This window comes from Oncorhynchus kisutch, linkage group LG2, assembly GCF_002021735.2.
Source record: "Oncorhynchus kisutch isolate 150728-3 linkage group LG2, Okis_V2, whole genome shotgun sequence".
Taxonomy (NCBI): Eukaryota; Metazoa; Chordata; class Actinopteri; order Salmoniformes; family Salmonidae; genus Oncorhynchus; species Oncorhynchus kisutch.
The window spans coordinates 23,850,313-23,922,401 of NC_034175.2; the positions used below are offsets into that span (position 1 = coordinate 23,850,313).

Genomic DNA, 72,089 nt, shown 5'->3' on the forward strand with positions numbered 1-72,089 from the left:
GAAGATCATCAAAGGTTAGTGATTAATTTTATCTATATTTCTGCTTTTTGTGACTCCTCTCTTTGGCTGGAAAAATGGCTGTGTTTTTCTGTGACTTGGCTCTGACCTAACATAATCGTTTGGTTTGCTTTCGTCGTGAAGTATTTTTGAAATCAGACACTGTGGCTGGATTTCAACAAATGTATCTTTAAAATGGTGTAAAATACATGTTTGAGGAATTTTAATTATGCGATTTCTGTTGTTTTGAATTTGGCGCCCTGCAGTTTCACTGGCTGTTGACGAGGTGGGACGCTTACCGTCCCACGTACCCTAGAGAGGTTAAAACGTTGTTGTATCACATTATGTCAATTACACAGTTATTGAGACAGTTATAATCAGGGGTGGAATAGGTAAAAATTTACTCTTGAAACTGATAATGTAAAATCCTAGGAATTCACCTTCAAAACCATTGCCTGATGACTCAAATTGATGACTGAATTCTTCCTATTCTCTATGTTTGCTACACACTTCAGTCTGAGACTGCCATTGTTGAAGTTGTTTGTGGTGACATCAAAATGAGGGGTGTTGTACAAAACAAAGTAATCAGCGATTGGATTATCTCTAACCATTTAGGGTATCAAAGCCAATGGCGAATTTTCAAAATGCTGCTTTACCCATGTACACCCATGAACAAGCCACTGCCTGTTCACCCCGCTATCATCCAGAAGGCGAGGTCAGTACACAGGTGCATCAAAGCTGGGACCAAGAGACTGAAAAACAGCTTCTATCTCAAGGCCATCAGACTGTTAAACAGCCACCACTAACATTGAGTGGCTGCTGCCAACACACTGACTCAACTCCAGCCACTTTAATAATGGGAATTGATGGGAAATGATGTAAAATATCTCACTAGCCACTTTAAACAATGCTACCTAATATGTTTACATAACCTACATTATTCATCTCATATGTATACGTATATACTGTACTCTATATCATCTACTGCATCTTTATGTAATACATGTATCACTAGCCACTTTAACTATGCCACTTTGTTTACATACTCATCTCATATGTATATACTGCACTCAATACCATCTACTGTATCTTGCCTATGCCGCTCTGTACCATCACTCATTCATATATCTTTATGTACATATTCTTTATCCCCTTACACTTGTGTCTATAAGGTAGTAGTTTTGGAATTGTTAGCTAGATTACTTGTTGGTTATTACTGCATTGTCGGAACTAGAAGCACAAGCATTTCGCTACACCCGCATTAACATCTGCTAACCATGTGTATGTGACAAATAAAATTTGATTTGATTTTTGATTTACAGTTGAAGTCAGAAGTTTACATACACTTAGGTTGGAGTCATTAAGACTTGTTTTTCAACCACACCACAAATTTCTTGTAAACAAACTTTAGTTTTGGATAGTTGGTTAGGGCATCTACTTAGTGCATGACACAAGCAATTTTCCAACAATTGTTTACAGATTATTCCACTTAAAATTCACTGTATCACAATTACAGTGTCACAAGTTAAAAAATCACAAAGTTGACTTTTAAGTTGACCTTTAAACAGCTTGGAAAATTCCAGAAAACGATGTCATGGCTTTAGAAGCTTCTGATAGGCTAATTGACATCATTTGAGTCAATTGGAGGTGTACCTGTGGATGTATTTCAAGGCCTACCTTCAAACTCACTGCCTCTTTGACATCATGGGAAAATCAGAAGAAATCAGCCAAGACCTCAGAAAACAAATAGTAGACCTCCACAAGTTTGGTTCATCCTTGGGAGCAATTTCCAAACGCCTGAAGGTACCACGTTCATCTGTACAAACATAATACGCAAGTATAAACACCATGGGACCACGCAGCTGTCATACCGCTCAGGAAGGTGACCCGTTCTGTCTCCTAGAGATGAATGCACTTTGGTGCGAAAAGTGCCAATCAATCCCAGAACAACAGCAAAGGACCTTGTGAAGATGCTGGAGTAAACATGTACAAAAGTATCTACATCCACAGTAAAATGAGTCGACATAATCTGAAAGGCCACTCAGCAAGGAAGAAGCCACTGCTCCCAAACCGCCATAAAAAAGCCAGACTGCGGTTAGCAACTGCACATGGGGACAAAGATTGTTATTTTTGGAGAAATGTCCTCTGGTCTGATGAAACAAAAATAGAACTGTTTGGCCATTGTTATGTTTGGAGGAAAAAGGGGGAGGCTTGCAAGCCGAAGAACACCATCCCAACCGTGGAAAAAGGGGGTGGCAGCATCATGTTGTGGGGGTGCTTTGCTGCAGGAGGGACTGGTGCACTTCATAAGATAGATGGCATAATGAGGGAAGAGGAAAGGTATGTAGATATATTGAAGCAACATCACAAGACATCAGTCAGAAAGTTAAAGCTTGGTCGCAAGTGGGTCATCCAAATGGACAATGACCCCAAGCATACTCCCAAAGTTGTGGCAAAATGGCTTAAGGACAACGAGGTCAAGGTATTGGAGTGGCCATCACAAAGCCCTGACCTCAATCCCATGAAAAATGTGTTGGCAGAACTGAAAAAGCGTGTGCGAGCAAGGAGGCCTACAAACCTGCTTCAGTCACACCAGCTGTCAAGAGGAATGGGCCAAAATTCACTCAACTTATTGTGGGAAGCTTGTGGAAGGCTACCCGAAACGTTTGACCCAAGTTAAACAATTTAAAGGCAATGCTACCAAAAACTAATTGAATGTATGTAAACTGCTGACCCACTGGGAATGCGATAAAATAAATAAAAGCTGAAATAAATCACTCTTTAACATTATTCTAGCTTTCCACATTCTTAAAATAAAGTGCTGATCCTGACTGACCTAAGACAGGGAATTTTTACTCAGAATAAAAGTCAGGAATTGTGAAAAACTGAGTTTAAATGTATTCGGCTAAGGTGTATGTAATCTTCTGACTTCAACTGTATGTTCTGGCTCTGGCCGAACCCAATGGTTCTGGGATCAATCAGAATGTTGCGTTTGCGTTTTAGAAATTGTCGGGGAGGTACTCAGATCCAGACTCATTGCAGAGAAGAAACTAGCTTGGTGTGGCCAGAGGAAAGAGTTTGGGTAGCCAGGCAACGAAAATCACACCTTTACATGTCAAAAATGTTTCCACTCCTACTTGTCATGTCTTGTGCAGAACAAGTCTTTCACTGAGAGCAGTGATGTGTTCTGAACATGGGCCTGTGCAGTTGTCTTAATCCATTTAGAATGGACACTCCCCATGTGTACATCCCATAACTGACTCCAATGCCACAAAAAGTATTCATTTTAGCTGGCACCAGCTTTACAACTGTGTTGAAAGTTGTTGGATTTGTCTGTCCCCTTTAATGTGGGGACAGAAATAAGCCCTTGTGGTTTGGACGAGAGACCCAGCTGGATTTATAGGTCTTAATTAACGTAGAATTCAGAACTCCGTTAGTCGTATCAAGTTCAGCAGCGATGACTTGATCTGTGTCCATCTGATTTAAGTCTGATTAAATCAACTAAAGTCAACAGGAATTCCGTGGCTATAAACTGCATCACCAAACAAATTCAAATAAAGATGTACATAGTCACTCAGCCACAGCAGTGACTGTACAACTAAATGACCCTGTGGTCAATGAATCCTTCAGTTTATTGCATCTTAATCCATTAGATCTTTGGGTTTATTTACTAGAGTGGGACAACAAAAATTACACCCATATATCAAACTAGATGGTTGTTTGAACAATAACTGAAGGGCAGGAACCCAATCTCAACTATTTGAACGTTTATTTCCAACCTTGGACACCGAAGTGTTTACAATAGACTTCAACATGATCAGTTGTGGCATCTTTTTTTTAGACTCTGCAAAATGAGATACTCTTTGTTGACATGGAGTTGCATGAAAGACAAACCGTTATGTGCTAATCGGAACATCATGACAATGGTGAAGCCAAAGTGCAGTGTTGTCTTTTGTTCGGAGCCTGCCAGAGAACGTGTCAGCCCAACAGGACACACAGCTGAAACACACGCACACACTTTAAACATATCTGCATAGTGAAACATTACAAAATGTACAACACACACATCTGGGGATCTAGCGCACTCTCAATGTCCTCATTAGTGGCCAGATGGAGAAAATGTCCTGCTTTCTCAATTGAAAACTGTGTAATGCTCCAACGCAATAAAGTAGACATCACAGCCCATAGTGTTTGCCTTTAATGAAGCATCCCAACTTGAAACACACAGGAATTCTAGATGGACCCTCAACCTCCAGCTGTTTCTAGGTTTATGATGGACTTTGCAGCCACAGAAATAGAATTTCTATAACGGAGGGGGAAATAAAAAGATCTTCATGCAGCATCAATTTGGCTGCACACTCAGAATGTCGGCTTGAATGGGGATGACCATTCTAGTAACATGGTTGGAGGCGACCCTCATGGAGACAACCACTCTTCTCCCCCAGCTGAGGATGAAAGGGTGGGGTACAGCCAAGCCTCCAGTGGCCAAGGCCCAGCCAACCATGAAATACTCTAGTTGTAGGAGTCTGCGGGATGGTCAAAAGCGCTGTAGTGTGTCAAACCCCTTGTCCGTCCACACATTTGTGCCGTTACTGAGACCGCTATGTCACTAAGTGATGCGCTGTTTGGTGACCTCTGGTCATCAGAGCAAGTTGTAAGCAAAGCAGCATCCCGGCAGAGTTCTTGTTTTTCAGGTCCTGAATGTACATAAGAAATAGCTATCCAATCACACTGTATTAATACTTTAGAGTCCTCTTCATCTCAGGGGGGCAGTAACAATCTTTAGTCACAGCTTGTGCCCTGTTCCATGAGACCAATCGCTTCCAGCTCAGCCACCAATATGAATAACGGGGAGAAAAAAAGCACATCCAGAACTCTAAATTATCTCACAGGAATCCATGTTACAGGACCGATCAGGAGCTTGTGTTTGTTAGCAAATGCAAAGACGTGTTAAGAAATGAAACCCCCCACTAGAACAGGGGGTGTGGGTTTAAAAGGCTGAGGTGAGGAAGCGGCGTAGGGGCACATGACTACGGTACAGGGGGAACCAGCAGGGGCCTTCCTGTTGCAGCAGATCTACCTTGGCCCATGGACCAGTACTCCCTCAGAGAAAAGAAAACCCCACATTTCAATTGAGTATTTAAGACACACAATCACTCGCTGCAGGGAGTCTATACACATTCTCTAATGGCATGACAGACCCAAGAGAGTAGAAACTATAGGAAGATGACCATTCCTTTCCATTTTGTGAACTGAATACATAGTGTTTCATTGATGATATAGGATTCAACAATTAGTCATTATCATTACTACACAATATCTGGTGTTCTTGGTTATACATATAGCAAATGCATTTCTATTCTTTGACACAGTACTCCACCTACTGGCAATGATAGGAAGTATTGTCAACATTCAAAGTATCACATGAAATAAACAGTAGGAATATAGAGAATTTTTCCATATCAAAGTTTATTGCTGACATGCATGTAGAGATTTGATGAAGTACAAAAATAATGTATTTTATACAAACTTTTAATTTTCTTTCATCTCTGTACAATTAGCCAGGTTTTTGTATTAGATGCCCATATCCAACCAAGCAGCTTACAACAAATCCTGCTGGTTTTCAACCATTTTTACCACCACATATACACCATTATCTATTTTCCAGTTCAAATATTCAGCAAATCAAATACATCATTAAACTGACAGACATTTCCTCCATTTTAGAATTATGGTAAAAATGAAAAATTGTGTTGAATGTTCATTAAATGAAAATCGGTTGTATTATGAAAAACATTAGGTTTTTCCTTAATACTCAAATTCCCAATTCTTCTCAGTTGGTGGATTACAGGGAATTATATTGTGGGACCACCTTGCAAATAAAAAATTCATGCAAAAATCGCATTTTACAAAGAGCTCAACATCATGCTTCGTATGGTGCTTTCAGTCCACAGACCGTCTGAAGGAGACAACTTTCATAGACATGGGACAATTCCAACAGCTAAATGTGAACAATATCTTGATAATGCTACAGATAATACATTACTATCAAGGGTCTTATCCAATAAACCTACATATTTATATCCAATAGTGGGTTATGGTCACCCTCAAGTAAGATGGGATGAGAAATTTGCCTTCAACTTCAGCAAGGGCTGTGGTGTTCACAAAATAACTTTTTCTCATGAACTACTGACACTATCAACTACAATACTGCTTTTATACCCAGAAATTCACATTGAGGTGGGGGGGGAAGCATACATTCCTCAAAATCTAATATAAATATTTTTTCATTCAAATGGGGTGGCTAGTACTGCCTCTAATGCATGTCTATATATAATTTGTGTTACAGCGGGCTGTTCAGGAGTGTGCAATGTTACAAAACTTTCAGATAGAAATTAAGATATGATTCTGAATTCAACATGACAGGAAATCTTGTCAGTTCTATTCAACACATTCCTATCTGCAACATTTCACCTCACTGAATGTACCCCTGGTCAGAGCTGGATTCGTTCCACTAGATGGAAGCTCTACTGGTGTTGTCGCTGCCATGATGGTATTATATTTACATACTGACCAAAAGTCTGGTATGGGGCAATAAACAGTTGGCCTGGTCCCAGATCTGTTTGTCACTGTCAAGGCAACAGTTGGCAAGACAGCACAAACAGAACTGTGACCAGGCTAATAAACATCACTACCATAAATCATTATAATGTGCGATTATTTTCTGTGTAAAAAATAGAACTATGCAGTCAGTCTCATTATTAGTAGTGTAGCTTAAATTGACCACGAGTGTGGCAATGGTAAAAAATAATATTTAAAAAACTGCAATGGTGGCTCAAGTTTGGAGAAAAATGGAACCAGAAGACTACTTGCTTAAAGCTAAATGGCAGAGATTTGATGCCTGAAAATGGACAGTGAATAAATAACAAAATCAACAAACATGAATTGAGGAAAAAGACAATATACAAAGAAATAGGAGGAAACTGACTTTAGTTTCTACTCATGTGATCAATTTGGATATAAAAATAGGGTGAAGGTCTAAGCAATGCGGATACCCATAAAGATGGGCAAGCCTATGTGAACAGATGCCTAATATCGTTCACAAGTTAGTAGCTTAGCAACATAGCTAGCTTTTTTGGACAAAATTTGCTAACTTATGACATTGGCATCTGCCTAAAGTAAATTTGACGGCAAAGTTGTTTCCTACTAAATATCTACCTACTTTAGCAATGTCATCGTATTTCCAGGACACTGGTGTAATTTAGACGAAACAGACGTTAGCCTCTGTGGAGAATGATTGGATTGATCATGACGTTTGGCACCACTATGGCACCGCCAGCAGAGGGAGGCTTGAGAAAGTGCATAACAATGGCATGACCGAGTGATGGAGACGCAACCTCATTGAGTTTCTCTGAAATATCACACTATCTATTCAATTATCCTTATCAACATCATAGTAAGTCTTCCATGATCAGCTACTACAATTTCACCTAAACAGCTAAAAGGGCTTGAGAGCTACTGTGATCATTACAGTTTTGTTTGATTTTAAAACTTAAGACATTGCTACGCACTAGAGGATTCACGACTAAGACAGGGCCAACATAAGGGATGCCCATCTTTCATAGCGGACACATTCAGTCCAGACAGTCTTAGAAAAGCCTATATATTCTCAGTGTGTGCAAGCAACTGAGGCAGGCAAGATAAAGAGATTGAGAGGATGGCTAGTTTAAGGGTGTGCACTGACTCACTGGGCTTAAAATAACGTGGCTCTAGTCGACACCTACCACTGAAAAGGACATGGCTTTGTTTAATACAGCCCCCTGGCCCAAAATCACACACTGACAATCACTGGCATTACCAATCATTCACATTCATGCCCAATACTTGTCCCACAATGATGATGTCACACAGGATAAATGGAAAGTTGAATACCTGGAAGTTGTTCAGTGGTGAACGAGGGGGAGGTATCATTTCCTTGGCTAACAATCAGTTAAGACTACATGATTTTTCACCACCCAGAAAATGATAACGTCCATGTCGTGATTAAGAATCAAAGATGCCAATTAGAACAGCAATAACGAGAGAGGATCAACCTTAAACATCTAAAACATCCCCCATCCAGCTCTCGGCGTCACAACCTCCAGGTATTTGACACTAGATGCCTAAATGGGAAAAAAAGGTTCCACAGGGGGTGAGCGAAAGCAAAGCAATCGGCTAGACGTACAGACGGAAGTAGGCGATTTGGCCACCATTTGATAGTTAGCATCTTCAATGTAAGATGGGTAAAATGCTACTTATTATTCATAAGGAAAAAAAGCTTATTCATATTCCACATTCCAAACCTTTACGCGACAAAACATAGTAATGCTTTCTGTCTACGGTGACAACACTACCGACAATTCCTTGTTTTTTGAGAATGGTGAACATGGTGAAAAATGGACACATGAAAAAAAAAGATTTAAAAAAAGATTGAGAGAGGTAGATTTGAAGTCATAGTTTAGAGACAGGACTAGCCCAGATCATTTTGGTTATGAGGAAACTAAAGAGTGGAGCGGGTGGGCACGTGAGTGATGTCCATGATCAAGTGATCCCAGTTTGGAGAGTTGAGGGAGGGAGGTTAGAGGAAGGTTGCTACATGATTCTTTTGGCCCTGTATTGCTCAGGGTTTTCAAGAAGAAATGGGGGTAGGTAGGAGGGCGATGGCCAGGTCTCAGCAGATGGAAACAATGGGGGAGCTTTTCATGTCCAAAACACATAGTGTCTGGTATCCCCCTGGCCTGCAAGACTCCATATGTGCCCATTGCTGGGTGAGAGAACCGTGTGTTTAAGATCAGTAGTGGGGGAGGGGGGGGGGAGCCTTTGGTTCAGATTTTCAGATTCTCCAGCCTTGCCATTCCTGTGCACACTGCCAACACCCAGACTTGACGTGTGAAAACTATGAGAGGTTGTCAGGTGAGTGATCAATTCTGGTGCCCCCTCCCCGCATGTCTGTTCTCACACCACCTAACTTACCACAGCTAGGGGCCTCTCTACCCAAGGCAGGGTCGAGCTGGGGCTAAGCTCCCACAGATTCTCAGTTTTAGGGTACCTTCCCGACCCAACCCTTGTGTCCCTCACGCCACTTGTCAAGGCGATGAATGAAGGGGCTACTTCCGGAGAAAGCGCTGGGCCAGGATGGCGGCATCCACAGGGCTGACGGGCGTGGCATCGTGGCCCAGGCGCCGCACGGGCGGGATGGCGCCGAACTGGCGCTTGGTGAGGAAGCTGGCCTTGGCCTCGTGAATAGTGTTCTTCTCCTCGGCCAGAAGCAGCTGCTGGCGCATGTAGTTCTCAAACTCGTACTGCGACGATTCCTCTGTCATTTTCACCTGAGATAGAGACAGAGATGCTTATTAGTTAGTTACACACTGGGTCGTGTTCATCAGGGCATTGATTTTCAAACCACTTCTCAGTGACCCCCAGACAGTTTACAATTTTGTTATTGATTAGTTGACTCAAGTGTACTAGATCTGGTATAGCTCAAATACATGGAACGTCTAGAGGTCCCTGAGGAAAGGTTTGAAGACCCCTGCATTAGGGCACATCATGGAAAAGTTCTTGAAACATTTTGCAACAGAAAACTGTGGATTTCTTATTGGACCAGGTCTACCAAGTCCACATAGTCCCTTCCCAGTTTGTTCGTTTTCCGTTTGGTGCCTCCTGAACACGACTCTGCTGTTACACAATGAACACAAGTTAGAGAGCCGAGGTTAATGATCAAGAGATCAGCATCCTTCTCAAAACAGAGCTGATGAACCTACGCCACCAAGCTCATCGACGGGGCTGTAGCAGAGCAGGTTGAGAGGTTCCACATCAACAATTTGCATCCTGTAGCTCGAACTCTAAGGATTTGGGACACTAAAGTCCATGGAGAATAAGAGCAGCTCCGCCCAGCCGCCCACTGCAGAGACTAGGTAACACTGTCACCACCAATAAATCCACGATAATCGAGAATTTCAAGAAGCATCTCTATGGCTGGCCATGCTTTCCTCCTGGCTACCCCAACCCCGGCCAACAGCCCCACACCCATTACTGCAACTTGCCCAAGCCTCCCCAGCTTCTCCTTCACCCACATAGAAGATGTTCTGAGAGAGCTGCAAAACTTGGACCTGTACAAATCAGCTGGGCTAGACAATCTGGACCCTCAAATTATCCACCTCCATTGTGGCAACCCCTGTTACCAGCCTGTTCAACCTCTTTCGTATTGTCCGAGATAACAAAAAATTGGAAAGCTGCCGAGGTCACCCCCCTCTTCAAAAGGGGGTGACACTCTAGACCCAAACTGTTATAGACCTACAGTGGGGCAAAAAAGTATTTAGTCAGCCACCAATTGTGCAAGTTCTCCCACTTAAAAAGATGAGGCCTGTAATTTTCATCATAGGTACACTATGACAGACAAAATGAGAGAAAAAAAATCCAGAAAATCACATTGTAGGATTTAATGAATTTATTTGCAAATGGTGGAAAATAAGTATTTGGTCACCTACAAACAAGCAAGATTTCTGGCTCTCACATACCTGTAACTTCTTTAAGAGGCTCCTCTGTCCTCCACTCGTTACCTGTATTAATGGCACCTGTTTGAACTTGTTATCAGTATAAAAGACACCTGTCCACAACCTCAAACAGTCACACTCTAAACTCCACTATGGCCAAGACCAAAGAGCTGTCAAAGGACACCAGAAACAAAATTGTACACCTGCACCAGGCTGGGAAGACTGAATCTGCAATAGGTAAGTAGCTTGGTTTGAAGAAATCAACTGTGGGAGCAATTATTAGGAAATGGAAGACATACAAGACCACTGATAATATCTCTCGATCTGGGGTTCCACGCAAGATCTCACCCCGTGGGGTCAAAAGGATCCCAAGAACGGTGAGCAAAAATCCCAGAACCACACGGGGGGGACCTAGTGAATGACCTACAGAGAGCTGGGACCAAAGTAACAAAGCCTACCATCAGTAACACACTACACCGCCAAGGACTCAAATCCTGCAGTGCCAGACGTGTACCCCTGCTTAATCCAGTACATGTCCAGGCCCGTCTGAAGTTTGCTAGAGAGCATTTGGATGATCCAGAAGAAGAATGGGAGAATGTCATATGGTCTTATGAAACCAAAATATAACTTTTTGGTAAAAACTCAACTCGTCGTGTTTGGAGGACAAAGAATGCTGAGTTGCATCCAAACACCACCATACCTACTGTGAAGCATGGGGGTGGAAACATCATGCTTTGGGGCTGTTTTTCTGCAAAGGGACCAGGACGACTGATCCGTGTAAAGGAAAGAATAAATGGGGCCATGTATCGTGAGATTGAGTGAAAACCTCCTTCCATCAGCAAGGGCATTGAAGATGAAACGTGGCTGGGTCTTTCAGCATGACAATGATCCCAAACACACCGCCCGGGCAACGAAGGAGTGGCTTCGTAAGAAGCATTAAGGTCCTGGAGTGGCCTAGCCAGTCTCCAGATCTCAACCCCATAGAAAATCTTTGGAGGGAGTTGAAAGTCTGTTGCCCAGCAACAGCCCCAAAACATCACTGCTCTAGAGGAGATCTGCATGGAGGAATGGGCCAAAATACCAGCAAGTGTGTGAAAACCTTGTGAAGACTTACAGAAAACGTTTGACCTCTGTCATTGCCAACAAAAAGGTATTGAGATAAACTTATATTATTGACCAAATACTTCATTTTCCACCATAATTTGCAAATTCATTCATTAAAAATCCACCAGTGATTTTCTGGATTTTTTTTTCTTATTTTGTCTGTCATAGTTGAAGTGTACCTATGATAAAAATATGAGAGGACTGTAATTTTCAAGTGCGAGAACTTGCACAATTGGTGGCTGACTAAATACTTTTTTGCCCCACTGTATATCCATCTCTAAAGTCTTCGAAAGCCAAGTTAATAAACAGATCACTGACCATTTCAAATCCCACCATACCTTCTCTGCAATCCGGTTTCCGAGCTCGTCACGGTGCACCTCAGCCACGCTCAAGGTATTAAACTATATAACCGCCATCGATAAAAGAGTACTGTGCAGCCGTCTTCATTGACCTGGCCAAGGCTTTCAACTGTCAATCTCTGTATCGGCAAACTCAACAGCCTTGTTTTCTCAAATGACTGCCTTGCCTGACTCACCAACTACTTCTCCGAGTTCAGTGTCAAATCGTAGGGCCTGTTGTCCGGACCTCTGGCAGTTTATGGGGGTACCATAATGTTCAATTCTCGGGCCGAATCTTTTCTATGTATATATTAAAGATGTCGCTCTTTCTGCGGGTGATTCCCTGATCCACCTCTACGCAGACGACACCATTCTGTATACACCTGGCCCTTCTTTGGACATTGTTAACTAACCTCCAAACAAGCATCAATGCCATACAACACACCTTCCATGGCCTCCAACTGCTCTTAACTTCTCTAGGATAGGGGGCAGCATTTGGAATTTTGGATGAAAAGCATGCCCAAATTCAACTTCCTGCTACTCATCCCATGAAGATAAGATGTGCATATTATTAGATTTGGATAGAAAACACTGAAGTTACTAAAACTGTTTGAATCATGTCTGTGAGTATAACAGAACTTATGTAGCAGGCGAAACCCAGAGGACAAACCATTCAGAATGTTTTTGTTTGAGGTCACTCCAATTGTTTTTCATTGGGAATCCAGATTAAGGGACTTGCTTGCAGTTCCTACCGCTTCCACCGGATGTCACCAGTCTTTCGAAATTGGTTGAGGTTATTCCTTTGTGTAATGAAGTATGGCCATCTTGAACGAGGGTCACTTCCTGTGTACTTTTTGATAGAGGCGCATGACCAGAAAGCATGAGTCAGTTTGTTTTCTTCCTGTATCGAACACAGATCATCCTGTCTTCAATTTGATTGATTATTACAAAAGTAGTTTGAAATGTTTTGGCAAAGTTTACAGGTAACTTGAGATATTTTGTAGTCACGCTGCGCAATTTGGAACCGGTGTTTTTCTGTGTGTTGTCGCGCATGCAGGGTTGAAATATGCTTTTCTCTTTTGTTTATGGAGGTCCTATCCTCAGATAATAGCATTGTTTGCTTTCACCGAAAAGCCTTTTTGAAATCTGACATGTTGGCTGGATTCACAACACCTAAGTGTCTGGTTAGACTGTAAACCCTCCTTCCAGACACATATTAAACATCTCTAATCCAAAATGTAATCTAGAATCGGCTTCCTATTTCGCAACAAAGCCTCCTTCACTCACGCCGCCAAACATACCCTCGTAAAACTGACTATCCTACTGATCCTCGACTTCGGCGATGTCATTTACAAAATAGCCTCCAACACTCTACTCAACAAATTGGATGCAGTCCATCATAGTGTCATTCGTTTTATCACCAAAGCCCCAAATACCACTGCGACCTGTATGCTCTAGTCGGCTGGCCCTCGCTACATATTCGTCGCAAGATCCACTGGCTCCAGGTCATCTATAAGTCTTTGCTAGGTAAAGCTCCGCCTTCTCAGCTCACTGGTCCTTCTCAGCTCACATATCAACACCCACCCATAGCACGTGCTCCAGCAGGTCTCTCACTGGTCGTCCCCAAAGCCAACACCTCGTTTAGCCGCCTTTCCTTCCAGTTCTTTGCTGCCAATGACTGGAACGAATTGCAAAAATCGCAGAAGCTGGAGAATTATATTTCCCTCACTAACTTCATACATCAGCTATCCGATCGCTGCAGCTGTACATAGCCCATCTGTAAAAAGCCCACCCAATCTACCTACCTCATCCCTATATTATTTTTATTTCCTTTTCTGCTCTTTTGCACACCAGCATTTCTACTTGCACATCATCTGCTCATCTATCACTCCGGTTTGAATTTACTAAACTGTAATTACTTCGCTACTATGGCCTATTTATTGCCTTACCTCACACCATTTGCACACACTGTATATAGACTTTTCTATTGTGTTCTTGACTGTACGCTTGTTTATTCCATGTGTAACTCTGTCATACTACTTTGTTTCATCTTGGCCAGGTTGCAGTTGTAAATGAGAACTTGTTCTCAACCTGCATTCCTGGTTAAATAAAGGTGAAATATATACAATGCTCAAAAAAATAAAGGGAACACTAAAATAACACATCCTAGATCTGAATGAATGAAATATTCTTAAATACTTTTTTCTTTACATAGTTGAATGTGCCGACAACAAAAATCACGCAAAAATTATCAATGGAAATCAAATTTATCAACCCATGGAGGTCTGGATTTGGAGTCACACTCTAAATTAAAGTGGAAAACCACACTACAGGCTGATCAAACTTTGATGTAATGTCCTTAAAAAAAGAAAAAATGAGGCCCAGTAGTGTGTGTGGCCTCCACATGCCTGTATGACCTCCCTACAATGCCTGGGCATGCTCCTGATGAGGGGGTGGATGGTCTCCTGAGGGATCTCCTCCCAGACCTGGACGAAAGCATCCACCAACTCCTGGACAGTCTGTGGTGCAACGTGGCGTTGGTGGATGGAGCGAGACATGTCCCAGATGTGCTCAATTGGATTCAGGTCTGGGGAATGGGCGGGCAAGTCCATAGCATCAATGCCTTCCTCTTGCCGGAACTGCTGACACACTCCAGCCACATGAGGTCTAGCGTTGTCTTGCATTAGGAGGAACCCGGGGCCAACCACACCAGCATCTGGTCTCTCAAGGGGTCTGAGGATCTCATCTCAGTACCTAATGGCAGTCAGGCTACCTCTGGCGAGCACATGGAGGGCTGTGCGGCCCCCCAAAGAAATACCACCCTACACCATGACTGAGCCACCGCCAAACCGGTCATGCTAGAGGATGTTGCAGGCAGCAGAACGTTCTCCACGGCGTCTCCAGACTGTCACATGTGCTCAGTGTGAACCTGCTTTCATCTGTGAAGAGCTCAGGGCGCCAGTGGCGAATTTGACATTCTTGGTGTTCTCTGGCAAATACCAAACGTCCTGCACGGTGTTGGGCTGTAAGCACAACCCCCACCTGTGGACGTCGGGCCCTCATACCACCCTCATGGAGTCTGTTTCTGACCATTTGAGCAGACACATGCACATTTGTGGCCTGCTGGAGGTCATTTTGCAGGGCTGTCAGTGCTCCTCCTGCTCCTCCTTGCACAAAGGTGGAGGTAGCGGTCCTGCTGCTGGGTTGTTGCCCTCCTACGGCCTCCTCCGCGCCTCCATGCTCAGGACACTATGCTGACAGACACAGCAAACCTTCTTGCCACAGCTCGCATTGATGTTCCATCCTGGATGAGCTGCACTACCAGAGCCACTTGTGTGGGTTGTAGACTCCGTCTCATGCTACCACTAGTGTGAAAGCACTGCCAGCATTCAAGTGACCAAAACATCAGCCAGGAAGCATAGGAACTGAGAAGTGGTCTGGTCACCACCTGCAGAACCACTCCTTTATCAGGGGTGTCTTGCTAAATGCCTAATAATTTCCACCTGTTGTCTATTCCATTTGCACAAAAGCAAGTGAAATCCTCAAAAGGTTCTACAGCTGCACCATCGAGAGCATCCTGGCTGCATCGCTGCCTGGCATGGCAACTGCCTCCAACCGCAAGTCACTACAGAGTAGCGCGTATGGCCCAGTACATCATTGGGGACAAGCTTCCTGCCAACCAGGACCTCTATACCAGGCGGTGTCAGAGGAAAGCCCTAAAAATTGTCAAAAAGATTCCAGCCACCCTGGTCATAGACTGTTCTCTCTGCTGCCGCATGGCAAGCGGTACCAGAGCGCCAAGTCTAGGTCCAAGAGGCTTCTAAAGAGCTTCTACCCCCCACAACCCACTCATGGACATCTAATCAAATGGCTACCCAGACTATATGCATTGCCTGCCCCCCCCCCCTTATTTTTTTACAATACTGCTACTCTGTTATTATCTATGCAGTCACTTTAATAACTCTACCAACATGTACATATTACCTCGACTAACCTGTGCCCCAGCACATTGACTCTGTACCCGTACCCCCTGTAGTATATGGCCTCGCTATTGTTATTTTACTTCTGCTCTTTTAATTTGTTAATTTTTATTTCTTATCATTTACTTTAACTGCATTGTTGGTTACCATTGCTTGTAAGTAAGCATTTCACTGTAAGGTCTACCTACACCTGTTGTATTCAGCACATGTGACAAAATCAAATTTGATGTGGATTTGATTTGAATCTACAGCTTTATAACTGAGGGAAAAAAGGTATTTTATCTCCTGCTGATTTTGTACGTTTGCCCACTGACGAAGAAATTATCAGTCTATACTTTTAAATGGTAGGTTTATTTGAAAAGTGAGACAGAACAAAAAAGAAATCCTATGTTATAAATTGATTTGCATTTTAATGAAGGGAAATAAGTATTTGACCCCTCTGCAAAACATGACTTAGTACTTGGTGGCAAAACCCTTGTTGGCAATCAGAGGTCAGACGTTTCTTGTAGTTGGTCACCAGGTTTGCACACATCTCAGGAGGGATTTTATCCCACTCCTCTTTGCAGATCTTCTCCAAGTCATTAAGGTTGAGGCTGACGTTTGGCAACTCAAACCTTCAGCTCCCTCCACAGATTTTCTATGGGATTAAGGTCTGGAGACTGGCAAGGCCACTCCAGGAACTTAATGTGCTTCTTCTTGAGCAACTCCTTTGTTGCCTTGGCCATGTGTTTTGAGTCATTGTCATGCTGGAATACCCATCCACGACCCATTTTCAATGCCCTGGCTGAGGGAAGGAGGTTCTCACCCAAGATTTGACGGTACATGGCCCCGTCCATCGTCCCTTTGGTGCGGTGAAGTTGTCCTGTCCCCTTAGCAGAAAAATACCCCCAAAGCATAATGTTTCCACCTCCATGTTTGACAGTGGGGATGGTGTTCTTGGGGGTCATAGGCAGCATTCCTCCTCCTCCAAACACAGCGAGTTCAGTTGATGCCAAAGAACTCCATTTTGGTCTCATCTGACCAGAACACTTCACTCAGTTGTCCTTTGAATCATTCAGATGTTGGTAAACTTCAAACGGGCATGTATATGTGCTTCCTTGAGCAGGGGGACCTTGCGGGCGCTGCAGGATTTCAGTCCTTCACGGCGTAGTGTGTTACCAATTGTTTTCTTGGTGACTATGGTCCCAGCTGCCTTGAGATCATTGACAAGATCCTCCCGTGTAGTTCTGGTCTGATTCCTCACCGTTCTCATGATCATCTCAACTCCACGAGGTGAGATCTTGCAGGAAGCCCCAGGCCAAGGGAGAGTGACAGTTATTTTGTGTTTCTTCCATTTGTGAATAATCGCACCAACTGTTGTCACCTTCTCACTAAGTTGCTTGGCGATGGTCTTGTAGCCCATTCCAGCCTTGTGTAGGTCAACAATCTTGTCCCTGACATCCTTGGAGAGCTCTTTGGTCTTGACCATGGTGGAAAGTTTGGAATCTGATTGATTGCTTCTGTGGACAGGTGTCTTTTACACAGGTAACAAACTGAGATTAGGACATTTCATAAAAATTGACATGCGTTTTTCTGGATTTTTGTTGTTGTTATTCTGTCTCTCACTGTTCAAATAAACCTAACATTAAAATTAGACTGATCATTTCTTTGTCAGTGGGCAAAACGTACAAAATCAGCAGGGGATCAAATACTTTCCCCCCCTCACTATGTCAAGCTATACTATACACACTTCTGTATTTCTTACAACACCTTTAGATTTAAGAAGATTGGATTCAAATGTAATGAAAGTGCTAGCCTCATGGTGGTGCAGTGAGAACATCAAACAAGGCACCAGTCAATAAGAGGAGCATTTGGCTCTGTTCCCCAGAAGGCTTTGGGTGAGCAGAAGTTCTGAGGATTAGCCATGTGCTAATGCTAAAGGAGGATCAAGGGGTTGTTGACCACAGGGATCTCACCTCCTGGAGATGCTCTGGGTGGCTGACCTGGTCATCAATGTCAGGTACAACCTGAAGAGGTCCGGTCAAAGAGGATACTGACTGCCTGCAAAGCGCACACACAAAAGGCAGTTTATAGACACAGCAAGGGTTGACTGATGATTCTATTAATGCCACCAAGTTACACATGATATTCTCAAACCAGATGAGAATGCATTGTTGTTATGCACCTTTTTAAACCACAACTGGCAATATTTACAGTTCTCTCCCTGTCCACCAGAGGGCGTGACTCACCATGAGGCAATAATGCCGCTGAGAGACTCCAGGACCTCGGCAGCGGTCAGCCTCTGCTGGGGGTCCAGCACTAGCAGCTTCCGTATAAGACACACAGTGTTCTCCGACACACGCCCGTCCCTGAGGGGAGAGAGGGAGGAAAGGATAGAGGGGTAAATAGTTAAAACCAGAAGGAGAAACTGTTGCATAATACATAGGAGGAACCAATAAGAGCACGGTCCTCCGTAGCTCAGTTGGTATAGCATAGAGTTTGCAAAGCCAGGATAGTGGGTTCGATTCCCAGGACCACCTGTATGTAAAATGCATGCATGACTAAGTCACTTTGGATAAAAGCAGGGTTGACCTACTCTGGGATGGAGTACTCTGCAGCCTTGATCTTGCGGAATAGCTCCTGAGGTATGCTGTCGTAGAAGGGGAACTGGCCGTAGAGCATGGTGAACAGCACCACGCCAAGGGCCCACATGTCACTGGGCTTACCGTGGTACGGCCGGCCTGCAAAGGAAGACAATAGATTCATTTAAAAAAAAAAGCTAGGTTTCATTACAAATGGGGACAGATTTTCATTAAAATCTTTTCAGAAAAAAAAGTGAATTTTCCCACCAAAGATGCGCTTCCATCAACTGGACTTGTACAGATAAAAGGCTGTAAGTGATAACGTAATGCACATTAAAATACCCTTTTAAAAATATTTTTTTTACCCAAGCAAGTCAGTTAAGAACAAATTCTTATTTTCAATGACGGCCTGGGAACAGTGGGTTAACTGCCTGTTCAGGGGCAGTTAAATTCCCATGTACCGGATTTAAAAAAAATCTATGCTGGCATGGGCACTCCAGCCAACAATGCTATCTGAGCGCTGTTGGCTAGAGAACACGTATAGCCAACATGAGATTATCGTTATGGACAACAAAAAGTGCATTTTTGTCTAATGGCAGCCAAGCATTGTCTATCCTGTCACCAGAATAAGACCCTTGATATTTATTGGAAAGCAGCATCAAACTCATCACTACGCACTTTCACCACTCTGAAGTGCATCATTTATTTCATCTGTAGCCTAAACTGCATGCTTTTGTGACAAGTCATAGAGGGAAGACAACACGTCTTCGCCTGACTCAAAGTTTGATACGATGTTATTATATTCATGAGCATAAAAGCATTTCACTGACAGTTTAAATGTTGTCGACATTTTGAAAGTTCATAAAAATAAAACATGGTAAATTTTCATATTGTCAACGTTTCCATTATTCCCGCATTACATTTTGTATCCGACATATACATGCATGAAGTGTGGATGGAAAACGGGTTAATGTTTGACATTTTGCGACTGAGAAAATGACATTTCTTTAAAATGTTTTGCATATAGGCTTCCACATAGTGTACGTACATGCACCAGTACAATCACACTATGGAATCTTAATTCAAGCACAAACATTGTTTGTCGTTACTCTTCAACCCACTGTCCTCCTCCAGAACCACCCATAATATCTCATTAAATCAACCTCAGAATGAATGATTAACCAATTGGACACAGAAGACAATGTGACTCAACACTTCAACTGCAGCTCTAGACTCATCTTCCAAGAAATTCCCAACCGCAATCCCATCTGGCAATACCATACCTCCATTATGATGAAAATAATCATGGCCTCTAAACCTTCAAGCTGCATACTGGACCCTATTCCAACTAAACTACTGAAAGAGCTGCTTCCTGTGCTTGGCCCTCCTCTGTTGAACATAATAAACGGCTCTCTATCCACCGGATGTGTACCAAACTCACTAAAAGTGGCAGTAATAAAGCCTCTCTTGAAAAAGCCAAACCTTGACCCAGAAAATATAAAAACGATCGGCCTTTATCGAATCTTCCATTCCTCTCAAAAATTTTAGAGAAGGCTGTTGCGCAGCAACTCACTGCCTTCCTGAAGACAAACAATGTATACGAAATGCTTCAGTCTGGTTTTAGACCCCATCATAGCACTGAGACGGCACTTGTGAAGGTGGTAAATGACATTTTAATGGCATCGGACCGAGGCTCTGCATCTGTCCTCGTGCTCCTAGACCTTAGTGCTGCTTTTGATACCATCGATCACCACATTCTTTTGGAGAGATTGGAAACCCAAATTGGTCTACACGGACATGTTCTAGCCTGGTTTAGATCTTATCTGTCGGAAAGATATCAGTTTGTCTCTGTGAATGGTTTGTCCTCTGACAAATCAACTGTAAATTTCGGTGTTCCTCAAGGTTCCGTTTTAGGACCACTATTGTTTTCACTATATATTTTACCTCTTGGGGATGTTATTCGAAAACATAATGTAAACTTTCACTGCTATGCGGATGACACACAGCTGTACATTTCAATGAAACATGGTGAAGCCCCAAAATTGCCCTCGCTAGAAGCATGTGTTTCAGACATAAGGAAGTGGATGGCTGCAAACTTTCTACTATTAAACTCGGACAAAACAGAGATGCTTGTTCTAGGTCCCAAGAAACAAAGAGATCTTCTGTTGAATCTGACAATTAATCTTAATGGTTGTACAGTCGTCTCAAATAAAACTGTGAAGGACCTCGGCGTTACTCTGGACCCTGATCTCTCTTTTGAAGAACATATCAAGACCATTTCGAGGACAGCTTTTTTCCATCTACGTAACATTGCAAAAATCAGAAACTTTCTGTCCAAAAATGATGCAGAAAAATTAATCCATGCTTTTGTCACTTCTAGGTTAGACTACTGCAATGCTCTATTTTCCGGCTACCCGGATAAAGCACTAAATAAAACTTCAGTTAGTGCTAAATACGGCTGCTAGAATCCTGACTAGAACCAAAAAATTTGATCATATTACTCCAGTGCTAGCCTCTCTACACTGGCTTCCTGTCAAAGCAAGGGCTGATTTCAAGGTTTTACTGCTAACCTACAAAGCATTACATGGGCTTGCTCCTACCTAGCTCTCTGATTTGGTCCTGCCGTACATACCTACACGTACGCTACGGTCACAAGACGCAGGCCTCCTAATTGTCCCTAGAATTTCTAAGCAAACAGCTGGAGGCAGGGCTTTCTCCTATAGAGCTCCATTTTTATGGAACGGTCTGCCTACCCATGTCAGAGACGCAAACTCGGTCTCAACCTTTAAGTCTTTACTGAAGACTCATCTCTTCAGTGGGTCATATGATTGAGTGTAGTCTGGCCCAGGAGTGGGAAGGTGAACGGAAAGGCTCTGGAGCAACGAACCGCCCTTGCTGTCTCTGCCTGGCCGGTTCCCCTCTTTCCACTGGGATTCTCTGCCTCTAACCCTATTACAGGGGCTGAGTCACTGGCTTGCTGGGGCTCTCTCATGCCGTCCCTGGAGGGGGTGCGTCACCTGAGTGGGTTGATTCACTGTTGTGGTCATCCTGTCTGGGTTGGTGCCCCCCCCTTGGGTTGTGCCGTGGCGGAGATCTTTGTGGGCTATACTCAGCCTTGTCTCAGGATGGTAAGTTGGTGGTTGAAGATATCCCTCTAGTGGTGTGGGGGCTGTGCTTTGGCAAAGTGGGTGGGGTTATATCCTTCCTGTTTGGCCCTGTCCGGGGGTGTCCTCGGATGGGGCCACAGTGTCTCCTGACCCCTCCGGTCTCAGCCTCCAGTATTTATGCTGCAGTAGTTTATGTGTCGGGGGGCTGGGGTCAGTTTGTTATATCTGGAGTACTTCTCCTGTCCTATTCGGTGTCCTGTGTGAATCTAAGTGTGCGTTCTCTAATTCTCTCCTTCTCTCTTTCTTTCTCTCGGAGGACCTGAGCCCTAGGACCATGCCCCAGGACTACCTGACATGATGACTCCTTGCTGTCCCCAGTCCACCTGGCCATGCTGCTGCTCCAGTTTCAACTTCCACCTGACTGTGCTGCTGCTCTAGTTTCAACTGTTCTGCCTTATTATTATTATTATTATTATTATTATTATTATTATTATTCGACCATGCTGGTCATTTATGAACATTTGAACATCTTGGCCATGTTCTGTTATAATCTCCACCCGGCACAGCCAGAAGAGGACTGGCCACCCCACATAGCCTGGTTCCTCTCTAGGTTTCTTCCTAGGTATTGGCCTTTCTAGGGAGTTTTTCCTAGCCACCGTGCTTCTACACCTGCATTGCTTGCTGTTTGGGGTTTTAGGCTGGGTTTCTGTACAGCACTTTGAGATATCAGCTGATGTACGAAGGGCTATATAAATAAATTTGATTTGATTTGATTATGCTTAAACCTATATCAAACAGTAAAGGCACGAGGAGTCAGAAGACAGTGATGTATGGGAGGACAAATGAGCATGGTGCTCTTCTTTAGAACCAGAGAAAAGTGTTACAAAGAGGTGGTCGGCAGTCGCTTGCTTCACTCCCTCCGCCCATGGGGCAATAATGGTAATGCATTTGACACACAGACGGGAGGGGGGGGGTTGGGAGTAGTTTCACTCTCGGTGAGTCATCAGGGTGACTCACCAGAGCTCAGTTTCATTGTTCTGTCTCCAACTTGTCATGTTCTGCTCATATAGGCCTGGGTTCTGCGTTTTAAATCGCCATCGAAATCTGCTCGTTTCACACGTTTCCCTGACAATCGTGTCTAGACTGAAGGGCTAAGAATACTTTTCAAAATGTGTGCACAAACTACCGAGTGATGGAATATTGTGTGCCATCTCTGCAGCAAGCGATTAAACTAATAGCAAAATGTAGCACAGTATACATGTTTGCAATAAACCCAAATAAAATCAACACATAGCTTATCACGAGAGAACATCATGCAACGGAGATGATCAAGTCAATAAATGAAAAACAAAATACCTTGAGAATTTCAGCCTTCACTAATGTTCCCAAGTTTGCAAAATAGGGTATTGGTTTGCCTAATAACCGGAAATATCCAACACAACAGTGGCCTGCCAAACATTACGCAAGCCTACTGACTGACTCGCAGTTACCCAGCTCGACCCAGATTAAACTTGGCTGACCCTTTCAACAGAACAGTAAAATATATAACAGGAGCTTATCAGTCAAACCTCCAACACATTTCACAAATAACATGCAAGTTACCCTTGGAAATCAATAGGCCTACATGATTTGCATCCACTTGTTACATAAAGTAAGCATGGAGATGTGGAAGTTTCAATTGAACTGTTATGCGATTGTGTTTTGCATCAGTCAGTAGCATTTGTGACAGACTGACGGAAGTTCCTTCTCCTTTCCCCTCTCATGCCATCTGGTGTGTGCGCGCGTCCTCTCACCACTCAGTACGTCAGGGCTGATGTAGGCTGGACTTCCTCGCTGGTCCTTTAGCAGGTCATCCTCGCTCACCAGGTGCTTGCCCAGGCAGAAGTTGGTGATGGTAATCCGGTGAGTTCTAGGATACACAGAGAGACACCAACACAAACACCAGTGTCATATTCAGTAGATACAAAGCAGAAGAACTCTGTCAGAAACTGCGTGAAAGAAATGCACCACAGTATGCCCTAATGAATATGACCCAAGGAAACTGTACTCCACTTCCTGACTAATGTCTGCCTCGTCATCACAAAATAAGTGTTTGGTAGGCCTGTGTGATACACAATGCTTCATGAAACTAAATAGATGTAGACTGACGTGGGAGTCGTAGGTCACTCACTAATTAATTTGACTGCAGCACGTTTAACTGAGCAAAGTATTAGACTCCTGGTTTCTTTTTTTAATGCTAAGAAGTTTCAAAGAAACACAAGATATAAGATCACAAGCAGCAGAAGGGACAACTCCAAACCAGGACAGTGATATCTAGAGACAGGGTAAACTCCAGACAGTCTGGCACTCAAGCGCCGTTGCTAGGGACATCATATTGGTTTCTGTAGAAACATAGGCCTATCAGATGTTTGCATGAGTCATAGATAAACAGTGTGTGTGTGTGTGGGGCAGGGTTTAATAGTAGGCCTTCATACAGTAGAGAGAAACATGTAGAGAGAAAGAGGAAATAAAAAAGGCTGCACTTTGACAAACATGTGAGTCAACCTGTGGTTTGGGCTAATTATCTCAATGACTAATCCTGCATGGAATTGAATTGACGAATGTGTATGCAAAGCACATAAGCTTGTGTGCGCACTTTTCCTTAAGTCCACCCACACAACGCATGCACAGGCTACACAAATCACAACTGAAATTTAGCGCCTTAGTCCACTCAAGTTCACATTCTCACCCCTTTCTCCAAGGACCGAGGTCAATGCAGCTTCCCCTATGCTCTCTCACTTTCACACTGTATGCGGTTCACATTCTGCTCACACAGACAGGCCACATTTAGGCTAAGGTTAATTCCTGTGAAAGCATGCTTGCTAAAAATGCCACACTGTAAAAACATTTTAAAAGATGAAACAATTCTGTCTTGAGTCTACCATCTGAGGAGGCTGTTCAAAATTTGTGAGCATGAATTGTCTATAATGCAGTAGCCTTTTGAACTTCACAATGACAGGAAGCTGCGCTTTAAGGCCTCTAGATAAAAAGCTGCTTTATGAAGGGAGCCTTTCTTTCGCCTGCATGCATCACACAACTGCGGTTGCTATTCTTACTCTGTATCCTCTCCATGAAAGAGATAGCGTGTTCGCCTCGTGAGAGGGACCTTTAGGACTGGGTTGACCAAAAGAACCACACCGTCTCCGCTTTCTGGTCATGTGACCCCAGGAGACAGGAAACCAGAAACCTCCACATCCCTTGTGACTCCCCCCATCCTGCCCAAAATAACCAGACTGATGGGAAAGGGGTTGAAAATGGCATCCTCTGGCTCTACATGAAGCTCAAAAATTGCACAAAAAATGTTTACTAAAAAAATAAATAAAAAAAAATCAGCAGGAGTGTCCCTCAAATTGATGCTATATTTGAGAGATTTTATTTTCAAAAAAACAGAACAGTGTGGTGAGGTCAAGGATTTCCCTCAAACATTTTGGGATTTACCTGTGTGTGACTAGTGTCCAATCAAACAATTTACATATAAAAAAAGGTCAACTTTGCTTTCCAGTTTTAAACACAGACGGACTTTGAAATGCTACTAAAAGCCACTCCTATTTTTGAAATGTTGCCTTTTTACTTATTTGTGAACCCTGCACCACCCTTTTTAAATTTGGTTCGCAATGTTTATTTCCAGCATAAGCAAACTCCTGACAATGATACAGCACACAGCTTTGCAGGACAGGGAGTTGGTGAAGGGAAGATTGAAGATGAGTTTACACCTGTACAGCACAGTCAGTGGGAATATATGCAGAGGCTGATGTCACCGTCAGTGGCAGCTGACAGAAGAATGATGACAAACAAGCACCTCGCAGTCTAAAGACTGATTACCTGACAAGGAGGCTTAAGTCTAGTTAGCAATCAACCAAACATCGTACAACCCTAAAGTACACCCTCGGTTATTTAAGTATTACTAGCCTACAAACACCAGCTATTTAAAACAACTTGCTGGCAAAATGCAATAATAGCGTCATTTCCATCCATTACCTGTGGATTAATGACATGAACCATGGTGGAAACAGGAAATGCAGGTACCTCTACTGTCGGCAAGGAATGTTTGTCAAAATTTACGAGAAATAACTGTGTAAACGCCTTTATGCACAAATAGTAATATAATAGCAATCATATCGAAGTAAACTTGGATTCATTCGATGACAAGACCACACAACATAGCCCACCACTAGGACTGGGAAAAGCATGTAGTTTATTAGGCAGATTAAATAAGTTATGAACTTCGCAGGGTGGTGAAAGTGCACAGAGATCGAATATCAAAATCGGGGGTGCTTACATTTGTCCTGCTTCACATGTACAAGTGTCTGCTGTAAAATTGTTTTTTGCATACCCCAAATCTGGGAGAGGCCTTTCTCCATCCATCCCTCCCCCATACTGTATGCATGCACATTCAGCGAGGACACATGAAACCACGGAGAGCAAAGGCAAAAGCCAAAAAAGGAAGACAATGAGAGGGAATGGAAGTAAGGAAGCATGAGAAAACAGAAAGGAGTAAGGAGCAATGAGTTTGTGAGAAAAAAAAGCTTCTGACAGACAGAGGGAGGGAGGGAAAGTAAATAGAGGGCTGAGTGTGTGTGAGAGAGCGAGAGACATGTGTGTCCATGGTGAGTCAGCCCTGAGCTATGGAGGGCCTTTGGCAGGCCTCTCCTTTTGTCTCCAGCTGGGACAGAGTGTTCTACTCGTCTGCTCTGTTCTGTGCAGCAGCCCAACCGGCCACAACAAAACACTGTTTCATCACCACTACGGCAGCCAAATGGTACTCACTAGGGATGCACGATTAATCTACTTTTAATATAAGATTGCAATACTGACATCCACAATATCTATCGCAAGAGGCTGCGATATCGTTCTAGATTCACTATAGATGGTTTAGCTGACCATGTCAGGAAAATGATGTGCGCGCTTCCATGGTGCAGAAGTCAGCGTGTTGAGATTCTGGATGGCCAAATTTTGCTAGAAAGAGCTGACAAGAAACTGCCATGTGGGGAATCATAAGTGGCTCGTTTCATATTGATACAATGCCTTGAGGTGTTGACTGATTTCATGTCAATGCTAGTAAGGCAAAAATTCACTAGCTAGCTAACCAATAACTAACACTGTATTTGAGAGACAAGTGCTCATTGTGCAAAATGTACACTACCGTTCAAAAGTTTGGGGTCATTAAGAAATGTGTAGACATTGTTAATTTTGTAAATTACTATTGTAGCTGGAAATAGCAGATGTTTAATGTAATATCTACATAGACATACAGAGGCCCAATATCAGCAACCATCAGTCCTCTGTTCCAATGGCACGTTGTGTTAGCAGATCCAAGTTTATAATTTTAAAAGGCTAGTTAATCATTCGAAAACCATTTTGCAATTATGTTAGCACAGCTGAAAACTATTGTTCTGATTAAAAGCAATAAAACTGGCCTTCTTCAGACTAGTTGAGTATCTGGAACATCAGCATTTGTGGGTTCGATTACAAGCTCAAAATGACCAGAAACAAATAAACTTTTCTGAAACTCAGTCTATTAATTGTTCTGAGAAATGAAGGCTATCCCATGCGAGAAATTGCCAAGAAACTGAAGATCTCGTACAACGCTGTGTACTACTCCCGTCACAGAACAGCGCAAACTGTCTCCAACTAGAATAGAAAGAGGAGTGGGAGGCCCCGGTGAGCAACAGGGCAAGTACATTAGAGTGTCTAGTTTGAGAAACAGATGTATGGGTACTAGTAATTAGATATGAATGTGTATGCATGAATGAAACCCATTCAGACCCATGAATATGCCACTTTCCCGTTGTTTAACCCTCGTGCATTGTGGGTCAATTTCACACATTTCTACTTTTGAGTTGCCAAAAATACTAGTTACCCTCTTTCTCCATGAAATTCAATGACTTCTCATTTAGGGTCATGAACCGAACTTCAAAATGTGCACATACTCATGTGTTGGGGAATGTCTGCAGATTTTGTATAGAAACATGTGGGTCATTTTGACCCGGAGAATTTCATGTGTATAGATATTCGCACGGGTCCAAAATAAACTAAGTGTCTTTGATGGAGTCTGCTTTGACTGGTTCTGGTTGCACTTTTATAATTATGGGTGAAAAGTAGTTGCCCAACCTTCAGTGCGAGAGCAGCAGATCTGACAGAGTCAAAAATGAGCTCCAAAATATTCAATCAATGAAGCCTCATCACAAATTCTGGACTACGAAATAGAAGAGGTTTCAGAGATTGGATCATCAACAGCATTGTCCTCTTGATTGTGAATTTGCTTTGGTGAAGAGGTTTCAGAGGGGTCTGCTATACCATGTCCATCAGATGAGAGCGCATACAACAACCATCATCCAGAGAAGAGAGGACACGGAAGTCCATAGACCGTAATATAGAATGGTCACTGTCACCACGACAAAGTCAAGGTAAACTGTCAGCTTCCAACGTACTCAAAATTGTTCCAGGAACTACACAATTTGCTCTGCCATTCTCGCCAAGACAGTAAAAGCAACACCACTTGTGTAGAACGCGATAAATACATCTGCAGAAAGCACACGTACATTGCGTTCAACATGTGGAGAGAAAGACTGAAGGGAGGCTTGACCAATAGTCAAATCACACCTAAGTGTTAATGGAAAACACCAGGGGGAAAAAGCTTACCCGGGGAAACACAAAATGATATTTTGTAAGAAATTATTTTCAACAAATAGTTTAGAGTTATACACACTAACACACAGTCACACCTCCCCCATGTACCTTACCTGACACATACACACTAACATAGTCACACCTCCCCATGTACCTTACCTGACACATACACACTAACACAGTCACACCTCCCCCATGTACCTTACCTGACACATACACACTAACACACAGTCAATGAAATATTCTTGTATCTTTCTGAAAGATCTGACAAGACAAAAGTTGTTTTTACTTGATTCTTTGTTTAAACTGTTCGGGTCAACCTGACCCATACCACAATGGACAATTTTTTTCCTGAAAACCACAAGGGTTAATTATCTTGTTTGCTAGCTAGACAGTTGCATCCAGTTAATGTTATAGCCAGCTAGCTGAGATGGCCAGTTGCATTCTGCGGTTAATGTTGATTGCTAATGTGCAAAGCCAGGACGATATGTTTGTCAGTTTGTTATGTTAAGTGTTAAGTGACAGGCACAGATGAAATGGCTAAATAGCTAGACATCGGCATGTTCAACTAGCTTACGAGCTAGATTAATACTAGGCTCGTAAAGAATTCGGAGAGTGAAATAGTTACACTCATCTCTAACATGTAGGCTCAGCATTCCCGAACAGTCCCATTAAAAGTCAGAATGTTAACTTCATTTCAATTCAGGGACATCGGTTGACAACCGGTAATCTATGTCGGAGGTAATTTGATAAAACAATATCCACAGGGAAGTGTTACCAACCCAACCTTTAGTACACTGGTCTGCATTTCCAGTTATTTTCAATACTGATGCAATTTGCACATGAAAAACACTTGAAAAATATGGCCAAGCCTAACTAAAAGGCAAACACTTCCAGCTGATTGCAAGGAAACGTGTGTCAGGCGACATTTCGGTTACATTCGGCTATTAATACAAGCAACAAACTACCGGCACTGCAAAGAGTCAGGTAAACAGCACTATCCTGTGGATACCCAATCTCTACCTCCCATCAACAGCATGTACAACCGGTAAAGTGGAAATACAATTTAATTCAATATACTGGCTTGTAGAGAATATTACATAGTTTTTTAGCGTGACTTCTGTCCCCCCCCCCCCCATCTGTGGAGTAACCATGGCATTTAGGCAAGATGAATAACATGTCCATCTAGCCTGCTGGTAATGATGAAATTAACCGTTTGCTAATTATTAGCTAGTTATCTTGTAATGTCTGCATTGCCATTGTTTGGCTGGATCCAGGTTGAGTGTATACAGGGCATTTTAGTAACAGGCAATAAGCTATAGGAGATTAATTCACACATTTTCTTTACCTATTGATCTGGAATTTGTCTTTCAGCAGAAACCTGCTCTCCCCACAAGTGTAAGGAGATGAACAAACAGCACTACAGGTATTTTTCTTGGTACTTAAATGCAAGGTTTTAATGCCTTGTCTATTTTTGTCTGCCTTTCTCCTTCACAGCTTAAATTGTCTGGAGCCTGGTGTTCTGGCCAAGGACCTTTCACACTGATGGAACTAGCTATCAGCTGCTGCGCAACGATGATGTCCTTCCTCCCAGAGATGAGCAAGCATCCATTGGACTGGACACAGCCCAGCAAACACATAAGATCAGGACTATTGCAATGACAAAGGCCATGGACATTACATGCCCTGCTCCAAAGGGCAAGACAAAAATATGTTCAGTTTGCTCATAACCTGAACCAAAGTCACTCAAAGGATCTCATGATAAAGGCCTAGGTAGTGTTTTAACGACACCCTTGTGTTAAATTTCAAATTTTAGGCTACTACCTTTAGCACTTTGAAGTTAGTGTTTTAATCATGAAATATTTTCAGTCATGTGTTCACGTGAATTCTTTAAGAGATGGTTGGGTCTAAGGCTTAACGGGTGTAAACAAAGAGCAACACTGTAGTTCTTCAATGTGAAAGGTTATCTTTATGATACAACAATAGGCAATTTAATACTGTTAATGGTTTGCCTAATGGGTGAACTTGGTGAGAATGTACAGAGAAATCATTTTGGCAATTTGTTGAAAGTCTTCCTTTTCTAAATATACGTTAATCCACAGGATTAATGTGGAGCACGTGTGAAAAATCACAGCTAAATGTTTGAATGCCCTTCTCTTAAATGGGATAAGTTTATTAACTTTTAAAAGCAGCATTACTTTTACCCAATGTAAATAAATTAAAAATGAAAAACAATTTCAAATAATGGAACATAAGACTGAAAATATTTTTTTTTGGGGGGGGGGGGGGGTTTTATGGATAAGGAGCTGGCTGAATTCTGCAGGGCCCATCAGATTCATGGCAGCACAGCACTGTGCCCTGATGTGCACCTGAGCCAGAGTTCCACCCATGTGAGGTTCCACCCATGTGAGGTTCCACCCATGTGAGGTTCCACCCATGTGAGGTTCCACCCCCCCCCCCCTCTCTCAGAGCACAAAGTAAGAGGGCATGTTCTTCAACCTCTTTCGCACTAGGTTCCCATCACTGCCTTCCAAAACCCGACCACAGGGAATTAGTCACCGACTCGTACTAGAGAAAGAAAGAGGGGTGAAGGGACTGGGCTGGGAGATCCGTCTCCTCGAGGCTGCGAGGACTTGACCCTGCTCAGGTTGAAGCCCAGTTGCACACCGGACACACACTGGATGGGGCCTCTTGCATGGCTAAACCAAATATGAAAACATGACTGTGTCCTTACCGTTTGTTCAGCACCATGTTTCCAAGCTTCAGGTCTCGATGCACAATGTTTTTCTGCAGGGTGAAAGAGGTAGAGACGGATGAGATTTGTCAGACTGTTGTTGAATGAAGCACTGGAACAAAAGCAACTCAAGTCAATGCTGTTACTGCTCTATAGGAGCGGTTTAGCTTGGACGACTCAACGGAGGGGCTACATAACAAAAACGTAAAATTTTGATTTGTCTGAACCCGCCCAAGACTTAAGTTGGAGACCGTAAAGAATACACACTTTAATACATAAATATTTTCAAGAACATAATAGTCAAAGCTATGGGTCATAGATGACTATATAGTCATGTCCGTGACCAATTACTTGATCATGAAGGTCAGCCTGTAAAGGCAGTAGGCAGTGACCAGATAATCTGACATACAACTTCCCAACAACTGGCCATCAACAGATAATTTAAAGCCTGGTCAATCTGCAAAGCACAGACTGAACCCTAGTCGAGAAGCAGATGGACGTGTTTGAAACAGCCTAAATCCAAACAGCTACATTGTAGTCGGACTGAGTTGAATCACTGAGCTACAAATCGCCTCGTGTTCCAAATAATTAGGCATACGCATTGTGATCAAGATTAGCGATTCCGCACCTTGTCTTCCTCAAACGGATCTCCTCAAAAATGCGCTGTACATGTTTTGTTGGTCGGACTCACCTTGTGCAGGGCCTCCACCACACGCACCACGTCGTAGAAGATGACGATGGCCTCGCGCTCGCTCAGCCGCTTCTCCTTGATGACGTAGTGCTGCAGGTTGATGAGGTCCGCAGTCTTGTCGCTGAAATCATGCGCACAGAGGCAGTCCAGCACTAGGCAGATCCGCTTCTTCATCCGGCGTACCTTGCCATTGTTGGCCTCCGGGTCCTCCACAATCTCGTACGCCCGGTCCTAAAGTGGACAGGGGAGAGAGAGTAAGCGGATTGGTTAGGGTGATTAAAGAGACCGTAAAGTGTGCTGATAAAGGATACGATCTGTTGTTATGGGTAGTGTTCAGTAAGCACAAACAAAAGAGCACAAATCAGAATTAAACATTTTTTTAAATTGCAAAACATTTTGCTACATGTGCCTTAAACAACACAACTCTGGGGCATCTCTTTAGTCTGAATTTGTTCTTTCTTACAATCTTCTAAAGACATGACAATTGAACGGCTTCCATTGTCGAGTGAAATTGCAGTCTGACGATCAGCTATGAGAGAGAACAGTGGAGGAGATGAAAGGGCTCAGGGATCTGTGCACAACCATCCCATCTCCAATGTGAATAGGACACATTCACCTCTACTAAGCCTGGGGGGGGATTGAGATGAATAACAAAGGTCATTCTTCTCTATTCACCTCAGAGCGAGCCACCGTCCCCAGCTGATCCCCATTGGTATTGGTTTGTCCAGATTTAGAGGGCTGGGCCTCAAGGCTTTCCTGAGACAAATCATTATTAACTGGCCCTCTTGGAGACGGAACTATAATAAACCAATCAATAGCGTTGTAGCCTTGAATGAATCATGCCGCACGGCTCAATGTAGCTATTCTAGGAAGAGCGCGTTGAGGAGGAATAGGGTTGTGAAAGAGAGAGGCGGCAGAGGGGACAATAACAAAGTTATAAAGAAATGAGAAGGGTGGGAGGGCTGAGTCACTGTGCGAGTGGTCGACTAGGAAAGTGATGGCTTGAAGAAAAAGGTGCTTCAATATTTCTATGGAAGTGTCTCTAAGCTCAACTGGACTGGGACTGTGCAGTGTGGTTGGTAGGGGGTGTGAATATAATGTTTTTCCCTGAATGGGTGTCTTTGAGAGGCTAGTAAAAAACTATGCAAGTCTCTCATCAGAAAGAATAATGTACAATCACAGTAATTCAGTACAGGTCTGTGAAGTTCATCATTGAAAGACATTACAAAGCGCTGCAGCACCAAGCGATGTACCTGAAAGTTTGTGACGCACCAAGTAAGCTATTGCTATTTACCTGGAACAGGCCATGGTGGTGCACCACTCCGTCCTGGTTATGGAGCAGCGAGAGGAGGGAGTACTCTGTGTGCAGCAGCATCTTCCCCTGCCTCTCTTCCTGGGTCTCTGCGGCCGCGTCTGCCCGCTCCTCCAGCGTCAGGATCTACAACAGAAAGCAGCAGCAAGGTTGTGTTCATTAGGCACCAAAAGAAACCTGACTGGAACAGGCAGGGCCTACCTAGATTTGTCCAATAAGAAATGCTTGGTTTTTGTTTCCCATTGCAAAACATCTTGCTACGGTGTCGCCTAATGAATTCGACCCCGAGAACACACGCTCTGGGACTGGGGAGAAATCTCTGAACCACATGGAGTCATCACCCCTACAACAATGCCTAAAGATGTACCATTAACAGCTGATGCCAGCAGCTGATCTAGGCCTTGGGAAAGAACTCAGGAAAGGGGAAGGGGGGGGGGGGGGGGGGGGGGGGGGGGGGGGGTTGAGAGCCAGAGGGGACAAGACAAGCCTGCATTTTTGGCACATCAAATCAAATTTGATTTGTCACATGCCGAATACAACAGTGAAATGCTTACTTACAAGCCCTTGACCAACAATGCAGTTTTCAGAAAAGAAAAAAAAGTGTTAAGTATTGACTAAAATAAAACTTGTTTTTCATGCTCATTTTATCCTTTGCAAAAACATGTCCCTACATGCTACGGTCAACACACTCAGGAGACACTGAGGGGGGGGGGGGGGGGGTAGAGAGACTTTGCACTGGGACTTAGCAGTGGGGCCGAGGCAGGGTGCCACCTTTTCGCTCTTCCTCCTAAAAACACCTTGTGTGTTAAACAGATTATTGGATTGCCCCAATAAACAAATTGCCTCTACAGTTTGTCTTCCGCCTAAGCAAGCGCAGGCTGCTGCACTGAAATAGGGCCGTAAAGGCATAACTGAACACCAACAAAGACGTCTGTTTAGGAAGGTCAAAGGTTCAAAAGGCTATTGGGACACTGTAGCTAACTAGCCATTGTTCGAACAGTGAAAATAGATCATTCATAAGAAACAGAGAGTGTCCACTCACTTTTAGCTGGTAGAAGTCATCCGTCCCATCCTTCCTGGCCAGACACTGCACTATACTTGGCACGGGCGAGTTCCCCAAACGAGGCCCTGTAAGGAAGAAATGGCAACAGCTGCATGACCAAAAGGTAAGGAGAATGTGTGCCCTAATGCAAACAATGAGGCATGCAAACTTCAACACCCCTAACATAATCTAGCAGACAGCAGAAGTCTTACGCTAACATTTCACAAGTTTTACAGTATACATTTCCTGAAAAGATTGAAGGCTCAGAATCTATTCTGCAAACTATCTACCCAACGTCAAATAGTTCACATTCTTGCCTCAAGCTAACTGAATCCCCCCCACCTCTTTCCTAGTTTCCTGCGCAAACACAGTTCTAAGAGGCCAACCTTTCCCCTTTTTGCCCCTGAGTACCACCATCTCTTACCCAGGATGAAGGGACCTGCCCTCTTCGCGTTGCTTCCAGCAATTCCAGGACAGAGGAGCTTGCTGGCCCTGCCTGAAGTCTCTCCGGCCCCCCTCTCCAAAGAGCGCCGCTTAGACATGCTGGAGCTCTGCAGGAAGAACACAGCAGCAAAAAGATAGGTACATTAAGTGGTGTAGGACAGAAATGTGACCACAAGGAAGCAAAACTCAAACTGATAGTCTTGATGTTCCTCCAGGCCACTAGCAAAATATCCATCTTGAGTTGCATAATTAAACCGCTAAAATGACAAAAATTCTACCAATACAGTAGAAAATACATTAGTTCTCAATAATACCCGACACTGCATGACTATACATGGGGTCTCTCCGAAAGTTCCAGACTTGACTAATGCAGCAGACTGTGTCTTGTGGTATGAGAGAGGAGAGGGTTTAACCCCGCCCAACCACTTTAGAAAACCCCTCCCACAAGTTTACCAACACAGTGTGAATGGCTAGCCATTATAGGTTCATTCAGATGTTGTCTCTGGTGAGAAAGATGACGCCTCAGCTTTAATCCTCAATGTGGCATGCAAACGAAACATCCATGTGCTCACATTGAATGACAAATGCCTTGATGCAGAATGCAGTAAGATGACTGCAACATCAAATCCTGCAAGGGTGGAATTCTGGTGAAATGCTAAAGATGGCAAAACATGTATTAGGCTGAATGCCATTTTGTGCATACATGCTTTTTCATGCTGGTTTCATTGTATCCTTGGCAATTACTTTCTGAAAATCCTGCCTCGGCTTTTAGGACCTCCATCAGGCGGTGTGAAAGGAAGGCCCGGAAAATCGTTAAAGACTCCAGCCACTGTTCGCTCTGCTTCCACACGGCAAGTGGTACCGGTGCATCAAGTCTGACACCAACAGGCTCCTGAACAGCTTCTATACCCAAGCCATAACACTGCTAAATAGCTAGCAGAATGGCTACAAGGGCTGAATGAGTTTACCCCTTTTTTTTTTTTTACACTGTCTATGCACACTCACATTCACACTGACACCACACACATGCACTCATCATTTATGCTACTGCTACTCTGTTAATCATATATCCTGATGCCTATTCACCTTACCCCTATACATATCTAACTATCACTCCAGTATCCCTGCACATTGTAAATATGGTATTGGAACTGACTATGTATGTATCTATCTATGCATGTATGTATAATTTTTTATTTTTTATTTGTACATTTAACCTTCATTTAATAGGCAAGTCAGTTAAGAACAATTTCTTACAATGACGGCCTACTGTGGAACAGTGGGTTAACTGCCTTGTTAAGAGGCAAAATTACAGATTTTTTACCTTGTCAGCTCGGGGATTCGATCCAGCAACCTTACGGTTACAGGACCAAAGATCTAACCACTAGGCTACCTGTGTGGTTTCTATGTAGTTTCTTACTTTATGTTCTTATTAGTACTACATTCATATTGATTACTGCATTGTTGGGTTTACAGCTAGCAGAAGGCATTTCACTGTACTAGCGCATGTGACATTAACTTGAAACTCAATCTGCACTGGTTCGTGGTTCTCTAAGTCTGTGGCGAGTTATAACCATTGACAGTAAAATGCTACGACTTCCTCTCTTGCCCATAAAAGGTTGGGCTCATGGCTTTTTTTCTTGACCGAAAAATAAATAGCAACCCTACCATTTCCGATAAGGAAGTGAAGGCACATGCCAGGGGAACCTGTGTGACATCTACCTACAGTAACATGCCAACCTCTATAAAAACCTATGGTACTCTATCTTTGAGGGGTATATGCTTTGTTTGCTGCCTGCTGATAAGGAGTCCCTAAGTGATGAAATGCGCTCTGGTTCCCGTAACAGGAAAGTAATGCTCAGAAACAACTGGAGGAGAGTGAATCACTCGGTTCAGTCGCCCCAGGGTTACCATGGACTAGGATTTGTCAGAAATGCTAGAAATGTCAGAGGGATGACACCAATAAGAGTGTAACCTGAAACATGTCCCAGGGTGTAAAAGGGGGGCATCGTTTCAGAGCAAAAACACGTGAATTTCTGTAGTGAAACTGCAGCACAAAGATGGTAGGTCAATGTGGCTAAAGACAGCATTGTGGTGACCGTAGATCTTTAGTGGACACATGCCAGTACAAGCACAACCCTACTAGAGACATTCCAAAGAGATAAAAGTGGCAGCAGAGGGCAACACATTTGAATAACCTGCATGAGAGTCGATATTGGAAACTGACACCACCAAAAGACTCAAAGTATACATTACAGGCAACACTCGTCAAAATGCTCACACATTAGCAAACACAGTGAACCCAAGGAAAACAAGAAATATTTCCATTTTGAAACTTCCGCCATGGGCCACACAGTTTGGCTCTGGTGAGGACAGGTTGCAGAAGTCAGCGGGCCTACACAAATTCTCACTTCTATGAGGATTTTTTCAAATCTCAAACAGCATACAGTGTCAATAATTTCTCTCGCCTGTCTGTCGCCATCTCAACCAGTCATCAATCACCAAGGGAGGCAGACTTATGAACAGTGCTATTCATATGACTCCCAGTCAAATGTGCAACTGTAGGAGAGCAGCATACTCAATCAATTACCACACTATTTACACAAGTCATCTAAACTAAATGTTAGACAATGCAATTTGCAAAGATGGAATAGTACACAGGGTATGCTGCTAAAATGACTGTCCAACAAGAGAACTATTACAAACAGCACCTGTCGGCTCTGATTCAGATTTCTACAAGAGCACTGTACTGCCCTAAAACCATGTGACAAAACAATTAACTTTCTGTAATGCATGCACCTTAGGCTTGCCTGAAATGGGCAGCTCACAACTTGACTTCAGATTAGTTTGGCATTTGATGAATGTAAGCAAATTACCAATAGTTCAAGAACCAAAGGTCATACCACCCGAGGAAAGCACAATGATTGGCAAGATTAGGAACACAGCCTACTGAATCATATCAGACAAAAGGCACCAGAGAGACAATATCCCACGCCATCCACGGGAACATGCGCTCTTTAAATAGCTAGAGAGCGCGCACACACGGCCGCGATAGGTGACCGGAGAACCACCCACGTCCTATTATAGCGGCATGAATCATGCATTCCACAGTGTTCTGTTGCAAAACAAAATTATTAGCTAAAAGCACTGGTTAAGGAGCCAACCCTAAATACATCTTACAGATCCAAATGTCATCTTTACACATTCATACCTGGAACCGAGGCTACATCCGAATACATAATAGTCCAAGCTATCACAATGTTATCAGAGGAGATGATTTATAGGTTGCACCAGTCAATCACCCTCTAAATATGTTGGACATCATGATAAAGATGCCCATTACGAGCTTGCTAGGTTTTTTGATGTACCTGGATGAAAGCTCAGCCTTCTGCGCTCTAGCTACCTACCATCTTGCAGCTGGCTGCCTATTGTTACATTTTGAATGCCCTTAGCCATACAAGGTCACCAAAAATAACTAGAGCGGAATGACGACAGAATGTTGCAAGGTGGTGTTAGCCTGATACAATGTTGCAACTATCATTTAAGACAAACGAAAAGGAGCACGCATCGCAGGGATGCAATCCCGCAAGAAGTGTACACGAACCCTTTTGACTCCAAGACACTAGTGCCGTCTATCACCATTTGTCCTCAAGCCATCCTGCTCTTATGTCATGAGCAAAATCTAACTAGGTACCATTTATAGTACCGACTGACCGACAACCCAGAAGCGTTTCCAAACGAAACGAGCCCCACGCCCAAACGCAATGTTGAAGCAAAATAAGTTTGTAAATTAATAGGAATTAGTGAAACACCGCGCATGTACGGTGTATGGGAACAGTGGGTATGTTAATTACAAAACCATGTACGACAATCGGCGTCATTAAAGCGACGTTAGCTAAATCGGACACGTTCCATTTGTCACGAACAACCCAAAGCTAGCGAACTACAACAATGCACGCCGTTCTCACACACAGGAACAACCCCAATGACACATATGCATGGTATTTGTGGACACATTTGTTCAGTTTGAATTTACCAATTGTCTGCTAAACAATACACATTGCGCAGAGCGGGGAGGCCATTTAAACAAAGTACATGCTAGCTAGGTAGCTGCTACTACTACTACTACTACTACTACTACTACTAAACGTTACTACCGCTAGAGCAAACTCATTCGCCACCTCGCTCACTCAGGTCTTTTTTTTCTTTATCAACAACTTACCTCGAGCTGAAAACGCCGAGGAAAGTCTGCGTTGTATTACTACAGCATGAACATTTCTTTAAACGTATTTGTTCGGTGCATACGCAGTTGGTTATCCCCAACGAAAGGAGAACCGTATATGGAGGATTGATATCGCGCTATGTTTGTTTTAGCCACTATTACCGAAATGACCACTCAGCAACAGCTTCCATTCGTCAGCTTTCTGATCGCATCTTTCCATAGCAGCGCCACCTGACAACGGAAATGACGCAAATTGAATGACTGACAGACTTGCCCAGCCAATAAAAAGAGAAACATCATTTGATTGAGTCATTTTGTCTAGCAGATGCAGCTGATTGTTTAAGAATTTGATTAAATGTGTTTGATAATAGGACTAGGAACGACATAACGTTGAGCAGAGGTGCAGTGCCCAACTATGTGTCCAATTCAATTCGATATAGTTTCAAAATGCACACGTGATTTTACAACACTGTTATACAAAGATGAAAAAGTAAATTATGAGCTTGGAGGAAAATATTGTATCCCATTCAACTAATCAGTGGCAACAAAAGGTCCAGCATAACACTCCATTCTCCACTCACATGCTGTGATAGATTTGTGCTTTAGAAAAATTCCAACATTATATCCTTGATTGCTAACAATTCCTCCATTCATGAGAAAGGATCTAGCAAGTGAGAGGAAAGCCCATTGAGAATGAAATTGGCTACAATAACTTTATAATCCTATCATTATCCTCATCTCAACTCAGATGGATAACAGGCTTTTGGTTTAACTCCCAAACATATCTACACCTTCATTCAAATGAATGCCTGTCGTACATATCGTACATATTGTACGAGATCATTTGAGTATTATACAGTTATACATCCAGTACATGTATTTGATTGATTAGAAATCTTACAAGCATAAATGAAAGGTGTAGATTCACTCTGAAAAAAAGAATAGTTCCATGTGTCTGAAATGTGCTCCCTTTCCTCCCTGACCTGTTATGCTGACTAACATGTCTTTTGGCTCCAAAAATGAATCCTTCTACAAGCAGACCCTCCCATGCTGATTCAAATTTAGCGTCCCTCTTATGGAACAATAATCCCGCCCCCACCTACTAGTTTCGATCCAGTGGGTGGGTATAGGGGGATATAAAGGGCACAAAGTGATTTGGGTTGCACTAGTCTTCCTGTGTTGACTCAGCACACTGTATGCCCCTGGCCACATGAAACACTTGTCAGCCTGTGTGGTTAACATTGTTCCAGCCCACAGCTTTTGATGAGGAAACTGTGAATCATACCTCAAGAGAGCTTAGAGGTACAGAGGGACATACAATATCATTCTAAAGTGTCCTATTTAATTCTGTGGGAAGTGACCCAGCCTTGTAAGAGTCATCAATTTGCATCCATGGATATGGCACATTCCCTCTTTACATGCTTTAATTCAAACATGAAACATGGTGGATGATTGGTTTAGGAATATAATGTATCTTTTTGTTGGTTTGTTTGTTTTTTAACCCTTGTTTAAGAAAATAAGCAGACTGAGAATTCTCCTTTACGGGAACAACCTGGAGATGAGTAGCAGAGGAGAAGGGTGCTGCAGTGCTGCAGTGCCTTTGTTTTCCAAATAAACCATGCCCTTGGGTAAGGCGCTGGTCTGACGTCTCTCTCTCCCCAGCAGACTGTTAGGAAAGCCTCACCTGAATTCTCCACCACACCACATGTCCATTCAGCACAGCCATGTTTCAGCATGTTTTGACTGCTTGGTATGCACTGATCTTGTGGCTGTGTGTGTGAGAGAGAGTGAGTGAAAGAGAGAATGTGTGGATGAATGGTTGACTGGGAGAGAGGGTTCTTCAGAGACATGCCCAGACTATCCAGTTCTCTTTGACTTGATTTGAGGAGGCACTCAAATAACCCAAACCCATGCAGGTACAGCATTGTGCTGTTTCCACTGCAATCTGAATTGTTGGCGCAGACAAGGAGGGAGTTGAGGCCAAATTCGGGATGGGTGAGATTTATTTGGACATAGTGTTTGTGTCAGATATTAGGTTTGTATGTTATGATGGCTAATCCCATGTTCCATACAATCCTGTGATGTTTATATAGAGATGAGTTGACTATAGTTTTTCGTGACAGATTTGTTTCTAGGTGCCAATATGAGTTGACTGACATTAGATGGGCAATGTGAGTGTTTTATGCAAAGGTAAATGAGTGCTAAAGTCACAACCCAGGGAGTGGGAGTAGACTTGTCACCCCTGTAATAAGAACACAACTTTTTCAATATTGTTTGATTCAAAAACTCATTAAAAACGAAATGTCTGAGCAGTGTGTGGGCAAGGAGGTGATCGTGTGGGCGAGAATAAACTAGACGACAAGAAATGAGGAGCAATATTCTCCCCTTGAAAATTACATGGAGGGATTGAATGAATGTGCTGAATCATGGTTTTGCCTCAAGGCAACGTGTTTGTACTCTGAGTGTAACGAAAACTCCTGAGAGAAAAAAAAAATAATTCTGCACTCTCATACTGCTAGTCAAGCAGTATAGACATGACTAAATACAAAAAGTTAAAGCAACAGCGCCCTCTAGTGACAGGACTCCTATACAACAACTGTAACTTAAATTTAACTAGGCAAGTCAGGTTAAGAACAAATTCTTATTTACAATGATGGCCTACACCGACCAACGCTGGTCTGATTGTGTGCCGCCAACCACGGCCGGTTGTGATACAGCCTGGATTCGAACCAGGGTGTCTGTAGTGACGCCTCTAGCACTGAGATGCAGCGCCTTAGACTGCTGCACCACCCGGGAGCCCCATTAGTTATATTCTTCAAGAATCAACAGGTATATATAATTAATTTTGTCCAAAAATGGATGTAGCAACCTCAGATTGCCCCTTTAAATATAAATGAACACAGTACATAAATAAAAGCTAATGAGAGCTCCATATTTTATTTACTCTTCAATCTATGCATTACGACATTTCTATAAAAACTTTTATTTTTAACAATCGTTAATATTTCACCCGACAAAAAACATAAACATGTACACCATGCTAATTAATAAATAAATAAATAATTCCATAAATATACATTTTGGACCATCTGTCATATTGCATCAAAGGATCAGCTGCTTCGATACATTAGTGTTGTGTCACACTTAATCCATTACCATCCCATTTGGTGACGTGAATTATTGCAATATAATATATTTACAAATAATTTGTCTTTCTTTATTTGAAGACACTAAAGGTCACCCTAAACATACAGTATATATTTATCCCATACCAAAACAAAAATCAAGGTACAGTAGAAATTTCTCAAAATATTTTTGGGGATCCATGTTTTTGAATTACAATGACAAGTGCACTTGTGTTTCTTTCATTTCCACCAGTCTCTTTAGGTCAGGGGTGTCCAAATAAATCCCTGGAAGGTTGTGTGCTTGCTGTTTTTTGTAATTTATGTCAAATTAAGGCCTAGAGAACTAGATGAGAGGAGCGAAAACCCGCAGACACAAGGCGCTCCAGGAATTGAGTTTGACACCCTATAGTTTAGGTCCTGTTCATTACTCAGTATAAATACTGTATTACAGCAGGTATGTGAGAGAAAACAGCGTTATCTTAACATCATGCCGTGATAACAAATGAAAGAGGAACTTACTTTTCCTTCCAGATAAATAGTCAAAAGAAATATTGTTTAAATGTGACATCCATGGAATGTCAACTTGAAATACATGGATTGAAGCAGGATCAGCAGAGCAGAAATCATTGATTGAAGTGGAACAAATGTCCCATTTGACGTTTTAGAGTGACTAACTAGTACAGAACTGTTGTATCTGTAACTTTGAAAAACTCTTGAGATTACCACAATAGCACAAAATACAATCAACGGCCAGTTTATTAGGTACACCACCCTGTTCACAAAAATGGATCGCTCTTACAGACAGTGAGTCATGTGGCCTGCTATGTAAAGCAGACAGACAGGCTTCAAGGCATTGAGTTACTGTTCGATTGAATGTTAGAATGGGCAAAATGAGTGACCTACGCGACTTTGAGCGTGGTATGATTATCGGTGCCAGGTGCGCTGTATCCAGTATCTCAGAAACGGCCGCCCTCCTGGGCTTTTCATGCACGACAATGTCTAGGGAATACCCGAGAATGGTGCAACAAATTAAAAACAGCAGTCCTGAGGTAAAAAAACAGCTTGTTGATGAGAGGGGGTCGAAGGAGAATGGCAAGAATCGTGCAAGGTAACAGGCGGGCCACAAACAGACAAATAACAGAGCAGTACAACAGTGATGTGCCGAACGGCATCTCTGAATGCCGATTGGCATCTCTGTGCACAACGCACAACTCGTCACGGATGGGCTATTGCAGCAGACGATAACACCGGGTTCCACTCCTATCAGCTAAAAACAAAAAGAAGCGGCTCCAGTGGACACGCGATCACAAACACTGACAATTGAGGAGTGGAAAAACATTGTCTGGTCCGACAAATCCCGGATCCTATAGCGTCATGCTGATGGCAGTCAGGATTTGCATAAGCAGCATGAGTCCATGGCCCCATCCTGCCTAGTGTCAACCGTAAAAGGTGGTGGCGGTGGTGTAATCGTGTTGGGAATATTTTCCTGGCACATGTTAGGTCCCTTGATACCAGTTGATCAATGTTTGAATGCCACAGCGCAACTAAACATTGTTGCTGACCATCCCTTCATGGCTACTGGGGGGCCCAAACCGGTACAAGATGGGTGTACCTAATAAACAGGCCACTGGGTATAAGCGTAAAGTTTTCCCACTTTTGTAAAATGAACAGTCGGTCCTTGCTGAACAAATTAATTGACCTGTTCCCGTCACATCAGCAAACGACAAACGAACAAAGATGAGGTTGGTGTTGTGTGTGCTTTTGTTAGACAGCTGCCATAATTGCAGAGTGAGACAGACGGCCAAGCACAGCAGAGCAGACAAGACACTGTCCTACAGTAGACCACACCGTTCCTAACCAACTCAGCCTTGAGCCCCGCCCTCAGATTCTGGTCACCATGGTAACACTGTCACAGCCCGTCCATCATGGCCAGAAGGTCATCCCCTTTACTGTTGGCACTCGATGAGCACGGCTCACCAGCCTCCTCCGTGAAGTCCCCCATGATCTTAACCAGCTCCGCATTGGCTTGCTGGTTCTGAAAAAGAAGGTAAGCCACCAATGGTAGATCCGAAAGGTCTTGATTGGGGAGGGGCTTACATTTGATTATAGTACATCTTGTTAGACTGGCCTATCCTGATCGTAGTGCAGCTCAGATAACCTACAATCCTTAGCCTGTCAACCTACAATCCTTAGCCTGTCAATTACAGAAGCTATTCTGTAAGTGCTAAGAGATGACTGCACGGGTGGAGTAAGTCTCCTGTGACAGGTTTTCATGGGGGACCTGTTTGACGGTTACACCACAGCATGTACAGTAAGACAGTCTCAATCTACCAAATGCTTCCATATCATCCCTTCAAGTTACATAAAAGCATGTTATATGGTTGAATATTTATCTAGCCTCTGTGACAGAAATAATATAGCTTAGAATGAGCTTTACCTTAGTCGCTTGGATTTTTATGACGTCATATGAAAACTCGTCTGGTCTCGATATCAAGGCCTCCCTAAGAGGAAGACAAATCCACATTATTGTTAAAGGCCCAGTGCAGTGAAAAACTAGATTTTTCTGTGTTTTATACACTATATGACCAAAAGTACATGGACACCTGCTCATCTAACAACTCATTCCAAAATCATGGGCATTAATATGGTGTTTGTCCCCCCTTTGCTGCTATAACAGTCTTATGGGAAGGCTTTCCACTAGATGTTGGAACATTGCAGCGGGGCACTGAAGTCGGGCACAGATGTTGGGCGATTAGTCCTGGCTCGCAGCCGGCCTTCCAATTCATCACAAAGGTGTTCAATGGGGTTGACATCAGGACTCTGTGCAGACCATTCAAGTTCTTCCACATCGGGCTCTACAAATAATTTCTGTATGGACCTTGTGCAAGGGGGCATTGTCATGCTGAAACAGGAAAGGGCCTTCCCTAAACTGTTGCTACAAAGTTGGAAGCACAGAAGTGGCTATGATGTCATTGTATGTATGTCATCTACTGCCAGCAGCCAAACCCAAATTCGTCCGTCAGACTGCCAGATTGTGAAGCGTGACTCATCACGCCAAGGAACGCGTTTCCACTACTCCAGAGTCCAATGGCGGCGAGCTTTACACCACTCCAGCTGACGCTTGGCATTGCACATGGTGATCTTAGGCTTGTGTGCAGCTGCTCGGCCAAGGAACCCCATTTCATGAAGCTCCCGAAGAACGTTGCTTCCAGTGGCAGTTTCGATCTCGGTAGTGAGTGTTGCGACCGAGGACATACGATTTTTACGTGCTACGCGCTTCAGAACTTAGTGGTCCCGTTCTGTGAGGTTGTGTGGCCGATTACTTCGTGGCTGAATCGTTGTTGCTCCTAGACGTTTCCACTTCACCGTGTCAGCACTTGCAGTTGACCGGGGCAGCTATAGCAGGGCAGAAATTTGACTAACTGACTTGTTGGAAAGGTGGCATCCTATGACGGTGCCACATTAAATGTCACTGAGCTCTTCAGTAAGGCCAGTCTAGTGCCAATGTTTCGCTATGGAGATTGCATGGAGGTGTACTCAATTTTGTACACCTGTCAGCAACGGGTGTGGCCGAAATAGCCTAATCCACTAATTTTAAGGGCGCCCACATACATTAGTATACATTTCCACACAATGAGGTTGGAATAATACTGTGAAAATTCCGATAATGCCCTTTTAGTGCAAGAGCCATTTTAAAAGACTGAAATATCAGCCTGTTTTGGTGGGATGGAGTTTTGGCTTGCCTGGTGACATCAAGCAGTAAATTAGTTAATAGACCACTAAGAAAGCCAATTCAAAACCTCTCTGCCAATAATAGCTAGTTTTCAGCTTCCCCTCCCCACTCAGACCACTCCCAGACAGTCCTAGCAAAATTCTTAGTTGAGACTTTGCTCTGCTAAGAAGCTAGTTGTTTCTTTCTGACCATTTTTTTTGGAAACAATCACAGTAAGGTACTTAAATGTAAGGTACTTAATTGTACCTTTAATTAAGGTACTTAATTGTAATTGAAACTATTTGATAATGAGATGAAAACGGCTGCACTGGACCTTTAACACTGATACTGATTCTTAACACTGACAGTGATTTTTAACACTAACATAATTCAAAAATCAGGTTCAGTTCGTTTCATCATGTTGTGAGGAGTACCAATTTCGTGACATCCAATTGATAGGTACAGTCTTGTCCCATCACTGCAACTCCCATACGGACTCGGGAGAGGCGAAGGTCGAGAGCCATGCGTCCTCCGAAACACGACCCGCCAAGACACACTGCTTCTTGACACACTACTCGCTTAACCTGGAAGCCAGCCGCACCAATGTGTCAGAGGAAACACTGTACACCTAGCAACCGTGTCATCGTGCATGCGCAAGGCCCACCACAGGAGTCGCTAGAGCGCGATGGGACAAGGACAACCCGGACTGTCAAAGCCTCCCTTAACCCGGACGACGCTGGGACAATGGGTCTCCCGGTTGTAGCCAGCTGTGACATACCCCGGTATCGAACCCGGATCTGTAGTGATGCCGCTAGCACTGCGTCACTTGGGAGGCACGGTACGGTTGTAATTCCATATTTAATTTAACCACAATGACACAAAAATACAACAAAACAATGCTCATAACATAAGAGGACTTACTCTTCTTCCTCATCTGTGGCAAAGAGGTTGACTCGGAAGCCACTGTCTGCATTTCCTGGTTTCTGGACTTCCATACCCCCCATTAACCTGGCCAACATGTTCAGCTCCTCTTTTGCCAGGGGGTTTGGAGCTGTGTTGACCTGTATACACAGTGATGGTGCGCATAATCATTAACACAACGCATGAATTGCATGATTTAGCTGATTAGGGCATTTTTCATTTAATTTAAGGCTGGTTTCCATTACATTTAAGGCTTAATTACAGATTAATCTTAGTCTGACTTGGACAGATTGTCCTTTCTGTAGCCTAATCAATGATGAAATAACACAGATATCAATACAATTTCGACCCTCTGTCAAAAATATATTATAGGACATACTGTAAAATGACATTTATAAGCAAAAATGCAAGGCCTTGCAGGATACATGCCTGTGAGAGAAATAGTACAGCGTAGTGGTTAAGCATAATTTCAACTCACCGACTTTTTCTGTGCAGAGTTTTTGGACGTCCCTGACATGTGTGTTTCTACCGGACGGCTTACACTGTACCTGTGGGTAAACAGAAGCCAAGCACTTGACAAGCTGAAATACAATGTAGCATCACGGGGGAGGCAAATAAACATGTCACTGTGTAAATTACTAGACAATTTGCAGTGACTTTTAGCTACCGTGTTGATTTAGGCCTACAGTATATGACCATTGACGACAGTAGAGGAAATAGTAGAGAATGTAGTAGTCTCAGTGGGGGTAAGTGTGGAGCAGCACATACATGTTGGTGCCCAGCTTGATGACCCGCTCCCCAAACATCTCAAAAGAACCCTCGCGGAGAACACCGGTGTAGTTCCCACCGTTGCGGAACTGCAGTCTCTTCACCTCTTCGCCATTGCAGCTGAACATTCTGATGTTAACAAAAAAATACACACACACACAAAATATTCAGCAAAAACACTTTTAACATCATATGAGGCAACCAATAATTTCCTAAAGATAATTTGCAACTTCTCCTGTTTCCCAGAAGACACTTCTAACAATTCTAACAAAACCGCTAAGCGGTTGCAATGTACTTGTAACAGAGTGGTCACTAGATTGATTTAATCTGTCCACACTTTCACATTGTTCAATCTCAAATTCGCCACGTGAGCTTAAGTTCCTAAGACGCAATAAATGAGTTTTAAGCCCGGCTGCGCTCAATCCCTTGGCAAATACAGCTGTGCTAAAAGTAAGCTTTTCTAAATTTAGGCAGCTGCTCGTTCAACACCCTCAGTAATGCAATTAGCTGCAGATATGCTGGTCTAAATTAAGCTGACAGCATCTGCGGAAGGAAAGCAAATAGATGCCATGAAAAAGCAAAAAACAGTAAAAAGAAAACTATGGATACAGCCATATTCAATGCATCTAATAAAATTGAGATTTTACTCTACTGCAACAAACTTGGCTTGGTTGGATTGGTGAGATTCCATGTTATGTGGGCATGGACAATTATAGCGGTGGTACCTGATAAGTCCTGGGATGTGTGTTCCGTGGGGCACAGGACCCGAGATCGGGAGGACAAAACGTCCATTGGAATTCTGCACTTTGTCTTTGAGGAAGATGGACACCTGCAAAGACAGATGAGCAAAACGTAGTGATAATTGTGTTAACACTTTGTGTAATCTCTCGTGGACAGACTACTAAAACATAAATTATACTGTAGATCTGTCCTGATACAACGGGATGCGTGAGATAACGAGCAGCATTAGTTCCGGTGCTTTGGACAAATCAAGATTTTGCAGGTGTTAGCATCAGAACTTTAGTTCTGGGTTAACCGAGATTACAATGTGTATAATTCCTTATGATGGAGTTATAATGCATTGTAAAGGGATAAATCACCCAAATTACAAAATTAAATACGGGCTTCCTTACTTTATACAGTTTACGGACAAGTTATGACAGCAATTCATGCTTTGGTTTAGCTTCCCTGGCACAGTTTTCAAATGCTAACGTTTTAGCGTTTAAAAATGTTAATAGTACCATAACTCTGTCAATCTCTGAAACCCATCAAAATATGCCACACTCCCCCTTCCCAACACGCTCATCATCTGTCGAAAAAGTTAGACAAACTTCTGCGAGATCCTGAACTCACCCTTATGTGCATGTCTTGAAAGAAGATGAGGAGCGTTTGCCGGATGAGCTGAAATTCACCACTAGACAAGGGTGTGTACATCTAGAAATAAGAGCACAAAACATGCAAATGAATAAGAGATCATACTGAACACTTAGCTGAGGTTTGAGCAATTGAAGGGAAGTTTATTGTACCTCTATGAGCTGTCTGTATGTCTCGTCAACCTGGCTGAGAACGCTTGGGGTGTCCTTCACAAAATCCTTGATGGCATCCATATGGTTGAAGGACACAAGGAGGATATCTTTGGCCCGCGGGCAGAGGAGCACCTGGTACTTGAAGGCCATGGTCATCAAGTCATACAGCTGTGTGCATGAACAACAGTCATATGGATGATGAGGGGTTATTGTTATGCTCAAAAATAGCTACTGCCAGTTCATAATGTTCACCAGATGGAGCCGTCAGCATATTTGAACAAACTAGGATCATGCTCTGCAGGTGGATTTATGCAACATTAAACTTATAATCAGGATTAATACGTCAAAATGCTGAAGATATTCTGTAGGATAGCCTACATAAAACCACTTTTTAAACACAACAGATAGAACTCTTCAAAATAGTCAAGCAATGATGGTGCAATAAATGATGAAAGCTTTGAAAAGTATAGGTCTACATAGGGTTTTCAGTGACTTGGGCAATTTCCCCAAGTACCTAGAATTAAGAGTATTAAAGGGTCACTAGGTAAAGAGGACGTGATTCTGAGAATGTGATAAAAGTGGTAACGTCGCCATGACAGCTTCTCAGCTGACTCCAAAACAAGGTGAATGATAGAGATTTATCTAACAACTTCTATCTTTCTCAGAAAGGAGATAACTCGATGGCCTTTCACTTCCAATAAAGGGTCCTTTTAATCAGGGATGAAACAGAAGAAAACAGACTGAAGCACAGAGGGATTACACATCCTTGTCCAATAAGGAAAGCCAATTTTTTGTTTTCTGGTGGAAAACATTTTGAAATGTTTTGGTACAGCGTGCCCTGAACATGAACCAGGTGACACGATTCCATCCATACCTTGTCCATGCTGGCCTGGTTGAGTCTCATGATGGAGGCGTGGGCCAGTCGGTCAAACACCGTCCTGAGGGCCTTCTTGGAGTACAGCTCCTGTGGCTTGAACAGCTCCTCCAAAAACTTTTTATTGAACATGGTGGTGATGATGTCATTCATAACTGGCAGAGTGAGGGCACGGGACACAAGGTTGATGTCAGGTCCCAAGTGGGGACTGGAATAATGTCAGTCTGTAAAGTTAGACTCATCAAGATGACATCTTCAACATAAACATTGGGAGGTCTTTCCAACTTAAAAACATTAGATTTTTTGTTTGTTTCACAAACAACCAAATCTGCTAAAATTGTTATTATTGGCTCTTTCTAATGTAGGCGTGCAAATTGTAAAGAGCCCATGATATAATGGAGTCTTGATAGAACTGGGCCCATATTCAAAAAGTGTCTGAGTAAGAGTACTGATCTAGGATCAGGTCCACTTGTCCATTAATGATAATATAAAGGGCAGAACTGATCCTGGATCAGCACTTATACTCAGATGTATTATGAATTCGAGCCCTGGATTTAACTGTTGATGTTTGTAGATGTGAAGTCGCCCCCTTGTTTATGATTAGTACAACTGGGTGTATTCATTACGGAAACCGTTAAAGAACCAAACAGAAACAAACTGAGCAAACAGAACGAAACGGGGAGGGACCTACCTGAATGTGTCCAATAGAAACTGGGTGGGTGTAATTGGTGGAACGTTCCAACAGGAATCTGTTCCAAAAACTTCGTAAAGTACAAGGTTGCCAACAAACAACGCATACAAACTAGCACGATCAGGTCACCTAGCTAACTAGCTTCCGAAAAACGGAATGAAATAGCCCACTCCCTACCCGGTATCCTATTCTGCCGCTATACAACTTTGTATGCGTTGTTTGTTGGCAACCGTGTTATTTACGAAGTTTTTGTAACATATTCCTGTTGGAACGTTCCACAAATTATACCCACTCATGGAAACTCTGCGTTTTCAGTTAGGAGTAAACGGTTTCTGTTGCATAACGTTTCGCAACAGACGAAATGTTTTGCAACAGAATCGGCGTAATGATTACACCCCTGGCAGAGTCTACCTTTAAAATCAAGAAGTTCCGTGCTCAAAGGAGTCTACCTTTAAGCAAGCAGATATGCAGTCTATAGGCAAGGCTTAACGTCCACCTATTCCCAATTGCTCTAAGAAAGCAACAGCCTTTTAAACCATCAGCAGCATTATCAGCTAGCAAAGTTATTTGATTGGGAGGTAGAAACCGGATCTCTTCTTAATGAAGCCCATGGCTGAAATCTCTACAATCTTGGAGGCAGAGTGAATGAATATCTTAGGGAAAAGATTTCATCCAGATTATTGCATTTGTAGAACACTCTGTTGGTTTCCTCGAAGGCCTCAAAGCAGAGCATGTAGGCCTAGTGATGCATTGCATGAGAAATATCAAAATACCTCTCCTTCTGTCATCCTCTATCCAATCAGCTACAAGTACAATGAAGAATTTGCAGGTTAAAACACAGGCAGGGAGACAAATGAATGTGCTCCAATTTATGGCAACCAGTTTGTGGACATGACAAGGTCAGTGATTCACCTGTAGCTAGTTGAATTCTAGCCTAATGCAACCAGACAGTTTTGCTAGCTAACTATAATGTTACCTTTCTTGGCTTTGTCAGCGGGAATATTCTGAGCTCTTAGGCGTTGATCCAAGATGTATAGCATTTCTCCACCGAGATTAATAAAAAGCAGGGGTAGCGTCCTCGAAGACATATTTGTCGTATTGTGCTGGATAGCTAGCTAGCGAAATGTCCCTTCTGCCTTGTTTAAGCGTATGTAAGCTTCCACTTGGTTGCCAGGTCACAAAGAAAAAGGACCAATCAGGTAGCACGTAGGCTAACGTGCAAATATGTTTTATGTTTTGTGCAAATCAAAAATGGAGACGTATTTGTGAAGGCTCGACCGTTTATGTTCATTTATACCTGTGTTGTGAACGTCCCTGAGACATTGGGACAGCAGTCTGTAATCATCCTGAAAAAGAACCCAAATGCCATTGAAAACAAGAAAAAAACATAACTTTATTGTGGATCTTATGTTCATACATGGTGCTATGAATTCTTTAAGCAGTACTGTTTGAGGGTAGGGGTCAAATTTAAACAATACAAAAGTAAAAATGTACATAGAATAACATTGACAATTTGTATCAACAATATGTGACACAAGGTTAATTTAACTTCCACTTGAAAATGTCTTCAAATGACTGTACAAGTCAAACGTCTCCATTTCTGATGCGAATTTCACGGGCCATCCTGCACGTCTCAAAGAATCCACAGCAACAGGTCATCAATGCATCATTGCATATTGTCCCCTGTAAGAAAATGTGATGTTCAAATATGATGAGAATGAATCCACCAAATATTTGACAGTTCAAGTTCCTCAAACTAGGCAAAATCATGAGGTTAATTTATTTGTCAGTATGTGTACTGATGAAACGCTCCATTCCTGTCTTTCATAATAAAAGGGTGAGACTAGCTCAGACAGGAATGAGTTGCAGTTCTCCCTAGTATGCTATAAAATGACATACTCAATGCATGAATGCATCACTATCTCTAATTTCTTTAGGCTCCTAGGGGTAACATACCTGAATCCCATAGGTCAATCTCATGTGGGTCCTCATGGCTGTCATGCCTCCTGGAACACAGGCCAGGCACACGTTCTCACCGTACTTGTCAGCTGTGTAGCAACTTAATGCTATTGGGCAAATGAAGCCCAAGGCACCTGTATGACAACATTTGACCTTATTGTAAAATCCAGAAAATTGGAAACACTTTTTACTTGAAACACTTGACAACCATTATACCCTATGGTATGGTACGAGGTAGGCCTACTTAGTGATGATACTTAAGGTCTTATTATTTGTCTCAATACTCACAGACTAGGATGTCACTGCAGCAGGAGCACAGACCAGTGCTCCACTTGCCCGTCTGCACATTTGTCCCATAAGAGCCTGCTCCTGGCTGGTGGGTGATGACTGGGTTTGACATGTCAATCAAATGGGGTCAGCTTCAGTCACCTAAAAACTAACCACATCCAACAGTTAGCACAGTGGTTGAAGTTTGATCATTTCCCCAATAAAGTAATAAAACAAAACTAGCAGCATGTTATTCCTTCGGGATAATTGCTTATAGGAAAGTTCAAATAAAGGTGCCATACACTGGTACTCAAGTAATTGATTTGGTACTCAAGTTTATACACAGGTCCATTCATACCCTGAACCACCATCTTACGTCATATACTACAACCCTCTCATGTATTGCAATAGGTTTTAATATAATGACATATGTAAAATGGGATATTGTTGTATTGCCATTTCATTAAACAAAGACTAATAATAACTGTTGTATAACTGTCATGTATCATCAAAAGGACAAGACATGGTGTTCAATCTCTGGGAAACCACTTCAAATACTTTGTATACTCTAGTATAGAAATATACCAAATGTCATACATGTACATCACTTTCAACATTTCCTCAGAAACATTTTAGGTAGTTGTTTATTGATAAGTAGTTACTCTATTGTAGCTTTTTCTACATATGTGAGAACAGAGGAAAGAGCATGTCACTTACCTATCTTGTCTGCAGCTCTGAGCCTCTCCTGATCTGAGTCAATACACTAACAGGAAGTTACTAAAGCTGTGAACAAGCACTGGTTACACACTCCTACAATGTTTCTCAAGACAACTCTCAACAGCAGTGAAAACACCAAATTCACAGTAGGACAGTTAAGCTGTTTAATGACCTCACCATTACACAGTATTATAGGTTTCAAGGTCAATTCACAGGTGACAGATCATGAGTATAACCTTGGTTTAACATAGGTCGGTCGATAAACACCAGATATCTGATGTTCTTTCAGTTCTCGTAAACACGATTACAAGCTATGTTCAGGAAAGTCATCATATGATTAATTTTACACTTCAGTTTCAACCACAGTTCAACCATAGGGCGTAATGTTCTTTTTTCTCATCTTTCATTAGCATTTTAATCAGCATCAAGTAGAAGTGTTTTATCTCTTTCAATTGGGGTAGTTACATATCACCATACAAGTGACTATATGTGATAAAAGTTTTTTAAAAAGAGAGCAAACAAATGGATTATACAATACATTTTATTAAATGATTCATTGTGGGTTTATTTGACACTCTCAGGTCACATATGCAGAGCACATAGACAAAACCACATATCTGCGTCACTGCATTTATTTGATGATGCATCTACTTGCAGAAGGGACAAGAAGAATGAAGACTTGGTGTACTACAGACAATAAGTTATTCATGTTTCTTATTACAGTATAACAATACATGGGAAAATTAATTTGACATGAACTGGTGGCATGGGTGGGTGGAGATTTCGCCTTAGGACAAATGGAATGGTCGAAAAGGAGCAAACCCCGCTCACTGGGCCATGCAAAACTAATTTGTCCATTGAGAGCAAGACTGAATGCATAGAGTAAGACAGACATTGGATACTGTGGCAGTTTATTGGGTTCCTGTAGCTGCTGTCCTGGCTGGTTCTGCCATCGTGGGGGGAGGGGTCTGCTTAATTTTCTTCCTTTGCTCCAGTTTCTGTTTCTGCACCTCTTTGAAGACCTAAGAAAGGACACAGTCAGATAAACCTACAGAAAAACACCCAACAACAATGACAACAACAACCAAATTATAAATGTCTTCATTTGGGGCGGCAAACAGCCTAGTGGTTAGAGCGTTGGACTAGTAACTGAAAGGTTGCAAGATCGAATCCCTGAGCTGACAAGACAAAAACCTGTAATTCTGCCCCTGAACAAGGTAGTTAACCCACTGTTCCTAGGCCGTCATTGAAAATAAGAATTTGTTCTTAACTGACTTGCCTAGTTAAATATAGATCAAATTTAGATTTTTAGATTAAGTCATGCATTAGACTAATGATAGAAGCCATGGTTCAACAGCCTGCATACAGCAGAAATAGTAACAAGAAAATTGCTAGTCTGGTCCCAGATCTGTTTGTGCTGTCTTGCCAACCATACAGTACAAACCACTCTGGAACCAAGCTAGAAAATTGCGCTAAATAAAGTGAATAGAGTTTTGTTGTGTACCTTTATGCACAGGGCCTTCTTGGCCAGCCAGCGTCGGGTGGCATGTCTGTAGTACTCCGGAGGGAAAGTGTAGGTGATGCCCAGCTGCTGGCAGACATGTTCAAAGGCGTCGTAGCGCGTTACCCTGAGGTGCTTGAGCAGCTTCTTCCTGCGGTCAATGGCCATAAGCATCCATCGCTTGTTCGCTTTGTCCTGATACAAAAATGGGGGGCCGAAACACAGAGTCAGAGGTCAAATGGAGAAAAAATAAGCTTAAAAAGAGATAAATAATGTTAAGGCTTGATTCAATCCATAGCACTGAAGAGCAGCACTGTAGGGTGATTGAAATGTAAAGGTAATATCTCATTGAGCTGACCAATGCAGCGTTCACCGTGAATGATGTCTCCGCAAGAATATTGCCTTTAAATGTATATTGTGCTGTAACGCAGCTCTTCATGGCTACAGATTGAATCAAACCCCTAGTCTGGGAACATGTATTTTACATAATAGAGGAGGGTTTTGTTCTAATTAAAAATAGCATAGTGATTTTGAGACATTCAAAACCAAACTAAAAAAAGCGTGGGGGGAGTGAGATACAAAAGTGAGACACAGTATAGTGACAGACTGCCAAACCTTGGCTATAACATTTTAGCTGTGCTAAAAGAGTTATATTTTGCAATATGTCTGCAAAAATGTTTGATTCAATGTTACGTGTATATGTTGTGACAGTTTAAATTCCCAGCATGCAGCAGCACCACCACTACTACTCTGTCAAATGTCATGGTGGGTGTATGTACTACACAGGAAATCCTGTTGACAAACCTCACACCAGATAGGGAGGGGATAGGAAATTACACGTGTGGAAATAATATGCATTCACGTCACTGTTACTATAGGGACTTAAAATTACACAGTCTTGCATTTACCCGTCGCCCATACACACCTTTGTATGTTTGTGCAGGTGCTCCTGGTAGTTTCGGATTTTGGAAGTCAAAATGGCCACTAAAAGGTCAAGAAAGGGGTTAAGGAATGAACAAACAATTGCTGAAATAAGGTGGTTCCTCAGAAGAAAAGCACGGTTGTTCACTAGTCCCAAAACAGGAACCTACCCTTGACTTCCGTAGAGCTGCGGTCAGCTTCATCCCTCTGGACTTTTGCAATCAGCTGCTCCGTTTTCAATTTCAACATCTCGCTCTGGTGACACACAACATGGTGTTTTGATTATGCAGTATCCAGCATAGGTATAGAAAAACGGTTGTATCATAATGTAAACTATAGCAACGAACAGAGGTATACACAAACTGTAGTTACTCTATTGTAGTTATTCTTATGAGCTCAAAGAGAAAGAATAGATTAATAGAATGTAGTAACAAGGTGAAAAGAACATACATGGCTTGCTAGTTCCAGTGTCAGAAGTCTTTTGACAAGGTCATCAGCTCTGTAAACACATAATAACAGATCAGCATTAGGAAGAGATGTACTGTATAGTAGAGGTATAGTACAAAGGCAGAGTAGGCCTATATATTGTACAAATAAAGACAGAATAACTATTTTAAACAACATCATCTCAATGCTGTAATTGTTTGGACATGGGAGAGTTGAACATACATGAGCCATGTCTGCATGACATAAATTAAATGTATTTTAAGTTTGGACAAATTAAATGTACATACGTTTGAGCGAGTGGAACAGCGGCATATTCCATTTTCAGCATTGTCGGAGGAAGATCACTCAACTGACTTGTCATCACTGATGGAAAAAAACTTAGACAGTAAATATCAAACATCCAAGTGGTCTTAGATCAAATAGTTGACCCTGGTCCTCCATACCTGGCTTCTTCTTTCTTACGACACGGGCATAGTTTCTCACAGACTGAATGGTGAAACTCCCAATACCTGGTAAGAATTAAACAAATTATCAAACAATACATAATTACTCTTAGTCCATTGCTTTATGAACCATAGGATGGTGCCAGATTTTTGCCTGCAACTACACTGAGTGCACAAAACATTTTGTGCACTCCACCACCCCAAGAACATCCAGACAACTTGGTACAACTGTGGGAAGCATTGGACTCAACAATGGCCAGCATTCCTGTGGAACGGTTTTCGACACGGTCTATGCACTGACGAATTGAGTCTATTCTGAGGGAAAATGGGTGTTGGGGGGGGGGGGGCAACTAATTATTAGGAAGGTGTTCTTAATGTTTTGTACACTCAGTGTATGTGTCTGCATGAGAAAGCATCTGTAAGCATGTTCAGCAGCAACATGGTTTGCAGTAAGAGTTGGGATATCTTACTGTAGTAGTACTTGTTTTGATGTAAGCCTACATTTTGTGAATTGTAGTGCTGAGATAATCGAAACAAGAGTTGAGTGTCATGTTCTCCATACATGACCAAGAGTGGTGGAGTGAGAAGAGAAAAGCTGCTGCAGACACATTGCAGGGGGCCTGTGGGGAAAATAACTGGTTCCCACATCCTTTTCATAAAAAACACTTACTAGCAGACCGACTGATTAAATGATAGGAAATGTATTAGTCATATGTCTGGGTTAAAATGGCATTACCTTCGCACCAGTCTGGTTATAAAAGTATTCATTTCATTTCAGCTGGTTAGATTGGTAGCTACTAGCTATAGTTATCACTACATTAGTATACAATAAGGATCCATTTTATGTAATCTATTTTTATAATGAAACCATATATAGCTAGCCTAGTTAGTACACAGGATGATAAGGACAATGGGGTAGTGAATTGATGTCCCTATACAAATAGAAAGCCTGTGTCACTGTGTACACAAAGAGAATAACTCGTGTCTATTATGTTTGCTGCTGTTGTGATTAGCTATATGTGCACTAGATATCCTAGCTAATTGCTGCAGTGCCCTCTCCTGGCCTACCCAAGGAATAATTGTACTCACTACATGACTAATAGAAAAACACATTTTTACGAGGTGTTCTGATGATGTTAAGTGGGGTTTCACACAAAATCTACCTATTCAGTATTTTTCAGTAATGGTTAATTGATTCTTGCTCGGCGTGTGCAGCTAGCTAGTTGACATTAGAAAATTAACAGCCGCGCGCATCGACAAGACGTTTCATTGTTGCATTGACTTATACGGCCTCCTTAGCTAACTACCATATCGCAAGCACACATGTCTACTCTGTGAAATTAGGAGTATAAATATATATTTATTTACCTGTCAATGCAGTCTCATTGTTGCTGTGTGAAGGCCCTGTGGTGACAGAGGTGAATGCCCCATGTTTCAATTGGAGAGACGCACAGGTTCCTTTCAGCCTGGATAAAACACCACATTCTCGCAGAACGACAGATGTCGACTTAAAAGCACTTCTTAAAGCCATGATTGATAACATGGCTGATTCAGAGATGATTTGATATATGTCCGGTATTAATGGTCAAAATGTAACGAGTAAACAGCATTCGTCCCTCACATGAGGATCGCCATTTTGATTAGACATAACCAATCAGACGGAGAAGTCAATTCAGGAAATGAGAAGGATGCTTGAATAATCGTACCGGTATGTTCAAAACAGACTCTAGCGTTATTATCCTTGGTATTTACAGTATTTATTTTATTAACGTGAACGAGTTACATTTTTACAGAATCCTTTTTTTATGCAAGAGTGGAAAATAGTAAACTGTATAAGGCCAATACCAATACATTAAAGGTATTGCACACTCATCCTATTTCCCAAGTAACAATAGCCTTTGAATGACCAAAACATCAACCATAATATTTTCATGCTATTAAAATGTTCAGAATTTAAGAAAACATCTCAAACTATCAGGAAGCCGGAAAAAAAAAATAGGTTGAGTGGGCAGGGAGCAGAGCCGGGTTGCTATGTCTGCAGTTTTCAGGTAATTGGGCTACATTGAAAACTGTGCTGCTGGTGAAAATGTATTGGTCGCGGGTTGTAGGTTTTTGGGCTAATTCTATATTGCACTGCGGCCACCAGGGCATCTCTTTACATTTGTGTTTTATTAATTTCACACTGCTACTGCTGACTTTGGAACTGACTTTTCAAAAAAAAAATCCTGTATATGGTATGCTTTCTTACTTACTTACTTTATTGTGTATTTCAATTTGTTTTTCTTTTCTAGTAATACATTGTTATTATTGCATTGTTGGGTTTTGAGTTTGCAAGAAACGCATTTCACTGTACTTGTGCATGTGACATTAAAACTTGAAACTGACAGCTCTTTGAAACACCCTTGTGGTCGTTGCCAAGTAACAAGGTAAACAATGGGCCACATGTCATTGATGACAAGGTAAACAATGGACCACATGTCATTCTGAGCCTAAATAGTTTGTCTCAACCCATTTTCTCTGCAAAATGTTCTCATGGTCAGTGTTGCTGATCATGGATTGTTGGATATCAGACAAACAGCAATACACAATTGCATTTCCATTGTTTTGTAACTAATTACAGAATACAGTTAGTTCAATGATGCACTTCTTCACAATAATTATTAAAGCCTGAGTCTGCATAGAACAGGGATCAACTATATTCAGCCACAGGCCAATTTGTTTCTTGAGCGGATGGTTGGGGGGGCTGGAACATAATTACAAATCATTTGTTGACAAAAAATGGACAGCCCAAACAGATATATTTGACTAAAACATAATCATTTCAAACCTTACTAAAATTTTTATACGATTACATGTCTCTATTATGCATGGTCTGTGGCATTACTTTGGTTTTAGAAGTGGGGAGAACATAACATGGCAGGGGTCTGGGGGAGGGAAAGTTTTTGGTGCATAAAGCTAATTTCCTGCATTTCTACACAATCCAATATGGCGTCTCTCTTTAGAACAAAAAGTAAGAAAAAATGTCCAGTCATCAAGCTAGGTAAGAGATCATTATTAAATATGTTTAACCCTTTGACACATACCAACAAACGGGTGTAATCATGCTATAGTGGTCCTTACAGCTCTACGCTCAAACCAGTGTGATTAGATTGCTTATTTAGAATGTCCAGTTTCGATTGACACAACAGTGAGCATTTGAGCTGGCCACACTGTTTTTTCACGTAAACATTTTGCACAAACACAGTCCTTACAAAGTTATGTCCTGAATATGACCAGTTCATTTTGGGATGCAATGTTCAGACTTTCACAGAAGTAGCAAAAGCATAACACAATCATCCAAACCGGAAAATGTAGGCTACATTAGTCCTAGCGCTAACTAAGGAAAGATTGATGTAACACAAGCGGTCATATTTAGCTAACTCTCAGCTGACGAAAGCACAATATGAATTATCTAATGGCAATTATTTACAATTCATCACATTACGGGTGAGCTCACCATTGATAAAAATAATTGAATAAAACACTTTCTAAAAATTGTAAGTAATCCGAAGATGGGTAGTTTGTGCACGCCACCATGTTTTTTTTTTCCGAGTCAACCTAAGATAATAAGAGGAGACAAGATAAGTTTGGTCTGTTTGCCTTGTGCATGTTGAAGGGGGTGTGTCCTCTACAATCATTCACTTCCCTTCATTCACTTAGTTTACTCAAAAGATGAGTGAACCATTCCTCCACTTAATTATAACATATTTGGTCTGACAGACATTGACTGTGATAGGGCTGCGTCTTTCGAATCCGGTATCAGGAAGAATAAAAGTCAGAATCTGTCGTTAATTATCTTGAATTAAATTCAAGCAATAAATGGTAAATGCAATTTTCGTATATATGGGTTCACTGTCCCACCTCTCAGGGCAAACAGAGAACTGACAGGATGTACGTAAACAGCTGCTCTTATACTGTGATAGACATAGTTCCAACCCGTCTGTTGGCCTATCACAGTAGAGGCTGTGCATGGTTTAGACTTGCTCAGCCTATCGCAGGTGCTCAGACTAGTCCTAGTCTCTTGGCGCTTCTTGGAGTTCACCCTCTGTCGATGTGTAGATTCTCACTGTTCTGGTATCACACCCTAGTTACTGCAACTACTCAGGTCCCGTTATCTGTTATTGTGTTATTCAGTATTTTTCCATTTCAATCAAACCTCATGATGAGCCTCCACTCCCTGTACCTGATTAACCACAACTTTGTAACATGCAGCAAATCACACCATGTGCTCAATATTGTCACACACACACACACAGGCAAGCAGATGTAGCAAGCAGTTGTTTAATCTCATGATGATGCTCAAGTGCACAAATGCAGATACCTCACACAGCCAACATCAGATATGTAATCATATATATGATAATGGCTATAATGTAAAACACAGAATCCCACAACTGTCATGTCTAATCCTGCTTCCTCCCTCCGGCACTTGATGTCACCGGTCTACTGACCACTGGTCCTGGCAACTATTTTTACGCACACCTGGTCATAATTTCATCTGTGATTACTCCCCCTTTATATAGCCCTCAGTTGACATCAGTCATGAAGTAGTATTGTTTTCTTTCACGTTCTGTATGCTTCTCATTTTTGTTTATTGGTATCGTTTCTTTACCTTCTGCACCTGACTCCCAGCGTATGTTACATTTGCGTGACACCCAGAATGCATTGTATAATGTCAACAAACATGGTGCCACTGGCAAATAGCTTAGCATTAGCTCATCATAGTCAATACAACCTTCAAAAAAGTATTTTACACACACCATAGGTGTCCATTACAATCTTTGCAATAATCGGAATGCATTATTTGTCACCAGTACTTGAAATCGTGAATTAAACTGTAAATACATTAGGCTCCATACATATGCAGTTGAAGTCGGAAGTTTACATACACCTCAGCCAAATACATTTAAAATCATTTTTCCCCTCACAATTCCTGACATGTATTCCTAGTAAAAATCCCCTGTCTTAGGTCAGTTAGGATCACCACTTAATTTTAAGAATGTGAAATGTCAGAATAATAGTAGAGACTGATTTATTTCAGCTTTTATTTCTATTATCACATTCCCAGTTGGTCAGAAGTTGACAAACAAATTAGTATTTGGTAGCATTGCCTTTAAAATTGTTTATCTTGGGTCAAATGTTTCGTGTAGCCTTCCACAAGCTTCCCACAATAAGTTGGGTGAATTTTGGCCCATTCCTCCTGACAGAACTGGTGTAACTGAGTCAGGTTTGTAGGCCTCCTTGCTCACACACGCCACCAATACGCCAGACCCCCACCCGTCTAGTCAATAACTCAACTCTCTCTCCCAACACAATTTCCTTCCCAGTTCACTCAAAAAAAAGAAAAGATTTGGAAACAAAAACAAATTTAAAAAACACATACCTCAAATATACATTCAAAAACATTATCAGCAAATCCTCCATATAATTAATCTCATAGGACTGATCCTGCTTAGACATGATGAGGATAGTGTTGTGTACTGACTGCACTAGAGGGCTGCATCCCGCGGTAACTGCGGCCCCAACAGATCATTGCGGCGCGGGCAGCATTTTTCATGCTGCAGACAGGAGCGGGAGGTCAGACAGACGACTTTGGGATTAAAATATTGTCTACTTTGTATGCGTTAGCCTACCTACTGTATTAAAAGGACACATTTTTGCATTTTTCACACACTTAGAATTTGCTGCTTCAACTTCCGTAGCCTACCTCTCCAAGTTGGGAATGAGAGATCAAGTATGCCTAGTATCAAATCAAATCAAATCAAATCAAATTTATTTATATAGCCCTTCGTACATCAGCTGATATCTCAAAGTGCTGTACAGAAACCCAGCCTAAAACCCCAAACAGCAAGCAATGCAGGTGTAGAAGCACGGTGGCTAGGAAAAACTCCCTAGAAAGGCCAATACCTAGGAAGAAACCTAGAGAGGAACCAGGCTATGTGGGGTGGCCAGTCCTCTTCTGGCTGTGCCGGGTGGAGATTATAACAGAACATGGTCAAGATGTTCAATGTTCATAAATGACCAGCATGGTCGAATAATAATAAGGCAGAACAGTTGAAACTAGAGCAGCAGCACAGTCAGGTGGAAGTTGAAACTGGAGCAGCAGCATGGCCAGGTAGACTGGGGACAGCAAGGAGTCATCATGTCAGGTAGTCCTGGGGCATGGTCCTAGGGCTCAGGTCCTCCGAGAGAGAGAAAGAAAGAGAGAAGGAGAGAATTAGAGAACGCACACTTAGATTCACACAGGACACCGAATAGGACAGGAGAAGTACTCCAGATATAACAAACTGACCCCAGCCCCCCGACACATAAACTACTGCAGCATAAATACTGGAGGCTGAGACAGGAGGGGTCAGGAGACACTGTGGCCCCATCCGAGGACACCCCCGGACAGGGCCAAACAGGAAGGATATAACCCCACCCACTTTGCCAAAGCACAGCCCCCACACCACTAGAGGGATATCTTCAACCACCAACTTACCATCCAGCTGAGTATAGCCCACAAAGATCTCCGCCACGGCACAACCCAAGGGGGGGGGGGCGCCAACCCAGACAGGATGACCACAACAGTGAATCAACCCACTCAGGTGACGCACCCCCTCCAGGGACGGCATGAGAGAGCCCCAGCAAGCCAGTGACTCAGCCCCTGTAATAGGGTTAGAGGCAGAGAATCCCAGTGGAAAGAGGGGAACCGGCCAGGCAGAGACAGCAAGGGCGGTTCGTTGCTCCAGAGCCTTTCCGTTCACCTTCCCACTCCTGGGCCAGACTACACTCAATCATATGACCCACTGAAGAGATGAGTCTTCAGTAAAGACTTAAAGGTTGAGACCGAGTTTGCGTCTCTGACATGGGTAGGCAGACCGTTCCATAAAAATGGAGCTCTATAGGAGAAAGCCCTGCCTCCAGCTGTTTGCTTAGAAATTCTAGGGACAATTAGGAGGCCTGCGTCTTGTGACCGTAGCGTACGTATAGGTATGTACGGCAGGACCAAATCAGAGAGATAGGTAGGAGCAAGCCCATGTAATGCTTTGTAGGTTAGCAGTAAAACCTTGAAATCAGCCCTTGCTTTGACAGGAAGCCAGTGTAGAGAGGCTAGCACTGGAGTAATATGATCAAATTTTTTGGTTCTAGTCAGGATTCTAGCAGCCGTATTTAGCACTAACTGAAGTTTATTTAGTGCTTTATCCGGGTAGCCGGAAAATAGAGCATTGCAGTAGTCTAACCTAGAAGTGACAAAAGCATGGATTAATTTTTCTGCATCATTTTTGGACAGAAAGTTTCTGATTTTTGCAATGTTACGTAGATGGAAAAAAGCTGTCCTCGAAATGGTCTTGATATGTTCTTCAAAAGAGAGATCAGGGTCCAGAGTAACGCCGAGGTCCTTCACAGTTTTATTTGAGACGACTGTACAACCATTAAGATTAATTGTCAGATTCAACAGAAGATCTCTTTGTTTCTTGGGACCTAGAACAAGCATCTCTGTTTTGTCCGAGTTTAATAGTAGAAAGTTTGCAGCCATCCACTTCCTTATGTCTGAAACACATGCTTCTAGCGAGGGCAATTTTGGGGCTTCACCATGTTTCATTGAAATGTACAGCTGTGTGTCATCCGCATAGCAGTGAAAGTTTACATTATGTTTTCGAATAACATCCCCAAGAGGTAAAATATATAGTGAAAACAATAGTGGTCCTAAAACGGAACCTTGAGGAACACCGAAATTTACAGTTGATTTGTCAGAGGACAAACCATTCACAGAGACAAACTGATATCTTTCCGACAGATAAGATCTAAACCAGGCCAGAACATGTCCGTGTAGACCAATTTGGGTTTCCAATCTCTCCAAAAGAATGTGGTGATCGATGGTATCAAAAGCAGCACTAAGGTCTAGGAGCACGAGGACAGATGCAGAGCCTCGGTCCGATGCCATTAAAATGTCATTTACCACCTTCACAAGTGCCGTCTCAGTGCTATGATGGGGTCTAAAACCAGACTGAAGCATTTCGTATACATTGTTTGTCTTCAGGAAGGCAGTGAGTTGCTGCGCAACAGCCTTCTCTAAAATTTTTGAGAGGAATGGAAGATTCGATATAGGCCGATAGTTTTTTATATTTTCTGGGTCAAGGTTTGGAGGCTTTATTACTGCCACTTTTAGTGAGTTTGGTACACATCCAGTGGATAGAGAGCCGTTTATTATGTTCAACATAGGAGGGCCAAGCACAGGAAGCAGTATGTGCGGTCTGATTGAATAGAGTAGGCTGCCTACATGGGCGGAGAATCACGTTGCACTTAACTTGAATATGAAATTAACTTAAATATGATTAGACTAGTTTACTACAGTGTCTGTAAATAAATATTGATAATGGAATGAAGTGGAGGGCGATCAACCAACGTGAGCCGAAGAAAAATATACAGTTGAAGTTGAAAGTTTACATACACTTAGGTTGGAGTCATTAAAACTCATTTTTCAACCACTCCACACATTTCTTGTTAACAAACTATAGTTTTGGCAAGTTGGTTAGGTCATATACTTTGTGCATGACACAAGTAATTGTTCCAACGATTGTTTACAGACTCACTTACAATTCACTGTATCACAATTCCAGTGGGTCAGTGTAAATACACCAAGTAAACTGTGCCTTTAAACAGCTTGGAAAATTTCAGAAAATGATGTCATGGCTTTAGAAGCTTCTGATAGGCTAATTGACATCATTTGAGTCAATTGGAGGTGTACCTGTGGATGTATTTCAATGCCTACCTTCAAACTCAGTGCCTCTTTGCTTGACATCATGGGAAAATCAAAAGAAACCAGCCAAGGCCTCAGAAGACAAATTGTAGACCTCCACAAGTCTGGTTCATCCTTGGGAGCCATTTCCAATGCCTGAAGGTACCACGTTCATCTGTACAAACAATAGTACGCAAGTATAAACACCATGGGATGACGCAGCCGTCATACCGCTCAGGAAGGAGACACCTTCTGTCTCCTAGAAGATTAACGTACATTGGTGCAAAAAGTGTAAATCAATCCCAGAACAACAGCAAAGGACCTTGTGAAGATGCTGGAGGAAACCGGTACAAAAGTATCTATATCCATAGTAAAACAAGTCCTATATCGACATAACCTGAAAGGCCGCTCAGCAAGGAAGAAGCCACTGCTCCCAAACCACCACAAAAAAGCCAGACTACGGTTTGCAACTGCACAAGGGAACAAATATTGTACGTTTTGGAGAAATGTCCTCTGGTCTGATGAAAAAAAATAGAACTGTTTGGCCATAAAGACCATCGTTATGTTTGGAGGAAAAAGGGGTGGCTCAGGGGTGGCAGCATCATGTTGTGGGGATGCTTTGCTGCAGGAGGGACTGGTGCGCTTCACAAAATACATGGCATCATGAGGATGGAAAATAATGTGGGTATATTGAAGCAACATCTCAAGACTTCAGTCAGGAAGTTAAAGCTTGGTTGCAAATGGGTCTTCCAAATGGACAATGACCCCAAGCATACTTCCAAAGTTGTGGCAAAACTGAAAAAGTGTGTGCGAGCAAGGAGGCCTACAAACCTGACTCAGTTACACCAGCTCTGTCAGGAGGAATTTATTAAAATGTATTTACCCAACTTATTGTGGGAAGCTTGTGGAAGGCTACCTAAAACACTTGACCCAAGTTAAACAAGTTAAAGGCAATGCTTCCAAATGCTAATTCAGTGTATGTAAACTTCTGACCCATTGGGAATGTGATGAAAGAAATAAAAGCTGAGATAAATAATTCTTTCTAAGTCATCGGAATTTCAAAATTCCTATATGTGTACATTAATTAAATCACTCAGTCTATTTGTAAGAATTTGTAAGATTCTTATTTGCATAAAATAGACAGAGACCAGTCTTATCAAAATTAGATAATAGTATTTATTCTCGGAGCTCGCTGCCATGGAACCACAAACAGTTTATATACAAAATATGACGTCATTGGTTATAGAATGAATCTCCTCCTCTCGACCAAGACAAAACAGGTTCAAAAGTTTATTCCAACCTCCTAGCTCACTCCAGACACATACTATATCAAGATTTAACTTCTGAAGTCTCACCTTCATCCATCACTATTTAGAAGACAGTTCCAGATAATGGAAAACCTAGGGAGGCTCTCACTGCCTTATCTAAACATCCCAGAGCTAAGTTGAGTCGGTTCAACCATAGGTTAACGATCCTTTTTGCTTACTTAAAAACCCACAACACATACCTCTCCAACTAAGTTGGAATGGTGTTTATTACATTTGAATTACTCCTTGTTCATGCTACATAATCCCTTCCTTATGAATTAACATTATAAATCAGATATAATAAAACAGGGTAGAGTTTAATTAGTTATAGTTATATTTAAATGTAGATATTGTTTAGTCATTATTCATAAAATTCCTAACACTCTATTATTCTGACATTTCACATTCTTAAAATAATGTGGTGATCCTAACTGACCTAAGATAGGGAATTCTTACTAGGAATAAAATGTCAGGAATTGTGAAACACTGAATACTTTAAGTATTTAAATACTTTAAATGTATTTGGCAAAGATGTATGTAAACTTCAGACTTCAACTGTATTTAAAAAAATCATAATTGAAAAGGGCGCAAGGTGCATATAGGATAGGCTACTATGGGGAGCTAGCGTTGCGTCTTTTCATTGTCAATACGTATTTATTACTCATTTGTCTTTGCCTGCAAATTGTCCCTCTAAAAGATAGGCAATATCCAATAGACCTATGCAAAACATAGCAAGTGTCGCTGTGTCATTCTTGCTGCTTTCAGTTCAGTAGCCATACCTGCGAGATCAGGTGTGCGTGTGGTCTCAATTACTGAGAATAGGCTATAGCCTATGCATGGGCAGAGAAGCACGGAGCAGTTATCCTTCCAAGGAAATGTTCCTCCTAAATAGGCCTTTGATTTGGCTATAGTTTACTGCATTGCCTAGAAATTGGCCTAAATATTGATTGCCCATATTTCTTCATCTGAAAATCTTCCAATCTCCTAAAAGGTAGGCTACAAAAATAGCTCAAGAGAAAGTGAAAGTAGTAATACAATGTACAGTGGCTTGCGAAAGCCTTCACCCCCCTTGGCATTTTTCTTATTTTGTTGACTTACAACCTGATATTAAAATCTATTTTGGGGGGGCTTGTATCAGTTGATTTACACAACATGCCTACAGTGGTTCCTCCTTTAAAAGTTGCGAGTACCGCGGGACTTAAAGGTACCCAGCGTTACGGCTTCATCGCTCCAGACCACCACATGGGGGAGTTAGAGCACTCATTATGCATTTGGGTCCCAAGTTTTTTATATGACCAATCATATCGAGTTGTTCCAATGACAAATTTTGATGCGAGCCACCCTTGCGACATTCAAAGATGGCTGACAAAACATTACGGCGGAACTAAATGTAAGTTGTCATAATGATTCAAGCAAAAAAAAAAAAAAGTACAATTGAGAGGAATATGTTAGTTAATATAGAGACAAACGTTTGTGCATAGTTTTTTGTTAAAGTTAATTTACAAAAATCACTATTTAGCAAGTGCTGACTAGCTAACATTAGCCAGCTAGCTAGTGTTAAGATAATGAATTTGTAATTCGGGTTGTTTAATGTTTTAAGGACTCCTGAGAAAACCAACGAAACAGGCAGTTGTCTTGTGAAACAGGATGTAAAAATCTAGCTAGCTAAAGCATTTACTGTAAATTGAATGTACAATTGTGTAAGCTTGCCTTGCAATGCTGCTGAAGTAACTACTTATTGTGGAGGATAAAAATAACTGTATGCCTATGGATGTGTAGCTAGCTATAGCTACCCTAAAACGTTTGGTATGAATATTAGTTCGGAACCTATGAACCTCAGCTATCATAGCTGTATCAACTTCAAGTCTGAATGGCATTATGAAGCAAATGGATAGAGTAGAATATAATAACTTTGTGCCAAGGATGCAAGTACTGTAGTTATTACCACACATGACATTCCCACATTGTAGCCTGTACATTGAATATATTCACTGATCATGTACTCTTCCTTGGCAAATAAAGTTGCGGTTCAGGTATGAATCTGAGACATTCTTTGTCATATCAAACTGCATTATTTGAATGATGCTGTGTCTGCATGTATGTGTTTACCACTCCTGCTCCTGGAACATCAATGATTACACATTGTAATGATGCAATAGACGAGAAACATAATTGATTTGTAATTCATATATACAGAAAAAACTATGCATATATAACTCCCTTCATCTGCATTAATCTGAGGACACAGGATAGTATTTCAATGAGATACTTAATTTCAACCCGTGGAGAACGTAAAACACTATTGAAAGAAGTTCATTATCCAGGTTTCATAAATATATTTATAATATTACAATTATTATAATGTAAGTTCCAACTGTATGGTGTGCATTATAAAACGAGGAAGTCAGACAAGGTGGGGAGAGAGGTGTAGAAGACAAAGGGAAAGAGGTAAGAACAGCAGCAGACAACATACGATTCATGAATTAGTGCTACCCTAATATTCTCAGTTCATCACAATTGTGGTGTCTCCTAACCAGCCTTGGGCCCCCAGAAGGCGAGGAAGAGTTGATGAGGTGGCGATGACGGGTCTGGCTTCCTCTCACATCAAAACATACCTGACGAGTGACAGATGATAGAGAGAGAGCATGATTAAGCCAGTTTTTTTTTTATTCTAACATAGTCAGTCATCTTAAAATCAGGAGGTGAAATGCAAAACTGACCTTGAATCATTAACTCTGGGACTACTACAACTTGGTCTGTATTTCAATGTAAAGCATCTCTTTATTAATACTTCCTGTTGACCTGACCAAGTGACATCTCACCTATGATCATGCTGTGCCCTCTGTTTCAGCCATTTCAGATGCTGGAGGGGTTCACCAAAACAGCTGATATAACCTAGAGGATTTAGGGAGAAGGGGGAGAGGGATGAAGTGAAGAAGAGACTCTTAGTGTGTGTGGTCTCCACACTAAGTGGCTACAGAGTACTTTATGCTGAAAAACAGACACATTAGGACAAACAATAGAAGATAATGTCAATACAAGACAATACGCAGACACCTATCGGAGTGTACCTTAAACATTTAAATACAGAGGGCTATGTGTCTCACCACTTGGTTATTACAAGGCTAAACCCCAGGGAAATCATGACTTGGCAGCAACAGATAAACACACATTTTCAATGGACTATGTGGTGTAAATCTGAAAATTAGTAGCTGACATCTTTAAGGGTTTTTTAATTCATGCATGCGAGACAGGTTCCATGTACAAGAAGACAGGCAGATTTGGAGAAAAAGAACACAGAACAGTTTAATTACCTCTGGTTATGGAGACTTTTGCCAGCAATAAAGCTTTCACAGCCTGTTCTGCAGACAGTGAACATCTGGCAATATCTACATTTGACCCCTTGATCAGCTCGCTCTCTGAAAGACCGTTCAATTTAAAGCAGCAGATGTCATTTTTAGGATACGTCAATAAAGCCCGGTGCTGCTTACCTGAGATGCCATCTTCGTAGTTGTCCGCTTTGACTTCCTTTGTGTCGAAAAAAAAAAAAAGTTCAGAATAATTATTTTTGATTGAAAATAAAAAAGGTTTTGCTCTCGACAATACAAATGTACCTCAATATCATATAACAATTGAACTGTTAATAACCATACCTTCATACAAACGTGCTACTGTATGCAGAATTCTTGATGCACACCTGAAGATGCTGCCATATCCTGCCAGCACACCCACAAGCGAGCCACTCAGGAGCAGAATGATGACACATGAAAGAGGGAAAGGAATGAGATGGGAACAGCAACTTGTTGCAAGTTGGGGAGGGTTAATAGCTGAATAGACTAAACTATTCTTTAATAAAGGTTGAATAATCAGCTGACCACACCACTCATTTCGCGTGCCCGAGAGTTGCAAAATAAATGTAGAAATCTACATTATTCAATTAGTGCACCCACACTGCTCTCAAGTGTCTACATTGCCATGGGCTAAAATAGAACTCCATTCTATTTCTGACACAGATCGATGCTGCAAGTCCTGCCTCTCCAATCTCCTCATTGGTTATACCCATGAGGGTGATGGAAAGACGAACTGTGTTGCCGGTCGGTGTAGTAATACTATGAAAGTTTAGATGCCAATCAACATAAGTTGAAAGATGAAAAAGCCTGGCAGGAGGAGAGAACCAGAAACGATTCGGTTGACTGTTTTATGTGTGGATTAAATTGTCGGACTAGAGGACCTTGTGCATTTCAGGTAAAATAACAACTCAATGTTTATATCCCAGGACAAATTAGCTAGCTAAATAGGACAAATTAGCTAGCAAGTGCAAGCTAACTTGCCATAAATGTTTAATGCTTTTAGACCTGTTCCAAAATGAATGCAATTGGTTCAGAGTTTGTTTTGATATTTTAACCTGGTGTCGTGATTGGTGTAGGGGGACAAAATACATTTGCGCACGATGGCGCACGCAGCAGATGGGAAATGTAAAATATATCACTAGCCACTTTAAACAATGCTACCTAATATAATGTTTACATACCCTACATTATTCATCTCATATGTATACATATATACTGTACTCTATATCTACTGCATCTTTATGTAATAAATGTATCACTAGCCACTTTAACTATGCCAATTTGTTTACATACTCATCTCATATGTATATACTGCACTCAATACCATCTACTGTATCTTGCCTATGCCGCTCTGTACCATCACTCATTCATATATCTTTATGTACATATTCTTTATCCCTTTACACTTGTGTATAAGGTAGTTTTGGAATTGTTAGCTAGATTACTCGTTGGTTATTACTGCATTGTCAGAACTAGAAGCACAAGCATTTTGCTACACTCGCATTAACATCTGCTAACCATGTGTATGTGACAAATAACATTTGATTTATATGTTTGGGGAGTCTCCCACATGCATTTCGGTGAACACCAAACATGTTTCCTTATTTTACCAGCTCTGTGGTGTGTATGGCTTAAAGTGGTCCTATGGACATACAGTATCACAAGTGAGTACACCCCTCACATTTTTGTAAATATTTGAGTATATCTTTTCATGTGACAACACTGAAGAAATGACACTTTGCTACAATGTAAAGTAGTGAGTGTACAGCTTGTATAACAGTGTACATTTTTTGTCCCCTCAAAATAACACAGGCATTCATGTCTGAACCGCTGGCAACAAAAATGAGTACACCCCTAAGTTAAAATGTCAAAATTGGGCCCAATTCGCCATTTTCCTTACCTGGTGTCATGTGACTCATTAGTGGTACAAGATCTCAGGTGTGAATGGGGAGCAGGTGTGCTAAGTTTGGTGTCACTCCCTCACTGATTGGTCACTGGAATTTCAACATGGCAAAGAAGTCTGAGGATCTGAAAAGAAAATGTGTTGCTCTACATAAAGATGGCCT

The 72,089-nt window shown here is 42.1% G+C and overlaps 3 protein-coding genes and 1 long non-coding RNA gene across 5 annotated transcripts; all 4 read right to left on the reverse strand.

Annotated features, from left to right (window-relative positions):
- Window positions 1-5,444: 5,444 nt before the first annotated feature.
- On the reverse strand, window positions 5,445-38,985 carry LOC109910043 (serine/threonine-protein kinase 40). The gene is made up of 11 exons (XM_020509204.2): window positions 38,734-38,985; window positions 34,492-34,618; window positions 34,068-34,153; window positions 33,008-33,151; window positions 31,714-31,944; window positions 31,023-31,075; window positions 23,413-23,528; window positions 18,527-18,671; window positions 18,180-18,299; window positions 17,907-17,991; window positions 5,445-9,365 (listed from the first exon to the last, which is right to left on the reverse strand). The coding sequence occupies exons 2-11, from the start codon at window positions 34,607-34,609 to the stop codon at window positions 9,144-9,146; spliced, it is 1,320 nt and encodes a 439-aa protein (XP_020364793.1). The 5' UTR covers window positions 34,610-34,618; window positions 38,734-38,985; the 3' UTR covers window positions 5,445-9,143.
- A 2,659-nt stretch (window positions 38,986-41,644) lies between these two features.
- oscp1b (organic solute carrier partner 1b) lies at window positions 41,645-51,544 on the reverse strand. 2 transcript variants are annotated; one of them, XM_020509212.2, is made up of 11 exons: window positions 51,327-51,544; window positions 51,124-51,153; window positions 49,660-49,814; window positions 48,786-48,953; window positions 48,613-48,693; window positions 47,985-48,088; window positions 47,260-47,388; window positions 46,970-47,039; window positions 46,492-46,631; window positions 44,296-44,359; window positions 41,645-43,893 (listed from the first exon to the last, which is right to left on the reverse strand). In XM_020509212.2, exons 1-11 carry the CDS (start codon window positions 51,436-51,438, stop codon window positions 43,768-43,770), a joined length of 1,179 nt encoding a protein of 392 aa, XP_020364801.1. In that variant the 5' UTR covers window positions 51,439-51,544; the 3' UTR covers window positions 41,645-43,767. The 2 variants fall into 2 exon arrangements, with proteins under 2 accessions (XP_020364801.1, XP_020364807.1); XM_020509218.2 differs by lacking the exon at window positions 51,124-51,153 and having other exon boundaries at window positions 42,032-43,893; window positions 51,327-51,542.
- A 174-nt stretch (window positions 51,545-51,718) lies between these two features.
- mrps15 (mitochondrial ribosomal protein S15) lies at window positions 51,719-58,353 on the reverse strand. Its single transcript, XM_020509244.2, has 11 exons — window positions 57,974-58,353; window positions 56,606-56,671; window positions 56,450-56,525; window positions 56,166-56,214; window positions 55,886-55,970; window positions 55,720-55,778; window positions 54,798-54,989; window positions 53,294-54,315; window positions 52,598-52,745; window positions 52,307-52,443; window positions 51,719-52,033 (listed from the first exon to the last, which is right to left on the reverse strand). The coding sequence occupies exons 1-8, from the start codon at window positions 58,146-58,148 to the stop codon at window positions 54,205-54,207; spliced, it is 813 nt and encodes a 270-aa protein (XP_020364833.1). The 5' UTR covers window positions 58,149-58,353; the 3' UTR covers window positions 51,719-52,033; window positions 52,307-52,443; window positions 52,598-52,745; window positions 53,294-54,204.
- Window positions 58,354-69,029: 10,676 nt separating this feature from the next.
- On the reverse strand, window positions 69,030-70,657 carry LOC116353719 (uncharacterized). The gene is made up of 4 exons (XR_004203231.1): window positions 70,327-70,657; window positions 70,165-70,201; window positions 69,496-70,092; window positions 69,030-69,288 (listed from the first exon to the last, which is right to left on the reverse strand). It is a non-coding gene; the product is annotated as an uncharacterized LOC116353719 (long non-coding RNA).
- Window positions 70,658-72,089: the final 1,432 nt, after the last annotated feature.

Excerpts from the sequence above, each read along its gene's own strand:
- LOC109910043 (XM_020509204.2), bottom strand. The coding sequence starts at position 34,609 with ATGTCTAAGCGGCGCTCTTTGGAGAGGGGGGCCGGAGAGACTTCAGGC. Across the intron at positions 31,076-31,713 it reads TGGTGGAGGCCCTGCACAAG|AAAAACATTGTGCATCGAGA; the intron begins GTGAGTCCGACC and ends TTCACCCTGCAG. Across the intron at positions 18,300-18,526 it reads GCAGAGTACTCCATCCCAGA|GGACGGGCGTGTGTCGGAGA; the intron begins GTAGGTCAACCC and ends CTCTCCCCTCAG.
- oscp1b (XM_020509212.2), bottom strand. The coding sequence starts at position 51,438 with ATGTCTTCGAGGACGCTACCCCTGCTTTTTATTAATCTCGGTGGAGAA. Across the intron at positions 48,694-48,785 it reads CATACAGACAGCTCATAGAG|ATGTACACACCCTTGTCTAG; the intron begins GTACAATAAACT and ends TCTTATTTCTAG. Across the intron at positions 47,389-47,984 it reads CACATCCCAGGACTTATCAG|AATGTTCAGCTGCAATGGCG; the intron begins GTACCACCGCTA and ends TGTTAACATCAG.
- mrps15 (XM_020509244.2), bottom strand. The coding sequence starts at position 58,148 with ATGTTATCAATCATGGCTTTAAGAAGTGCTTTTAAGTCGACATCTGTC. Across the intron at positions 56,526-56,605 it reads CGTAAGAAAGAAGAAGCCAG|TGATGACAAGTCAGTTGAGT; the intron begins GTATGGAGGACC and ends TTTTTCCATCAG. Across the intron at positions 55,779-55,885 it reads CAGCTCTACGGAAGTCAAGG|TGGCCATTTTGACTTCCAAA; the intron begins GTAGGTTCCTGT and ends TTGACCTTTTAG.